This window comes from Hyalella azteca, unplaced genomic scaffold (assembly GCF_000764305.2).
Source record: "Hyalella azteca isolate HAZT.00-mixed unplaced genomic scaffold, Hazt_2.0.2 contig12607, whole genome shotgun sequence".
Classification (NCBI taxonomy): Eukaryota; Metazoa; Arthropoda; class Malacostraca; order Amphipoda; family Hyalellidae; genus Hyalella; species Hyalella azteca.
In genome coordinates, this window is record NW_025942561.1 from 1 (window position 1) to 72,089 (window position 72,089).

General features: G+C 38.1%; 3 protein-coding genes across 4 annotated transcripts; 1 reads left to right on the plus strand and 2 right to left on the minus strand.

Annotated features, from left to right (window-relative positions):
• Positions 1-2,106: 2,106 nt before the first annotated feature.
• LOC108679756 (glycosylphosphatidylinositol anchor attachment 1 protein) lies at positions 2,107-13,912 on the plus strand. The gene is made up of 12 exons (XM_018168476.2): positions 2,107-2,293; positions 2,865-2,950; positions 3,387-3,518; positions 4,407-4,566; positions 5,067-5,221; positions 5,987-6,139; positions 6,603-6,721; positions 8,002-8,189; positions 8,717-8,946; positions 9,323-9,516; positions 10,141-10,299; positions 11,814-13,912. The coding sequence occupies exons 1-12, from the start codon at positions 2,152-2,154 to the stop codon at positions 12,100-12,102; spliced, it is 2,007 nt and encodes a 668-aa protein (XP_018023965.1). The 5' UTR covers positions 2,107-2,151; the 3' UTR covers positions 12,103-13,912.
• Positions 13,913-14,240: 328 nt separating this feature from the next.
• LOC108679757 (glutactin-like) lies at positions 14,241-23,678 on the minus strand. Its single transcript, XM_018168477.2, has 4 exons — positions 23,624-23,678; positions 15,900-17,285; positions 15,457-15,578; positions 14,241-14,899 (listed from the first exon to the last, which is right to left on the minus strand). Exons 1-4 carry the CDS (start codon positions 23,660-23,662, stop codon positions 14,752-14,754), a joined length of 1,695 nt encoding a protein of 564 aa, XP_018023966.1. The 5' UTR covers positions 23,663-23,678; the 3' UTR covers positions 14,241-14,751.
• A 7,173-nt stretch (positions 23,679-30,851) lies between these two features.
• On the minus strand, positions 30,852-46,031 carry LOC108679755 (transmembrane GTPase Marf). Of its 2 annotated transcripts, XM_018168474.1 has the most exons (14): positions 45,771-46,031; positions 45,298-45,407; positions 43,877-43,987; positions 43,007-43,306; positions 42,509-42,616; positions 41,523-41,540; positions 40,234-40,384; positions 39,152-39,290; positions 38,417-38,594; positions 37,378-37,701; positions 36,907-37,017; positions 36,218-36,370; positions 35,350-35,546; positions 30,852-34,991 (listed from the first exon to the last, which is right to left on the minus strand). In XM_018168474.1, the coding sequence occupies exons 1-14, from the start codon at positions 46,009-46,011 to the stop codon at positions 34,784-34,786; spliced, it is 2,349 nt and encodes a 782-aa protein (XP_018023963.1). In that variant the 5' UTR covers positions 46,012-46,031; the 3' UTR covers positions 30,852-34,783. The 2 variants fall into 2 exon arrangements, with proteins under 2 accessions (XP_018023963.1, XP_018023964.1); XM_018168475.1 differs by lacking the exon at positions 41,523-41,540.
• Between the last annotated feature and the right edge of the window lie 26,058 nt (positions 46,032-72,089).

Sequence of the window (72,089 nt, forward strand, 5' to 3'; positions counted from 1 at the left end):
ACTTGAGGAAAGTGTCATAGTTTGCAAATGGGGGGCACCGCCCCATAATGAGGGAAATGTGACTACCTAATGGCAGCCCTGATGGGGTAATATTGACTGGCTTGGAAATTAAGTTAAAATTACCACATATAAGACTCTGTAGAGTATGAAACATAAAGAAAAAACATAAATAGGCTGTCAAACATAAAATATGTTATATATGGTAATTTTATATTAACTTCCAAGCCGGTCTATGTAACCCCATCAGGGCTGACATTAGGTGGTTTAAGTTCCCCCATTTGGGGGTGGTGCCCCCCATTTGCAAACTATGACACTTTCCTAAAATTTGTCATTTGCATATGTAACTAGAAGAGTTCTACTACAATGCATCGAAACCTGGAGTTATTTAACAAATAAATGAAAAAAATTGGAGGGGGTACTCTGACCAGCTTTAAATAACAGCTTTTTTTCAAGGGTCACATTTTTAATTTTTTAACCTATTAGATATGCAAACTTTTTAAATCTTTCTATTGTGTTATGTAGCCTCAGTAGTAGGCCTTTAATGCCCACTGACAAAATTTTTCTATGTCAAATAGTTTTTGAGTTTTGGGAGTTTCTGTTAAAAAAACCAAAAGTGGTCTAAGTTACCCCGCCGGTCTAAGTTACCCCATTTTACGGTACCCCTATTTGGCCGTTTTCTAAGAATTTCACATTTTCTTTCAATTTTTTCAAAAAATTAACATGATTAAAACTTGAGTTTTTTTTAGGGTTTACACATGTGTACCAAATTTCGAATTGATCCCTCTTTAAATTACTGAGATAAAATTTAGGGTAGACACTCCTCTTTAATAATAATAATAGCAGTTTCAGCGTTTATTAGGCTGAAGGCCTGTTGCCAATTCTTAACATCGCAGAACATTCACAGCTTTTTGAGGTCTCAAACTGGCAACTCACTGCTACAATTCTGCTGTGCTTAACCGCCCGGCCTCCTTGCCGATTCTGACCAGAAACTGGCGCACAGAGCTGGGATCAAACCCGCGCCTTGCTAGTGCATCAATTTTGGTACTCTGAACTTTAACCACTGGGCCTGGATATTATGCCGAAGTGCTGGATATTATACCTGCTGGATATTATACTTATACTTGTGCTGGATATTATTTCTATGTGTGTGACAAAATATTTACAGCATGCAGGTCTTTCATTGGCATGTGTGTAACTTTCATAGCCTCAAAGTTACATATAAATAATTTTTGGGTTCCTGAATGAATTGGCACAGGTTAGTGAAAGGCTGTGAAGGCCGTGAATGACTCCTTGTTTCCACACACTTCCTCCCCCCCCACTCCTCTTCTCATATTCCCTCCATAGATGACAATGGAGGCCTCTAGAAACAATCTTCACTATGTGATCTTCAAAATAGTAAAAATAGGTAATTTTTTCACAGATGAAATTGGGAAAACTGCATTTCTGTCTAATTTACTGGAGGCTTCTGCCCGATGCAATAACATGTGCATCTTTATACACCTGTTTAGCAACGAAAATTGGTAAAGGATTAGGGAGTATGTAGTTCTGGCAACAAAACCATAATAATACTGACAAAACATCAGACCTAAAAATTTTATCATGACTACAAAATTGCCAGACTGCACAGTGGACTGATACTGGCTGCACTGCAATAAATTTATGTCGCTAAAGCAAGCAACACTGCAACACTAATTGTACTTTCCCAAGTTCCAAGCACTTGCAGTAGTTAGACATTTGAAAAAATTGTTTTGATTTTTTTTAATATGACATTATCAATTGTGAATTTATAAATTACTAACAGAATTTATTCCGATTAGATTTATTAGGATATAATGGGTTTGTCTGAACCATGTTGTCATGTAACACCATGTCTGAACAGTAATAGGCATCAAAACAAGGGAAATTCTTTCATCATTTGTTGATATGCTTCCTCTCAATGTCCTTTTACATTTATGTAAATTAATTCTGACCTCATGCATGGACCCCAAATTGTAGTTGAGACTCTTGGCTATGATTTTCATTGTTTAAAAAATAGAGGCAACATCTAGGCTACCATTATATTTGTAATTTAAGGATTTCACACTAGCTCGCTTGTATTGTAATATTAATTTTTTTCCTAATCTGCAGAAAATTTTTCAGAAGTATTGAATTATGGGTCTCCTCACTGACCCTGGCATGGAAGGTGGATGGCTGAGCAATGTTTTGCTGGCTCATGAGAAGATTTTATCTGTGCTGCTGTACTGCGTTGGGGCAATTTGGTTCCTGGCTCTTGCTCACAACTCCATGAACCATGGTATGTGCTATGCCCCTGTTTGATAGCTATTCTTTTCCACCATTCTTATATGAACTGTAGTTTATTAAATAGTTCCCTCCTATGTGACAAATATATCCATACTTTGTATAAACCTAGCCAGAGTTTATGGAAAAGAGAAATTGGGGGTTTCCTACTTACTTAACAGTGATTTTTGTTTATTTCTTGACATTTTGTTTAACACATTTTATTTTTATTTGCTTAGAACTTTAGTAATGTCTGTTAATATCCATAATAAATTTGTCGATTAAAACTTGTATGTTTAGTTCCATTGTTCCATGGATATTTATAACTAAATAACTTTTGTGTTGGTGCATATATTTTTCATTTATAATCAGTAATTGACTTCATTTGCTGCAAATTGTTGGGAGGCTTGTACTCATTTTTCTTGCTACCATGTCGCCATATCAAAAGTAGATATATTCAATTTTCTGCAGAAATACAAGTAGTCCTTTGAGTTTTTATTTTATCTTAAGTTATGTATGGCACGGTACATCAATTCAATAACTTTTCATTTCATGACACCAGTTAATTCTTTCTTTGTTTCTGGCAGAAACCTATTTCTCAGAAAATGCACTTCTTCCTGGACTGGTTCATGGGGAGTTTATGGGAGAAGCTAAAGCCAACAGGTTCTTGCAGGTCAGTGCTGAATGTTTAGAGTACCAACCTTCAAAAAATTTGATTATTCCTTTTTTTCCAATTTGTTAACAAGTTTTTGTGTGGCATACTTTGCTCATATATATTAATGATATATCTAATTATTCATAAAACTTGAGCTGAAATAATTTTATTGTTTATCAGAAGTTATTGCAGCAATACCATACCATTGGATTGAGACAATATTTGTTGGTTGGGAAGAAGTAAGATGTCTGTCAAAAAACTTTTTTAAATGATACTATTTCCATGGTAATCAAGAAGGAATGAAGGGGATTTTAATAATAAAGCCTTATTTTCCAATTTGTTTTTATATTATATTTTTATAGAGTGCTACTCACAAAAGCTCCATATTGTTTGCATAAATGGAATCAATTTAACTTGTGAGAATTTAGCATCACAGTATGCACATTTTGAGCAGGAGCTGAACAAAGAGACGGAGAAGTACCCTAGCACCATGCCACATGCTTGGCTGCAGGCAAAGATGACGCAGCTTGGTCTGGATACTTACACCCACAACTTCACTCTCCACTACCCAATGGCTGCCAATAAGGTGTGCTGCACCTAAACTATGAGTGATTTCTGAGTGTTTTTTTTTCAATTTTATTATTACTGGTGAGGTACAGATTAGAATGAAGTTATAGTTTAGTGCATTAGTAATAACCAGATCAATCTGTAACAGAATTATTTCCCATTTGATTATTAAATAACATGTTTTTATTTATGATTTACTACTGCCTCATCCTACACAAATTATTGAGATATTTGTTGGAAAGTGTGAGTGAGTCCTCGGTTTGATGCACTTTCTTTTCTATTCCAAATTCCGTGCTATTTACAACCCACATCATGATACAGGCTATGTTTGCATATCATGATGGCTTACTCTAACAGCAGCAGAAGGTTTACCTTATGTAAATTATTGTATAATATAATTATTAAATTATTGAGATATCTATTTGACGCTTATCCGTTTCTATTTTAAATTTCATTTTAGTTACAAGCCACATCATGATACAAGCTTTATTTGCGTGTCATGGCAGCTGACCCTAACAACAGCAGCAGAAGGTTTACCTTGTATATGTGACTGCAGAGCTATGATACAGGCTATGTTAGCATATCATGGGTGCTGACCCCAACAACAGCAGAAGGTTTACCTTGTATATGTGACTGCAGAGCTAAGATACAGGCTATGTTTGCGTATCATGGGTGCTGACCCTAACAACAGCAGCAGAAGGTTTACCTTGTATATGTGACTGCAGAGCTACGATACAGGCTATGTTTGCGTATCATGGGTGATGCCCCCAACAGCAGCAGAAGGTTTACCTTGTATATGTGACTGCAGAGCTTCGATACAGGCTATGTTTGCGTATCATGGGTGCTGACCCTAACAACAGAAAGTTTACCCTGTATATGTGACTTTACCTTGTATCTGTGCCTGCAGAGCTTCACCGGCAACAACGTGTACGGCATACTGCGTGCTGTGCGTGGCAGCAGCTCAGAGAGCATCGTGCTCAGCGCCCCATACCGCGCGCCGCGGTCACCGCATCTCGGCAACGCCCCAGCCATCGCCCTCATGCTTGCTCTTGCGCACTTTTTCTCTGGTCCGTTCCTATTTAATGTTGGAGAAAATATGTATTTGCTACTCGCATAATAAACTTATTTGTGCCCATTGCTCTCATGCTTGCTTATATTTTCTCTGGTCCGCACCTCCTTAGTACTCATTCATTGAAAAAAACTCGTTTGTACATACTAATTGCATGAAAAATGCATGCACTATCGTTGGTGATTGATTCTTCTTGTATATATGTGGCACTTGAGACACTTGAAAAAATCAATATATATGAAGTTGATTTCAGTCAGAAATAATTTCAGTAGCGTAATTAGTGATTTCTGTTATCTTTATCTGAAAGTGCTAACGTATATGAATTCTGAAGTGTGTTAGACTCAACTTTTTTTTGCAACATCTGCATTTTATTTATGAAGATAAGTACAATTTTTTCCAAGATTATCCGTGATATGATATTAATTACATACCTCCGTAATATATACCTAGATGAAAAGGAAGCATATATGTTACCTGCCACATGATTCTTGCAAACAGAACAACTGTACTGGGCCAAAGACATCATTTTCCTGGTGACAGAACACGAGCAGCTGGGCATGGAAGCCTGGCTGCAGAGCTACCACGGCTCTCTGCCGCAGTCTCCGCCTGTCCTCGACTTCGGAAAACTTATCGCCAGAGCGGGACCCATCCAGGTGAATGCCTCGATGATTATTCCATCTTATTTTAATTCTTATCCCAGAGTGCTGATGATTGCTTCATCCATTCATCCTCTCATGACCTTCCCTACAGTATCAGTGCATGCAATACCCCAGAGTGCTGATGAATGTTTCATACATTCATCCTCTCATGACCCCTCCCCTTACAGTAACATTGCATCCAATCTGTTCTGTGGACCAGGAGGTGACGTCATTATATAGTTAACATTGTATTATCAACTTGGATTTATTTTAAGATATGCTGTTTCCTTAGTCAATATAATATAAAGTTCAACCTATAACTTATTTTGAAGATGAAATTCAAATTCATTCTTTCTTTATTGAAAAAAATGTCATTGAAAATGATCACTTGTGCTCTATTTTGAATCTATAATGTTACAGTTAATAAAGCGAAATTTACTTATACGTTTAGGTAGTGCTCAAGATAATTGTATAAGTATCTTGCTGTTAAAGTGCAACTGATCAGGTCAGCATTTTGAAATTAGTTCGATGATAACGTAACTTGTATTGGGCATGAAGTGCTCCCTTGCTTTATTATATAATATTGATGTGATGTCAAATCGAAATGCATTATGATTTATGCCATTCTCAAGTGTTGAATCCAAGTGTGGTTGTTGCTATTCACATTATCATTTCTTGCCAATTGAGTACGGTATTAAGTTAGCAAACGTAATTCTTGTTAATAATTTTGTGTCATCACTCATCACCGAGTTCAATATCTGATGAATGTTTTGTGTCCAGGCGGCAGTCAACTTGGAGATCCCGGAAAGTTTTGTGTCTCACGTGGACATTCGCTACGAGGGCCTCAACGGCCAGCTGCCCAACCTGGACCTGGTGAACCTGCTGCACCGCCTCTGCCACAGGGAGAGCGTCGAGCACACCGTCAGGAACAGGGTTGGTGCTGGTCGGTAGTGTCTCTGTACTCGACATTTGATTCCCGGATCTCGACGTAGTGCCCCGGTTCTCGACGTAGTGCCCCGGTTCTCGACGTAGTGCCCCGGTTCTCGACGTAGTGCCCCGGTTCTCGACGTAGTGCCCCGGTTCTCGACGACGTAGTATGTTTTGAGGTGTAGTGGCTGGTGTTTTGAGGGGTAGGTAATGGCTGGGGTTTTTGAGGTGTAGTTGAATATTGTAATTATATTATTCCAGCCATTACTTACCTGAATTAGATGTAATTCAGCACTTACTTGCTTCGCCCTAAACCACTTTTCCTGCAGCTGGAACTGCCTAATGAATAATGCGGTTGAGGAGATAATTAATCCCTCACTTGTTTGAATTAAGGGTTATTCAGTCATTACTTAACTAAATTAAAGACAATATATCGATCACCTATACCTGTACACCATTTCTCCGGCAGGCTGATCACCGCAAGCCCGACACAGCGTCGGGGTGGCTGCACCAGCTCCACACGCTCCTCAGCTCCATCGCCACGCAGGCCACGGGAGTCCCCAGCGGCAACCATGGCCTCTTCCATCGGTAACCTAAACATTTTTAGCGCATTTTCTCATTTATGGAAAAAATGCTTTATTGTGCTCGCCATGTCCGTCTGTCTGTCCGTCCGTCCGTGACCTCAAGTTTTTGTCGACGAGAAACTGTGCTCTCTGTCATTCACTGCAGTGAGTACTGAGTTATATTTTTTCTATCTATAGAGTTTTATATAGAAATGGTTAACTTGAAAATATTGCGAAATGGCCGAGTTTAGTTGTGATGGTTGATTTGATTTATCCAAGAACAGAGCAAGTGGTCGGTATCTTGCTCGTTCCAAAGTGAACAGACCGATAGGTACAATTTCTTAAATATGATGCATGGTGCATGATGATGATAATCAACATTAAACAACTTTCTTATATTTTTCAACACAACTCAGATTTTTTTTTACAATAGCATCGCTTGAGTCAAGGCAAATTTTGTTGAGTCAGGAACAAAACTTGAGACTTTTTGCAACTGGTTTCATCATAATCATTCTGAATGAATAATATGCCGGTGATCTATTTTATTTAGTGTAATTTATGGTTATAATTTTCTTCATGATTATAATCTGTGGTGCGCTCACAAGAATTAGCCAACAGGATATAAGATGTTACACGCCACAACACACTATCAAAAAGCTGACAGTCCTTACGTTGGAACAGAATGAAATTAAGTGGAATTAAAACAAATTCATACTTAAACATACTTCCCTTATCTTCTGCTCGAAGATAAGGGAAGTTAGTGCAGCTTGACGAAGGTAAAATTAAAAGCCTACATGAGCAGTGAATCATTCGAGCTCACCCACAAACTAAATGAATTTCTACTGACGTATATATATAATATTCTTGCTTTAGATTAAGAAAAAAGCAGCGCATTCACTGTGGCAGCGTATGTACTTAACTGCAAACATTTCAATGCTTGGGAGTAACTGAGTATCATTTAAATGATATTCTATATCCTTCAGCTTGTATAAATAATTTCATCTAAAATAATAAGTAGCAATTTAGGTCCATTATGACTTATGAGCTAAGTGAGCTTAGACTACTCCATTATGCTATTAATGAGCTTAGACTACTTCCCCGTATTGGAACATCATGAATATTTGCGCGATAGAGCTTTTTTACAAGCTTTTCCTTGAAGCCTTCTAACTCATCAGTCTCTATGTTTAAATAATTCGATTTGTTATTGCTCAATCTTGCTGTGCGACACTTTGTTCTACTTTGCTTGTCGCCTTGCTGACGTGGGTGTAGGCACGTCATGCCCTTACTGACGTGCCCTTGGTGCAGGTACGGCATCTCGGCCGTGACGGTTTCCGGAGAGCGCGTGGGGCGCGCCGGGGGCAGAAGGGCCACGCTACTGCACCTCGGCCGCGTGCTAGAAGGCACCTGCCGCTCTTTAAACAATCTCCTCGAGAGGTTCCATCAGAGCTTCTTCTTCTACCTCCTGCCCGCCACCTCGCGCTACATCTCCATAGGTAGTGTAACCTCCTGCCCGCCACCTCACGTTACATCTCCATAGGTAGTGTAACCTCCTGCCCGCCACCTCACGTTACATCTCCATAGGTAGTGTAACCTCCTGCCCGCCACCACCTATTGCTACATCTCCATAGGTAGTGTAACCTCCTGCCCGCCACCTCACGTTACATCTCCATAGGTAGTGTAACCTCCTGCCCGCCACCTCACGTTACATCTCCATAGGTAGTGTAACCTCCTGCCCGCCACCACCTATTGCTACATATCCATAGGTAGTGTAACCTCCTGCCCGCCACCACCTGTTGCTACATCTCCACAGGTATTGTAACCTCCTACCCGCCACCACCCCGTGCTACATCTCCTTAGTTAGCGTCACTGCTTCTGCCTTCTGATAACAGATATAGTATTGAAAATTGATACAGAACATTTAGGATCCAAGCATTGCTAGTATTCTCTTATATACTTAAATTTAAATATTCCGTTGTTGGTGGAACAGTTTTGTTTCATGACAATCCTGTTCGTTTTTCAGGCGTGTACATGCCAGCGTTTGGGGCGATGGGCTCATGCCTGTTGCTGGGCGCGCTGTCGCTGTGGTGCAGCTCCTGCTTGCGCCTGCAGCTCCTACAGGCGGAGCAGCCTGCCTCCGACCAACCCGACGAGAAAGAGTCAAGCGAAACTCAGAGTGACGAGAAGCTAACCGAAACACGCGAGCAAACTAATGCAGCGATACCAGATACAAGCAGCACACCCGTCACTGATGTAAGTTGGTGTTTGTGCTTACGGCATCTGTATTCCAGCGCGCATATTGTTTGTTTTTATTATTTGTATTAAAAAATTTATTGAAGTCCATTGAAGCATGCACCATTTTTGCTAATAATAAACACCAACGACTTGAGTTTTTATGGAGAATAAGTGATGTCTCTTCTGATAATTTTTAGTTTGTAGTCACCTGGAGTGGAATTTTTAGGTTTGTGGACTATATATACACCATCCTGTATTGTTTCAGTGTACCTATATTCATGTTGCATTCTAAAAGTGGGATATGAGTGGCTAAGATTTAATTAATAATGACGGCATATGAGTAACTGATGTTCAACAGCGAATTCAATTGTGAGTACCTAATTTTGTGTTGCAGAGTGGCACGCAGAGTTTGGTGTCGCTTGCGTGCGTGGCATTGGTGTGCCACAGCGCAGGTGCCGTGGCGAGCTGGTGGCCCACGGTGGCGTCCAGGACGGGCGCCGTGGTGGCGCTGCACGCCGACGACAGCGTCGCTCTCGGCAGCCTGGCGCTTGCGCTTGTACTCCTGCGCCTGCCGTCCGCGCTTACCCGGTCAGGGCTGCGCTCACAGATAGCGTTCAATCAGAAAAATTAGTGGTTTATTTGTGTAAATTGTGTCTTACAGCATAAGCAGAGAGCAGACGTAGCACTGATACGCATTTTGTTGAACTAAACTAGGTCACGATGTCAAACGATGGCAAAAAATGCATCATTATATAGACAATAGTTATCGCATATCTCTTAGTGTTGAGAAAAAGCTATAGTTTTTTGCATGTTGTTAGTATTTATGTTGTTTCTGAAGGATATTTTATCCTAAATATTTTAAGTGTGCAATGAATGACAATTGAAAATCGAAAAATCAAGCGTCTGACATGATTGGTCGGTATTGTTATGAAGCGCTTCTTGACAACATTTTCTACTTCATTTTCCGAACCCAAGGGTGACTGGACATCTATTTAGTTTGTTGTGGTAACTCGCTTACATTCAGGATGATAATGCCTGACGTTGCAGGGAATGATGTAGCCTTTGATATTGCCTGTTGTTGATAATACCTTTATTGTTGCCTGTTGTTGAAAATGCCTTTGGTATTGCCTCTTGTTGAAATTGTCTTTGTTATTGCCTGTTGTTGATAATGCCTCTAATATTCCCTGTAGTTGATAACACCCATCATTGCAGGAGCATAACAGGTTGCAGCTGGCAGGTGGTGAAGTGTGCCGTGCAGCTGGAGCTCGCAGTGATCGTCTTCGCGGGGTCGCTGCTCAACTTCAGCCTCGCCCTCATCGTGACCGCCGTCTACGCTCCCGTCGTCATCGCGGTCGCCCCCACCAGCTCCAGGTAACGCCTTAACCCTACAGCGGTCGCCTAATAAGAACTGACCTAGGGCCGTAATATCAAAAATATAGTTACGAGTTCGTGACTCCGTCAGCCAATTACTAATGCTTTTTCAAGCTAGACGCACCAATCACAGACGAGAAATCGGCTGCTATGTGAACTTAGGCCGCTACATGTACTTGAGCAAGTTTTGATAGTACGGCCTCAGACCGGCTGCGTTTTCTTTCGGTTTTGTTACGGTCAATTTTCGTACGCATAGATTGCAACGTACGTAACCCACGCGACCACTGTATGGTAAACGAAACTGAATGACCGCGCACCACTTCAAGGCTCTTGACGTTGGAACTACGTTGATAACGCTTTTAGCGCATTTTCTCATTTATGGAAAAAATTCACTATTATGCTCGCCATGTCCGCCTGTCTGTCTGTCCGTCCGTCCGTCTGTCCGTCCGTCCGTCCGTCCGTCCGTGACCTCAAGTTTTCGGCGACGAGAAAATGCACTCTCTGTCACTCACTGCAGTGAGTACTGAGTTATATTTTTAAATAACGTTTAATCAGCGTTATTTCAGTGTCGGATTTCGGATGTGAGCGTCTCGATAACTCATGCCAACACTTGGTGTTGTGCCACAAGGAAGCTTTATTAGGTAACACGCATAGAAAGACCCAACATCTCAACTTTCCCGTTGTCTAATACAGTCAGAAACGATACAGCCTCCTCTTCTTCAAATATTATTATGATAGTCATTTCGTATTGTTTTTCACTAAAACTTGCCTCACAAGCTCAGTTTCTCCTAAAACTCACAAGCACGTTTTCATGACGTTCGTCTTTTAGGAGCTAGTGTTTTTCACTAAAACTCGTCTATTGGGCGCTAGATCTATAAGCAGATACTTTTGAGCCGTAAATTGAGCACCTATATAACAGTTCATTTGTATAACTAATCCTGTAGTGGCCTCACAGAATCCACTCAATGATGCATTGGTGTTTGCTTCGGAAATATCTACTGCGCCTCCTATGCTCTGACTACATGGAATCTGCCACCGTACTATGTATATGAACGATGTACCACTGCCCTTCACCAATGCACCCCTGATTTTTATGGTGCAATTAAGTGCACATTAGTAGCCACTGAACCATTTGAACGATATTCCCTACTCCCCCCCCCCCCNCCCGGTCGTCTCGAATTTTGAACCCCTTGACACAAACCAATATCCGCAGTGGTCTGCATGTGTGCTTGTTTATTTCTTGCTTGGTTTTTGTCGTGCTGTTTTTGGCGCGGAGAGTCAGATCTCGAGGTATCGTATGAGGCGTGGCGGTGGCACCTAATGTGCTTCTCCTCATAGCTTTCAAGTAGACAATCGGGCAGTCGATGGCATGGGTATCGTAAATTTTAAGATCATTTAATAAATTTTCACTTTTTCTAATCTCAAATTTATAAATTTAAATTCTCATGTTCAAATTACCTCATGCCTAATCTCTGAACCGTTGTTTATTGTATTCACGTGTCTTGCACACACAGACTTGTTCGCTGGTTGAAATGTCTGCTGCTGCTGGCGATCCACCCGCTGACGCTGACGGCCACATTTGCGTCAGTAGACGCAGTGCTGAACTTCCCCAACGAGCCGCCCCTGGCGCTACTAATGCGCTGTGTGACGGTGAGCAAGAGGGCGCTCATGTACAGCGTCGTGGACTCGTACGTCTACGGCAACTGGGTGTACCCAGCGGCGTGCTGGTGCCTCTTGCCCGTGTGGCTCTTGCTGTGGCACGTCCAGCTCAGCGCCCCGCTCCCGCCAATCACCAAGCCATAAGTGATACCGCGTGCGAGTCACTGGACTCGAGTTCCTTTCTGTATTTGGAAGGCTGTCACTTTAGGTTTAATGATGACTTGAAGTCTTCTAAATCACTTTAATTCGAGCTACAAAAACTATGTATTAAGGGAACAAAGTATATGCCAAGTAGGCTCGCTGCCACGAGATTGAACTATGAAGGTGGAAACAGTAAAGGTAGAAAACGCTCAATCTAGAACAGTTGTGATACAGTTATGCTATGCCCACAAGTTTTGGAAATATGTTTTAAACTCACCTCATTAAATGAAATAATTTCCAGATAATGTACTAGTATTTACTCAATTCAGTAGAAATTACTATTTACGAATATTTTGTTTTGTTAATTCAACAATACTTTCCTAATTGATTTTTGATACTTGATTGATTATTCCGTATTCACTCAAAGATTTGTGTTTTATTGTTGACGAGAGATCATGATATTTTTATACATGTGTGATTCAAGATTCATCACACCAAGATCTCGCATATTTACGTTACCATCTGCCTGCGGATTATTACTCTTGCGGGCCTCGTTAAATGACACCCAGGATTTGGACGTCAGGTGACTTGAATGCGTTTTTTATGATCACCTCGAAAACATGCGGCTTCAGATAAGGCTATTTTCAAGTGACTGTAGTGAATTTTCCTGTATATCTTACGAGGCTTGTAATGTTTTTTTTTTTACTGCTGCACTAGATAGTAAAAGTTCTGTTATTCGTGTCTGATCAAAAGACGTTCAGATCAGCCATCTATGACGGCTGTCAACTCTCTCCAGCCCGCAGTGAATAACTTACTGCGTATTTGTTATAATTTAACTAGTCTGTTGGTAATTATATTAAAAGGTATGCAATAGGAAAGTATATGTACTTTTAAAAGTACCTATATATGTACTTTTTTGTTTGTACTTCTTATTTATTTAGTTCGGTAAGTTTCATATTAGCTCATTGTGCGATAACTTGGGATTAGAATTTATACTTGTTCGCATTTAACGTATTAACATCATGTCTCCTTGTGCAGCTACTATGAATTATAATTAATAAACACAAAAACACAAGGCTGCACCAAAAACTCATTACAAAATTTTCAAGTGTGCTGCTTGTTCTGTACTCTAGACGATGTGTGATGTAGTGCACTATTCAAGCGTAGTTTGATGGCATATCGTGTCATAAATGACGCATCTTTAATTTAATTTTTAAGGTTGACTTACATGTTACAAAAATTTACAATTTTCTATTAGTTCATACAATTTTTTTAATGTCAATTTCCATGTGATTCAGAGTAATAGTGGCGCTCAAAACAATTTGATTTTTTGGAATATTTCGGGGTTCAATGGCTATTGGTAAGTCATAAGGCGTTATAGTGTTTAACCTTGGAAATTGTTCTGTTCTACCCGTTGTGTAGTTCTGCTTCAGAATTATTAACAGGACCCAAATACGGAAAACAACAATTCACACAAAATTTTAATGCTTTAGAACTCTACGTACACACATTTTTTATAAACTGGTATGAATTCACTCGGCATTCCGTGCAACTGCTTTTATCTCTTTGTTAGTCTTTACTTTATAGTGCCCTGATTTAGTGTTAATGTGTATATAATATTATGTATATATTGTATATGATCTCAAAAGTGCTACATGAACCACGTTGAGTGTTTCTCGTTTAGTCACAAGTGGTTTAAGTTTTTATCTCCATAGATGTGCCCTAGGATGATAACCTTAGACATTTCTACAAGATACTTGAAGAACCGAACTGTGACAAATGTTCAACGGTTTCCAAATGAACTTGAAATGTCCTGCTTGTTTCACTCAATTTCCAATGCGCTGCAGGTTTTTGATGCTAATGATGGTAAATAAGACTTTTAAAGACGCTTTAAGCCTTGTAGCGCAGGTATTAAAAACGAGATTTCTTGTAACATCTCATGTATTATGTGGTCTACAAAAACTCGATGTTGCCACAGCGAAAATGTCTTCAGCCTCGCCGGTGCATTTATTTGAATTGCGTACAACGAGCTTACATATTTAACGAATGTTTGCTTGCTCATCATTTGTTGCCAATCAATACATTATCACTTGTCTTACTTTTTTTTCATCAACACTAACGTAGGTGATTCATTAATTTAGTTTAATGTTACACCGTTTATTTGAAAATGTCGAAGCTCTTTATAGGTCGAATTGGCTTACACTAAACTAAAAACAACAACAATATGTACAGTCAGAACAATAAATATCAATGAACAACAATACATACACAATTTGATGCGATAATAAGTAACCCAGTCTTGAGTATTAAGAAAATCTCAACTAAGTTAATTGCACGTCTGTGAATTATTGTAATTAAATTCGTGGCAATGGCCAATGCTGATTCGTATGTGCTGGGAAATATCGTTGTTACATATTTCACACAGAGAAATTATTAAAACGTGCAAATACTTGCAGCTACTGCTTTGGGTTAAAAAAGATTCACTCTTTAGACAACAAGTCCCACTCTTTTTTTTCTGAACGGGGGACTTGGGACTTGTTTTACGCATCACTCGATCGCCGTGTCTGTGTTGCATAGTATTGTGTTATAATAAATAACGTGTTGTCAGCCGCTGCCTCGTATACGTGCCTGCGTCCCATACACATGCCCACGTCAGTGTGCAGGGGCTGCCTCGTACCCGTGCTCAGGGTGGGCGGAGTAGTTGTACATCTGTAATTTGCCGTGACTGTCGTAGTAGCCGTAGCGGCCCTTCACGGCGCCGTGGTTGTCACGCTCCTCGTACCGGAACTGCCGGTGCGGTCTGGCGGGGAGAATGCGGTGGAAAAATGGAATTAATGGAGCGCAAAAGTATGAAATGGTGGGGAAAATGAGATGGAATGGGAAGGAGAGGGATGAAATAGGGGTGGAATTGGAATGTAAAGATAGAGGAAACGAAAGGGAGGAATGGAGTGTATGCTCACCGCCAGCACCAGTGTTCAGTGGGAAGAATACGGCCGGTGGGAAATGTTTTCTCATCTCGAGCAAAAAGTTTCCCGGAATTTATTCTGGATCGGAAAAGTCAATAAAAAAAATTTAACATCGCATCTGCGCTCTAGATTTTATGTGCCCAATAATTCCGGAGCTCTCAAGATTGAAGCCAAGACAGCACGAGAGTATAGCTGTTGAAATGCAAAAATATGGAGCCTATTTGCAGGTACTGTGAACTTTAATTGCATACATAACAAATGTAGATGGAGGGAGACACGTCAGTTATTTATAGAGCAAATTGGTCAATTATAGTCTACCATTACTAGTCCTGGAAATGAGGGAAGACTTATCAGTTATATATACAGCGAGTTAATGTCAATTATAGTGTACCCTTTGCCGGTGTCGAAGCCGAAGCGGTAGGAGTGCGGCCCTTTCTGTCCGTGCAGCTGGAACGTCAGTCGTCCGTCTCCCGAGCCGTGTGCGTGCTCCGCTGCCGACGCCGCTGCTGCAAACTACCGTACAAAATATCCAATTATTCTCCACATGGAACACATGAATTTGCTTAGCCTGATTTAATTTTGAAACTCTATTCAAATTGTCAATGAAACAATTAATTAGCAACATTTTAAGAATAGATGTACTCGAGGACTCGCTGATACTGTTTGCCTCCAATGGGTGAAACGTTTTGATGAATTTAATGTGATAAATTTACCATTTAAATGGTAATATTAATAAAAATAAGCATAACAAATTATTGATAAAATTAATATTTCATTGCAATTTATCCTCCGTTTCTGCACCGCCACATAGTGAAGCTACAAGCTACTACTCACCTCAAGACCGTTGTTGTCCATGTAGCCCCCGTCGTGGTGCGCCTGACGCTTCTCTTTGGACTCACCCGAGACCTCGAAGGTCTCCTGGTACTCCGGCAGATGGTCCAACACTTCGTTGTTGTGGGACAACCTCCCGTTGTTGGATCGGTCCTCAAACGAGGGAGGCTGGTCCTTGGAGTAGACTGGTTTTAGGACGACTGGTTCTCTTGTCTTGTAGCTGTGGGGACTTGGCCGAGGAGTTTCCTTCTTAACAATCTTGCGCTTTTCGTTAATCTTTTCTACAGAGGCGAAATGTTCAGGGTTTTGGTAGTCATCAAGTTCTGGTTCACTGTTCCTCGGTGGCTGCTGCACACCGACCACTTCGTCATAGAACAGAGGAGAGTTAACCGCCTTCAATTGTTCCTGATGGCGAGGCTCCTCCTGTTGATGTCGTTGCTTATGTTGTTTGTATTGATATTGTTTCGACTGGTGCTGTTGTTGGGGCTGGTAATATCTTTCCTCCTCTTGATGTTGCTGTTGTTGACTACGTTTGCCTTCTGCTGCTTCTTGCTCTTGTCTTAGTTTCTCCGATTTTAGTCTTCGGTAAAGTTGCAACTCTTCTTGTTGTTTTCTAAGGAAATCATCGAAATGAGGCTGAGAAATTTGAGCCCGTTCTTGTTCACTGATAGGTTTTTTCCCTCCTTCTTGAACCCCCAGATTCTTCTCGCGGTTGTCATCAGTTTCAAAGAACTCCTGATTTTGCCTGGTACCCTGTATGCCATGATGAGGCTGGTACCGAACTGAATCTTGCTCGTACCCTTGCGCGTTAGGCGAGATTTCAAACGCCCCTGAAGCTTGGTTAGGTGAAGGCTCGCCAGGGTAGCGGAGGACTGTTGCAGGACGCGTGTCGTCAGGAGACCTGATATAATGAGGTTCACTTGGCAGTCTGTAGGTTACCGGTGGCCGTATCTTTTGATGGAGGATAGGTTCCAATTTCTGGAAGCTTGGCATCTCCTCCGTCGGTCTACTTGCCGCGTAAAGAGGATTGCGTTGCGCTGCTACTTCCTCAAATGGATTTCGGATTGGAAGAACTCTAAGTTCGTCCACTTGAGAACGTGGAGGGTTCCTCATTTCCAGTGGCTGAACATTTCTGTGATTTGAATCTGGGAATAACTGCGAGTCTGGTGTATTCAAATTAGGCGCATCGATTTGAAAAACATCTTGTGGCCTGAAATTCCTTGGTGGTCCACCCTGAATTCGGCGCCTGGTGCGAATATATTGTCCTTCAGACCGACCATGGCTCCGGCCTGTTTCTGGTTGCGATAAGCTGTAGTCTGGAATTGCACTAAAATCACTGAAGCCAATGGCTGAAGATCTGAGCGCTGCTCCTGACACGACACATATCACCTGCCGAAAAAAGTGAGCTAAATTAATAACAGCTATTATAAATCTAATTAAATTTTAAAATAATCGTAAGTGAGTCTACCAAGTACGTCAAACAGATGGGGCCGTCAATAAACAGTATTATGGATACTACATAGCCCACGGATATGTAGTACATTTTATTCGATTACGTCTTTTGCACGTCCTATATTTAATGTTTACTTAATTCTTCATGCTATTAATCATTAAGTTAGTAATTCAATATTCGTGAGTGTACTTTTAGCGGGCGTCAATAACCCGTTGGATAGAATGAGCCTATGCTCAATTACTTTTCTTACCGCTCCGTACATTAGGGCTCGCGGCGCGGGAGTGTATGTGACAATTATTTGGTTGAGGGCAAACGATCGTCCCCGTAAACACATCATTCGTTAGCCGTATTGTCACACTGCACATTCATTGCGTATTGGCTTCATTGTCATTCATGCCACACATATTCATTTGTATAGCCGTAAAGCCATACTACACATATATGCGTGGCCATGCCAGTCATACAATGATATGAAATAAACGCATGTCGTTCGCTAAGCAACCTTAACCTAAAACGAGTTCAAACGATTAATCTTCTATCTTCCTCGACAGACTTTACCGCAATACCATCAAAATTAATTTCCACTATTTAGAGGGACATCATAAAAAATACTTTAGAAACAACTTTACTCTCTTCAGCATCTAGCATCGACCAGCAGCGTCCATCTCCATCGCGATAATACCAGCAGCTCCTGATTATCTCATTTATGTAAAAATAAACAAACGTACAGTCACGTGAATTCCTTCTCTCTTTATTCAAAGCATCATAATTACAACCAAGAGAAAATTTGCAGTGGGTCCGAGGGAAGCGTGTTGGACCACTTGGAGTTTTCCCTCATTAAGATATGTATCTACACACCCCAGCATAAACTGCTATAATTTCTATCGGAATCTGCATGCACATCGCAGTACTTTGTTCATGAGAGGAAAGCATTACACATTGTCAATCTTTATCTGCAGTTGCATGCACTGAACTATCACGCACGCAACAGAAAGCGGACTAAAAATACTGGCTTTGTACACGTCAGCTTCGTTTTTTTAATTTAAAGAATGAGCGTGGCGCGACAAACGTACGTTATTGGGATGTTCTTATGCCAAGTTGTCATACATCGTCAGCAACTCCGCGCAGAGAAAGCGAAAGCGAACGCAACTATAATTTTAAAATATAAATATCATAAAATTTTCTATATATTAAGATGAAAATACCGGATAAGAATTCGTAAGGAAATACATGCCATTATTGCGAACTGCATTCATTTGAATCGTGACGATTCAAATGAATGCAGTTCGCAATAATGGCATGTATTTCCTTACGAATTCTTATCCGGTATTTTCATCTTAATATATAGAAAATTTTATGATATTTATATTTTAAAATTTGAAAAACAAAATTTATATATTTAAATTTTAATAAATATATTTATTAAAGTAATCTAATAATAGTCATACATATTATATTAGATTATTATTAATATTTTTAATATAATATTATTAATATTGATTTATGTACGATTAAATCAAGCCTTGAGTTCTGCTACATTTAAATAATAGATAATAGGATTCATTGCTATAATAAAGAGCTGTCAATCGAGTTCCGAAACATTAAAGGTTTTCAAGGCATTAAACTCTAAAACTTAACGCACATACAATCCTAATTTTAGAGTGGATATATTCCTGAAGGATGCTCCTCCGGATTGAGGAATCATTCCGCGCCACAAAAACTGTTTTCCTTTGCGCCGGCGGGTGAAGAAAATCAACCCATAGGCGGAAAAAGCTGCAGTCACCCTCCCGTGAACTATTCCGCAGAAAATGAAATGATGAGTTTGAATTGAACGATTCGTCATTATTCATGCTTCGCAGTGGATTCTTTTACAGTTTTAAAGCTTGATTGTAGGGACTGACTACACTGAGATAACACGAACGAATTCATCCGCAGGCTAAATACCGTTATCATCAGTAGGCTGAATACCGTGATCATCAGTAGGCTGAATACCGTGATCATCAGTAGGCTGAATACCGTGAATATTTGCAATTCAATTTATACGAGTTAAGAAAATAAATGTTGCGCATACGTTTTCTCAATCATATGTGCTGGATACTTCACAGCAAATGATACGCGATTAGAGCCTTATGAACCAACTTTATAGGAACTACAGTCAATAAATTGATCGTCTATGTAGTATTATTATAGCATATTATTAGTATAGCCAATTGGGGTTTCTAAAGCAAGAACAAATATGAACCTGTAACGAAAGCAACATTTCAGAATGCGCGACACAATGAATACGTAAAATGATCAACTGGATTCTCGTATCACGCTTCACCATTGACACCTTCCAATACGTGACCGTGACACGTACGGTGACATCAGCTCCCGGGAAAGCTCTATACATTCAATGCCTTTTTATGACGCCTGCAGGCTCGCTTCGTACGGCTGGCACAATCTGACAGATTTTTGAACTGGTCAAATTAATTGTAATCGTCTTTGATTTTCACAATCGCTTTAAAGTACTGGCTGTATAAATTGGACACCTAGTATACGACTCATTGTTTTTCAATGTTTTTTCTTCAAACGTGTATTTTTTCGTCATTAAATTTATTCGAATCGGATGGATGAGCTTAACTTTTCAATGGTTTACATCATGAAGATAAGAGAGGTTAAGTGGAGAAAGTTGAAGCTAGAGAAAGCAACAATTTAAAGTTGACTAAAATTTAAATTTCTGAGGATAAGCGTTCGACAGAAAACGTTACTGCTACAGAAATCGTGAGAACCTAAAACAATTAAAATACTCCAGTTAACGAAAAGTATAATACAAGAAGTTGACAGCGAATGGCCGAGATGAAGAAACAATGAAGCGTAAAAAGACCAAGCAAGTGAGAGTTTAGTTTGCTTTGTTGAGCAACAAGGAAGCAATGGAGCTCGCGGAAGCCAATCGCTTGTATTCCACAACAAATTTTTGCGTCGCGAGGCTGCATCGGCATGCAGCTCTCCGGGAGCTTTCGCTTCGACGCTGCATCAGCTGAGCGTTAAAATGAAAGATACGTCTGGCAGTTTCTGAGGCGAATATTCTGCTGTAATAGAATTACGATGCCAAGTGCATTCCGGTACAATAAGGAGTTTGGCTACAATACTTTGGCCATGAAACATGATTATTACGCTATAGTTTATACATAGGATCTGATTAACATATGAACGACATTAATTTACATATAATTATGGTCACATACATAGTAAGAAAATCGAACATTGTCATCTCATAAGTTGATGGCAACACGAAAGTTGTTTGCCTGTTTGTACAATCTTGCCGGAAATCCCTGCATTGCCTTTTTGGCAATCACGCAATAACAAATGAAAAAATACTCATCAACTTCTTAGAAAATAGGAATTTGCTTCAAATAAGTTAAAATGTACATCCCATGGATATCTCATCATCAATTAACGCAGTACCACTTGATAAACAACCGACAACAACACACCACAGTTCTATATCTCTGTTATGTGCTGTTGAGATATCGGTTACAAAAGCACATCTTCAGTAAATACTCAACCATTAGCGATGATGTCGTAAGCCCACACACTTTCTTTAAGAGCAAAAACTGGTATTGAAGAGCCTTAGGCCTGAGAGACGACGGCTGTGAAGCGTCTGAACAGGAAACCTGAGAGAAATCTTACGAGAAAACCAACAGCAGCTAACTTGAAGGCAAAATTTCTCGGCTGTTTACAGAAGCCACAAGTAACTTATACGAGCTGTCATTGTGTCATACAAACCACTTTATTTTATAATATCCTGTTATCTGATCCACCGCCTCATATTCGTAACAAACAGAAAATTAGACTTTTGACTGGCCTAACTGGAAAGAACAACCTTCTTCTCACACAAGAAATGAATTATAATCAGCGGAGTTCTATTATATTATTTTAATTATTTTTACTATAAAGAAGCTTTGTGTGAAAAATTAAACGTTTAATACTAATCTTAAATTTGGTATATGTGATTGTTACCGACAACAATGTGTGGAATATGAACAGCAATTGGTCAATAAATGAGGCATGCAGTCAGGAGGTTGGAGGTGAAACCGATCATGAATATATATGATCGCCAATCCTCACTAAACTTTATGTATGACATGCACAATTCACATGTACAAATTTCAACTGTACTTTGAAGTGAATCAATGACTTACTTACACACATCAATAAATATCACGTTTATGTTAAAAATTTGCAGCATAATGCTCGTGAAGCATCAAAATTTAAATCGTGGCTGAAAAAAGGACTGTATAATGAATTTCTGTGTCAATAAATATCATGCACGTTTAAGTTAAAAATCTGCAGCATAATGCTCGTGGAGCATCAAATGTAAATCGTGGCTGAAAAAACGGCCTGTATAATGAATTTCTGGGAAGACTGCTGCATGCACCGGAGCCTGGACATCCTGAGAGTGAGAGTTGGAGCCGCTGCTAAGAGGGCAACCGCATCAGGCCACACCATATGCGATGCATCTTCGAATGTTTTCTAATGAATGTTTATAGAATGCTTCACAATATATGTTTATAGAATGCTTCACAATATATGCTTATCGAATGCTTCACAATATATGCTTATCGAATGCTTCACAATATATGCTTATCGAATGCTTCACAATATATGCTTATCGAATGCTTCACAATATATGTTTATCGAATGCTTCACAATATATGTTTATAGAATGTTTTACAATAGCAATTTTACTGAATGTTTTACAATAGCAATTTTTGTTGATACTCGAACAGCAGGCAACCATCTCCCGAGCGCGCTGACGCAAAGTTTGAAAATCAGTGAAATAAGTCAAGAATTATTTTTTTAAGGAAAGTATTCTGAAATATTTGTTCAACTTCATTTAGAAGCTTGATTTGGTTTTGCAATTCAAAATTTCGAAACCAGAACCTAATTCACTAAAAAGAAACACTGGTTTTAAAAATTAGAAAAAATTTAATTTTTATTACTCGTGAATTCCTTGCAATAATTTACGTATAAATAATACGCATATATTCTAAAACCTATTTTGTAAAATGAGAGAAAATTTATTGGACTCAGAAATATAGAAGTCATATTTATTGCAAACGAATGCGATATTGATGAAGAAGAAAAATATACCCCACTTTTTGTGCAGCATGAAAACGGCACTTTCAGCATTAAATTTAGAGAATTTCATTAAAAATAAATATCATAGTGAAAAATAAAACAAGCAAAACTTTCTCCTGAGTTTCCCAACAATCCATAATTCATCACTAATTGCTGCATAACAAATGAATTAACTACAGATCATTGTAAACGATTCATGAATTTATCACGGACCACGTATCTATACAAGCCCAACCGCATTCTGATCGATCGGGCCTTGCACTGCAAGTCCCAACTGAAATAATTGAACTTTAATGAAGACTATCTTTATTAACCCTAATTTGCTCAGTTTTCATTTCAAACCACCCCGTTAAAAAGCAATGTGGTATCTTCAATTTGTAAACACTTATAACTTTAAGTCATTCATTTTCCGTGCGCTACGAGCACATTTCTCGAGAGTTTGCGAGTACTTCAATTTGGTGCAAAACGATAATCTGCCGAACAAATGTAAAAGATACATGCTGGTTCCGGTTTATCAATAATAGCAGCGGTGCTATGAGCTTTGATAAGGCCATATTGGCCTTATCTGTTCCCGATTATAAACCATAAAGCCACTTTGCCGATTTCGTAAATATTCACACCAGAATATTCACAACCAGACATGAATTTCGATCCCTCAACTCGCTGCTCCAAGCTTGGCGATCTTGACCACTCTTCCTCCCCGAGCTTGATATTCTTCTCGAGTTGTCATTGCAATAAGTTTTATATTTAAAAACCCAATTGTTATAGAATTTTAATTGAAATAAATTAGAAACATAAGTTTTAGAGGCGGCGGTCACAAGAAACAACGACTTTGTTCGAAAAATTCCTGTTCAAGAAGCAAGAAAATTTCACGCACCAACAAACGAAATTCTTTTCAAGGCCGACCGTGAAATATTTTACCCGATTATTAGCGGTGCAAACTACCGGCACCCTTTGAGTGCTGCATACTGTGCACTTTGTTTCATCGGACATAAAAGCTCATTTTCACATTTAATTAGTGCAAAAATCCTGCTTTTTTTAATATCATTCTTCTGGTTCAATGATTAATTTTAAATGAAGATTCGACTAATTTTATCTCGTCTAACGTTTTAAACCTCAAGTGAGATGGACCACTGAACTCCCAACTCACCGTGGCGATGACGCTGAGGCTGAACCACACACTGCACATGTTGACACCACGGCTACCCGCAACCAACTGACCCAGGAGTGGCTCAACCTTTACTTATAAGACATCTTGAGTAGGTATTACAATTGATAACAAAATTAAAAATCGAAGATTATTTACAGATTTGACGAAAGATAATTTCATGTGTAAAATAAGACTGGATGTCATTTCATTAATTAGTAATGAGCCAAACGGGACTTTCGTTATTCAAATAAGTCACAGAATATGCAGGGAACAAATATTATATGCAGGTACGGGCCATGTGGATGGCTGCATATGGATTTACGGCCATTTGAATGGCACTGGAAAATGGATGGCACTGACTGGGCATTGTTTTTAGCTACAATTTATGCCCGTGCATTACAAAATGTGCGTCTTCGTGCGAGAGTTAAAAGTGAGTGATAAAAATCGTAATTACGTCAAGATTACAGTATTTCCTCTAGTGTTGCTTAGGAAGATCGTGCTGATATTTGAACGAGTCAGTGATCAGCTGACGGAGCTATGAACTCGTCTCTCTTTTTGATAGTTACGATAGTTCAGATAACCGATCTGATAGTTACGGCCCATGAGCAAAGTAAGCCAAAGGGAGCACGGATACGGACAAGTTCTAGAGTTTCCCTGTAAATTAGCCTCGTCCTCGTGGCACACGAAGATTTCTACTGCAGAGTTGGAGCATCACTGATGAGCTCAGGACAAGACTTTCCCCTCACGCCAACCAAGCACCGAAACTATGTGCACTGCGCACGAGCAATTGTTCCACGCATGCAGTCACAGAAATGATAATGAATGAAGTTGCATTCGAAACGTCGTAAAATTATAATAAAATGTCCCTTGGAAACCTGATATTTAACTTTTCAGTTCCTATCATGAGCCTAATTCGCCGAATAGAGAAAATCAATAAGAAAATTGTCAATAAGAAATACTCTCTGGTCTTCAATGAAACCTGCATTTGAGAAATGAGTGCAGATTTGTTCCAAATGTGTCTTTTTATTAATCCAAAGCTTTTAAGACCACAAAAACTTTTTTATTTTCAATTCTATTCAAATTTGTCCCTCTCGAACCTCCTTTAATTTTTTAAAACAGTTCTTGTAAATTGGGCTGATAAATTAAAAATTAAAAATTTTCGTTCTGACCGCTATGAATACAAATAATTCTGCCTGCATATAAACGTAGGTAAAAATTTGTTTCTTTATAGCGCATTTTGTCATTTATGGAAAAAGGCGCTATTATGCTCGCCATGTCCGTCCGTCTGTCTGTCCGTCTGTCTGTCCGTCTGTCTGTCTGTCCGTGACTTCACGTTCTCGTCGACGAGAAAATGCGCACTCTGTCTTCACTGCAGTGAGTATTGAGTTATATTTTATTGTCTTTGCATTCGCTTCTCTGTTTTGCATGCTCGGTGACTTCAACGTCCCACGACACTGCTGCATCGCCCAATTTGAGATATTAAGAAATGATGCATATATGAAAAACTATTCTATACCTTTTTCTAATATTTATATATTACTTCCAAATTATTTTGCGGTATCGCGTTCCATCGATATCTTTTTATTCTCATTTGTTTCTCCGTGGATACAAAGTATTGGCGAGGAAAATAAAAGATATGGTATCACGTATTACATTCAGATGAAGAACCGCATTTTGTTAGCCATGGTCGAGCCACACCCGAAGTTCGGACGCCAGTGCAGATATTTGGATGTGAGAGGCGGAGCGACGCTTACGTGTTGTGTTCGCTGCTTTCTTGCAAATAGAAAGTAAATTCAGGCAAATTTGTAACTGACTAATTGATGAATATCAAACCATGAGACTGGCTATCTTAGCTATATGATACACAGTAACTGTTAGTAAGGTAAAATAATTATTTTTATGAAAGAAAATAATTGTTTCTCATATTTTGAAATGACAACTAATAATATACGTCAACACATCTAAAGAATCCAGTGTCTCCAATGTTACAGATGTACAATGAATTTCTCATTGTATTTTTGAATAATAAAAAAAAATTTTTCAATTTTTTTAATATATGAAATTTTTTTTTTCAACATTATTTATTCTGTCAATTGATTCATGCATTGCCTCCGACCTCACACAAGTGTGTAAAATTTCAGACCAATTGGACAGGCAAAAATGTGTCAAATATCAATTATAAGATTCGTAGCTTACAAAATTATTTTTTTAATTTTTTAAATATTGGAAAAAAATTTTTATTCGTAAAATTATTTATTTTGTCATTTGATCCATGCATTGCCTTCAACTTTACGCAAGTGTGCAAAATTTCAGATCGATAGGATAAGTAGAAATGTATTAAATTTTGATTACAAGATTTGTAGCAGACAGACAGACAGACAAACAAGAAGTGAAGTTAAAGAGAAGTGTTGTAAAAAACGAAAAAGAACTTAAATTTTTATTAGGACGACATATACATTCCGATTACATAGTCAGGAGAATTGCAATGATATAATAGTTATTTGTTATTTCATGAAATCTTAGGTGGGTGTATGTATGTATTGGAAACAAAATTTGGCTTGTCTTCTTTTCACGAAAACGCCAGAAAAAAAAACTTAGGGCAAGGTATAAATCCGATGTCAGGTTATCAGAGAAAAACTGCTAGTGTGAACCCAAACTCTGATATGCCCCGAGCATGCATGAGAACATGCAACTGCGCTACTCCGTATACGAACGTGTCTGCTCTACTTCGTTAAAATTTACATAATAGAAGCTGCTGCATCATCTTCCGTGTCTGCACTACTCCGTTTAGATTTACATAATAGGAGCTGCTGCATTATCTTATATACGTATCTGCACTACTAAGTTTATATTTACGTAATATGTAGAATCTGCTGTATTATTTATCGTATCTGCACTGCTTTTATTTTGCCGTAACAGAACAGCTCAGCTGACCCGCAACAACATGCAACGTCCCTGTAGTGGAGCGTGCAAAAGAAAACAAATAGATAACATGGCGATGTTTCCAGTAAAATAAGTAAACTATATGCATTATTGACTAAAGAACGGATTACAAAATGGAGGTAAATTATGAGAAAAATTTTAAGAGGTGTGCAGAGGAATTTGAATGCGTTGAATGCTGAATTAGAATTCTTTTGAGCCCATAGAGAAAGATAACCTTTTATGAATATTCTCACTCCGTTAAAATTGAGTGAGCAAAAACTGGAACCCCATAGATTTTTAAAGGAAATACCGGGAAAATCCTGAAAGGCTGTATTTGAGGGTGAAAGAATGTGTGGATGATTTTCATTGCGAGAGGAGACCACCTATTTCGTTTTGTTCCAGCGTCATTTTTCCTCGCCATCCGCACTATCACATCAATCACCATAATTCTAAACAATTACAGACGATGCCACTAGTATTTGAATGTAGCCTAATTGATCTTTGTCGTCTTGTAGAAATGATTATAAACTGAAATTAAAAGTTGCGAACCTAGCTGTCATAACGATCAGCGATAGTCTACGTTTTTTTATAAATTGTTCGATTAAACAAATGAGGTTCAAAATTAATGTTGCCGTCTGTAATGAATAGCATTTCATTTTAACATTCTGAGACGAATTGTGAGTCACTTCGTAAAAGACGCAACTCAAGCAATTGACTTGATAGACTATAAACATAGACCCTACTGACCTAATAATTAACGAAATGATATTTATCATGAGGCTTTTTCATGAAACAATTTAATCTCAAGCATATTGTGTGGGACTCGATTCCTTCTCAGGAAGAGTCCCTATCCAGGATAAAGTTTAAAAAGATAGTAACGCAATGCTCGAGAGACGTTCATCAGCTCCTATTAAAAAGATAATAAATGCTGAGGAAAGTATTTAGATTGATAAGCTATTTGCTTCTTTGGGAAAGAAAAGGAATATTTCTACTCAGTACTAATTTGCATATAAAAATTCGTTTATAATTTGTCATTTATTTTGTAAGCCCGAGCATAATACAAGATTCAAGTGGAAAAATTTACGTATAAGTTTTGAGGGATGACTAACATATATTTAACCGTAAATGTAAAAAAAAGTATCAAACAGGGAACTCTGCCAAATAATTTCACGATTTATTTACCGTATCAGAATGTAATAAAATAAAATTTTCCAGAAAGAGATGAAATATGAATGACATAGTAGCTGGCCCGCAAATATTAACAATTTATTGTAAATAAACGAAATTTTTTTTCGTTGGACAAGAAGCCAAACAGGGTCCATTTTTAAATTCCGATAAATTATTTGCTCAATTAAAATTTGGAAGTTCCGAAATTATTATAAAGCGACATCTTTCACAATTTAATTTTATTTCATTAGGTAACAGTTTGTTTCAGTTTTCTGTAAACCGTTCTTGTAAAAGCTCCTCGATGCGTAAATCAAATGAAGAAAAACCAACTATAAAAAATGGCAGCCGTATTTTATTCGTGCGGCTTAAGAAACTATCAAGCAAATCGAGCAAAAGTTTGTAGTCTTGTGTCGGTTGCGCCGCCGCGTCACCCGGCGTGGGCGTGGCCGCTGACGCGGAAGCTTGAGCTGCCAGACGCGCGTGGTGGTCAGTTGCTGCCTTCACGCTTGTGTTGTCACGCTCACTCTACGGCTGTACGGATCCGCAAAAACAACGAAACCATTACACAATTTCTGAAAACGGGTCTGAAAGAAAAGCCATTCAGATCTGAAAGTCCCATTTATTTGGGACTCTATATATTGAAAAGCCGATACTAATTGCCGAAGGTAAAGTTAATATTTGTACTACTTATAACCAAAATAATATGCGTTTGAAAATTACTTTTTAAAGATAACACTTCTAAAGAACCCATCGTCTCCGATGTTACACATTTACAATGAATTTCTAATTTTATTTTCATATATTAAGAAAATTATTTTTGAATTTTATTCAATATATAAAAAATTTTCATTTATAAAATTATTTGTTCTGTCTATTGATTAATGCATAGTCTCCAACTTTACGCAAGTGTGCAAAATTTAAGATCGACTGGACAGGTAGAAGTGTGTTAAATATCGATTAAAAGATTTGTAACAGACAAAATTATTTTTTCACATTTTTTTAATATTCATATTTTATTTCTAATTTTAAATTATTGATTCTCTCAATAGATTCATGCATTGTCTCCGCCTTTACGCAAGTGTTCAAAATTTCAGATTGATTGGACAGGTAAAAGTGTGTTAAAAATCGATTATAAGATTTGTAGCAGACAAACAACAAGAAGTGAGTTAAAGAGAACTGTCAAAGTTACAGTGAAGTTAAAGAGAAAAAAAAAGACGCACTCGTTACGAAAGTAAATGGCTTGCTGACATTGCTTTCGCAATAGTTAGATGACAGCGCGAATAATTCTGTCACTTGGGAGTAATATGCTGAACATTTAAAAGAGATCCTTAAATGAATAGACTGTTATTGCAGCATATTTGTTCACTGTAATTTTATTAATTTTTGTGCATGTAAAGCGACATCCGCTCGTGACAGGTGACGACATCACGTCACGGTCAAACGAATAAACGTCCTGGAAGGAAACGTCCAAATAATAACGTTAATATTTACCCTAACTCATGGGATAGTGTGACTTCATTTTCGTGTGATAATTTTATGAATTCATCAGATAACATGGCAAATATTAAAACAAATAAATATTTTATAAACCGCTTGGCACAAAGTATTGTTAAATATATCTTAACAATTTGAGGATATTGCAACACAAGAAACAGAAACCGAATATGAGCGGATGAGCATAACAAGCTTGGCAGTAACGTTTTTTACGTGCTGCTACGAAGAAAAGAAAATTAGCAGGAGAGTCCGTCTCGCCCGTAACCGAGAAAGCTGCCTGGTCAGTTCCGTTACTCGTGCCTGCAGCGTCTGAAAGTGAAGATGAAAAGCAAGATGCCTTGGAAATGTCAGTTAATTCTGGAGGATCTTCAGCTTTCGAGCTACAATTCTGAACATTTCTATGGCTAAAGTACAACGACGGAGGCAGCTTTCTTGTATACTTTCTATTTCAATGCAGCGTGAAAATGTCATAATTATTCCGGGAAGAATAACAAGAGCGCTACTATCCCTCGAGGCTCTAAAATACGGCAGCGTAAAAGTGAGCGTAACGGTTTCAGGCAAGCCGTGTGGTTATTATAAAGAGCACATCAAGAAATAATCTTAATGCATAAGGAATTATTTTTTTGCGAGGGTTACAACCGAGCAGCAATCTTTGGACGATGAAGCTGACCATTCTGTTATCGAAAGGAACGGAATTTTTTATGATAATGAAGAAAAGTTCATCGTGGTGGCAAAAGATTAGTTCTTATCGAAGTTCATGAGAAGCCATGTAAAAAAAAAAAGTTCTTTTCTTAAATACTAAAACTATTTTATAATAAATTTTACCTTCAACATTTAATGGCGTGAGTTAATAATCGAATTGCTGAATCAATCGAAAATTCATCTTTTAAATCAAGGAAGAAAATGGACAAAGTGATTAGTCATTCAAAAAGGGAATTTCGATGTCGGTTTCAACGATTAGACTATTGGAGATAAACACTAACAGGAAATAGACAAGTTAGAGAAGCTGCTCGTTGAACCGTGCGAGAGCAGAGAAGGGAAAGCTAACAGGAAATGTCCGAAGTAAGCACAGGAGAACCTGACAAAAATCGCCGAACGTGCGCATCTTCCGAGTACCGCAAAATGCCACACTTAAATTAACTTAGCAAGGTTGAACCTGCATTGGAGGAAAGAAACTTGGTAGTGCAGTAATATTGTCGAGTTTCAGAAGGTGAATTGAAATTTAATTAAAAATACGAATATATTAACAAACGTCTTCTAATGAACGGTTTCAGGTAAGTATCATTCATGTTCTTAAGGCGTTACGGACACGTCCGACTCAAGAGATATGATAGGACGTATCATGGACGATTGGAACATTACACATCACCCAGAGGGAGGTGGAGTCCCAAGTCATCAATAGGTAAGTTATGGCTCAAGTCATCGAGAGTGTAATCATGTTTCACGTCCTAGTGTTTGTATACTCCTCATGGCCGCCAAAGGTATAATACAGATGGAGACTATGCGAATTTCAAATAATTGGACAACTCATCTTTAAAGGAGATGAATTTTCACGTTTACATTTCTCAGAATCTAATAAATCGACGAGTAAAAAAGGCTTGCAGCACCCGCTGGTGCAGCAAGAAGGGGATAATAAAACGCAGGCTGGCTCATCGTGCTTTGTATAGTACACCATATGTACAAACCGTTAGCTTCTGTACAGTTGTCACAATACATCATCCAACATGCATTATAAAGGACTGAGTAAACGATCGGGTATCGTCATTCTTACGTAAAATATTTTCAGCAAAGCCAGAAAAGAGGTTAAATTTGAACCACAATAGTACACAAAAACATCATGATTTGTACAGATCAAGTAACAGGATTCTGATAACAATATGCGCATACATTTCGAGTTAAACACGAATATTGGCTGATTTAGTTCTTCTTCGAAACCGAGTCTCAAACGTCAACGACAGAACACCAAGGATGTACAAAAATTATCACACCCAAGTCGAAGCATTGCGCATTACCATTACAATTAAAAACCTACCCAAGCAATCAGCGTTTCTCATAAATCTTTTAATCAAGAGAATACAAAATCAAACGTATTTAATGTATGAATGTTTCAGACCACCAAAATTGATTGCGATGACGATAAGGAAGAGTTTCATGCTGAACGTGGAGCTGAGGCGTTGATGCAGCACCAACTAACGTCGCGTAGATACTGCGGAAAGATGCGCACGAAAGAATAACTTGAACCCAAGAACCAGGACCCCAAAATGACCAGTAGATAATAGCGAACAAGAAACAAACAGAAGAATATTGCGTTTAAAATGAGAGGTAACAAGGTAACTAAGAAAATATATCGAGATAAATTCGCAGGGCTTTATCCTAAATTAAAAGCATCTATACAGACATAAGGTGAAAATACCATGAATAAAATAGGTTAGTAACGTAGCAAAGTTAGCACCGAGACTAAATGAGCATAGTAAAGGTTCTACACAGCTCTAGATATTCGGAACACAGAAAAAATGCAACATGGCACGTGGCCCAAAAAGTAGCTTGAGTTTCCCGCTGAGCAGCATCGGACCGAAATGAGGAAAGCCGTGGCTCTCTATTACAACTTTCAGAGCAGCAACCTTCTTGAGATTCGAGCTGCAGGGCTGCCGCCTTCAGGAGTGCAACCTGCAAGAGCTCAGCTACTTGGGGTGCAGCCATAAGACGCTTAATTTTCAAGAGCTCATAAATGCATCAAGACAAATGTACCCCTTGACCCGCAGTACGATTTAGATTAGCCAGACTCCTGAACCGACCGCTAACGCCGTTCGAAATAACAAGTGCTGACATTATTGTAGTTATCAATCCTCCAGCGATTCACAATTCAGTGAGAGGCGAACAAACCCCACCATTTTTAACGTCAACTCTTAATCCAGATATTATGCCACACTTGCATGAAACAAGCCGTCTTCTGAAATCTTGTAGTGCCAAAATTTAAAAAAAGTGAGCCTTATCCGCGAAAGCAGCCCATCAACGGAACATCCAATGCACGGAGAGTCGATTGAATTATATCAACATTGTTATTTTCTTGAAAAATTAACATTGCTTTAATTGAAGTAAAAAAAATTCGTGATTCGTTATAAACAGTGCATTCTCCTATCAAGCAAGTCCTAATGAGTAACCATTATATCTTCCCCATTTCATTACCAATAGAAGCAATAACGGGAGAAGCCAAGACGTGCAATTCTCGACTAGAGTTTTGGCCACAACCTCAACCCACCAGCGATGAGTGACACCAGACCGAAATCCGCTAAACAGACACGGCAATAATTTCGTACGGTTTTTTACAGGATTCCTGTACAGTTCATAATGTGCAGAACTCACAATAGCGGTATTCGTAAAGAAATTTGTCCTTTGAGGTATTCGTTTGGTTACTGCATCTAGCCCTACAGTTGAGTAGAATGTAGGCTAAAGCTGGAACAACTCAAAACACTACTGGCAGTAAACTCAATCATGAAATATTTTCCAACTTTCCTAAACTACAAGAAGCAAAGAAAGCGGATTCTACGAGCTGTCCCAACTACTAAAAAACACTCATGCTCAGTAGCATCAAATCAATAAACAATTCTCCATCTAAGACTTGCAAGCAATTTGAACTCGAACGCTAAATAAGCCGTTAATGATCTATTCTCTTATATAAACATATAACGACTCCAATAAAGAGATGCAAACATCGGCGATATTAACCACGGCTCTGACTGAATAAACTAAACAGCGTCCTCGTATAGGCAACAAACCGTTCGTGCGGATCACGTTTGGTTAACACTGCGAGGTACCAAATTCACGGCACATAATTGAACATGAGAAAATATTCTAGTTTTAGGGTAGCTTGAATTTGCACACCGTACAAAGAACTGTAAATGGTCTAACAACGATGAATAGCATAAAAAGATCTGAATTGGTTACATGATTTCTTATGAAATATCTTCAACGTTATAATTTATAGTAGTAGAAAACCTCAATTCTCCCAGAAGATATTGTTCAGGGATTCTATGTTCGTCGTTGAGTTTAAGTGAAACTGTATATTATTCTGACAAATTATCGCATATATTTCCAAAGCTAAGGCAAGCGAATCGGACAGATAATGTGGAAAAAATAACATCCTAGAGAATCGAATGTAAGAGAACAAAAATAGTGGTAAAATGTTACTGAAGTAAAAGAGTGAAAGGGATTCTAGTTCTCTTGAAAATGTGACGAATGTGATTTTCTATTAATTAATGTTGCTCTATCTTGAAACCCAACACAGTTAACCCATGGCCATGGGCCCATTTCTTCAGTGCCGACACTTCTATTCTATTCTAATCCCAGTTCTCTTCAAAACAACCCAGCACTATTCGTAAAACCTTCAATATCTGATTTATCACAAAGCAAGGCGATTATTTACAACCTTCAATTTTAAACAAGTTATATTAACATTAATTTTCGATTGTGGGAAAAATTCCTTAATGAATTCATACTGTAATTTTTCTCAATCTACCAGTAATTCATACTCAAGCTTCGCCATTCATAAGGAATTACAAACTGAGAGAGAAATTACACCAAATCTCACCACATTGGGGCATCGCCATGACTTCAAGACCGTAATTTGGACAAACAGATCTAGTGAATTACCAGCACATATTATCAAATGATGGTACCACTACATTCTTCAACACATGCTTGCAATTGCGTTCTTCGGCCGATTTTCTCAATAACAAACGAACTTTCGAGGCATCGGGACAAACCATTCAAATACTCTTCTCGAGCAGCCTTGTGTGCTTTTGTGACATGATTATACAATTCCCAAGGAGCGAGAAAAATTTCCTAATATATATTATCTTCAGCGCAGGTGAACTGATAACTAAGCAGATGACCAGAGGCGGCTTTGACGTTCAAATAGATATTTGACTAGATTATGACTTACTCAGTTGAGATAAGTTTTCTTTCATGCTAAATAATTTTGATTCAGACCATTTCACCATGTTTGGCGAGGCAACTGTCAACATCAGTCGTAAGGTGCTGATCACTCGTGACCGTTGCGAGCTAACGAAGCATTCAAAAAAATGTCCTTAGGCTGCCTAGCTGTCAAGAGGACATGAATGCGAGCAGTGAAGGCTCCAACGATCTGGTCAGTGACATAACGAGTGTCTTAAGAGTTAGTTATCAGTGTACCAAGATAGCTTTCAGAGAGTGAATAAGTTGAACAAGGTAAGTAACAAGTATGCTTAATTTAGTTTTTCTAATAGCATCTTTTAAACAAAAGATTAGTAGCTGTTGGCTGTATATTTGTATGCGGTGCCCGAAGCAACCTCAGCCAATTGCTCTAAACCGGCAAATTCATCAGAGCTGCAAAAGGGAGAAAGGAGAAATTCATCAGAGCTGCAACCACGACTCGCTGCACCCAATCAAAAGTTCAAAGCACGTTCAATACATTAAAACTCCGTGTACTAACAGGACTTCTTCATTCCAGGCCTTCATGTACGAATAGCATTGACGACGCTTAATGCATTCATAGACAAATGACTAAGGAAGAGCAGACTCGCAGCAAACCAGGCCGCCTTAGTGTCGTGCGGTATGAAGGTAAGTTTCCTGGAATACGCCGAGCTCGCGGTCGAGGTAGTGCGCCTTGTTCCTGAGCGTCTTGGCGGCGCTGGCGGTTTCCTCGAGCTGCTTTGCCAGCTGCTCCGCTGTGCGCACCTCGCGCTTCATGGTCACCAGGCTCTCGTCCACCAGCCGGCTCAGACGCGCCATCATCCCGAACAGCTCCCTGCGCATGGATATACCATAGACACACCACATGATATAGCCTACGTAAACATAATACAGTATAGCCTACGTAAACATGATATAGCCTACGTAAACTTAGTTCACCAAATTGGGTCGAGATCTTGTTAGATAACAAACACTGCCAGAGATCGTAAGCTATTCCGTATTTAATATAAATCAATAAATTTAGACACACGTAAGAAATACGGTACCAAGAAAAATTGAATTTAATTAGTAACCACATTCCTACAGTGCTGAAACGCCAATAAATTTCACCCAAATATCTCCTTCATCAACAACTTGCAACGTTGAAACAAGAGTAGATGAAGCAAAACGAATTAAATTCTCAGATGACTGACTGCTGGACTTGGAAGCTGCAGTTGTTGGACGTGACGTCGACAATGCGGTGTAGGTTGGCGGTCGCGTGCTGCACGTATTGCCGCTTGAACGCGCGCTCCTGGGCCTTGGTGGTCCACGTGAGGCGCTCGTACGCGTACAGCCCGCCGTACACCGTCAACGTGAAGCCCACCACGCGCCACCCCACCGTCTTGAACAACTGATGGAAAACGAAGGGGTGATTGTGCAAGGCGGCTCAGTCTTGAATTCAAGACGGTGGGCCGCCTTGTACAGATGATTGAATAAGCGGGAAGATTATGCAAGATTATGGAACAAGAATGAACAATTATTTAAAGCAGCCAGCTGTAGAGAGCAGCTGATGGAACAAATAAGGTCATTGAAGCAGGCAGTCCATCGTCTTGTATAGCTACACACACGAAAAGGTGAAGTGAATATGAGGGACAGCCTTATCTATATGTCAAAAGAAAAAGGTGCATGTTTTGTAGCTGGCTGTAGTAGGAATACGTCGGCTTTAATATCAACGAAGGAATTCTCTGTGTACCTGTTCCTTCTGAACTGTACCTGTGACACCGGTGTTGTGAAATTTCAAATTTGTGAAAGAGATTTAGCCCTAACTTGAACATCACAATAGTCAAACGTAGACTGGCCCTTGTCCAATACTGATTCATGGGAGGACGAATAATAATGTAATGTGACACACTTCACAGTCGGATACATCTGTTCACTGCTAGAAAACCTTGCATGGATGGGCAATAACGTTAATCCTTGCAAAATCTCAAACAAAACCCTCTGGAGAAAGAGGATATTTTCAAGAGGATAACAGGACCAATTATTGTAAATTATTTTAAGGAGTAATAACAAATTGATCACCATGCCAAGGAGGAGCACCAGGCCCATGCTGCCCTGGGAGCCCACGGTCGATACCGCCATCCTGCTGATGAGGCTCCAGTCGCTCTGCGACACTCCTAGAGGAGGGAGCTCGTTGCTGGGGGTCTGGGGAGTCAGGCCAGATCCACGAGGAACCTGAGAAAAAGAGAATTATTCTGGTCACACATTTCCTCGGCATTTTTTTCACACCATGATTCATGGCTGAGCACTTAATCCAAAAGTGTGTATATACTGCAATAGTTCTTAGGTGGTAAATATTTTAGTAAATGTCAAGAGAAGACGCATATACACGTGACGAAAATTACTGCCAAAAAAATCTTGGACCCATGTTTGGAAATAAGTTAGTGGGAAGATTTTGATTAATTATAACAGTCCAGAAGAACTCAAATGAAAAACAAAAGACACTTATTTCCTTCCCTAAGGAATGAACTAATTTTTTGTGACATCTTCATCACATGCCAAGTAATACGGACAGATTTTCTACCATATTAAAAATATTTATCGAAATGCTGATCAGAAATGTGACTTTCAGTGCCTGAATTAGCAATAGATCTAACAGGCCCTGACATACAACAAACAAACGTCCCTAGAAATCAACAGAGTATCTCGTTCTAAAATTATATTTCCTCATGCAGCCCGACAATATAAAAAATCTGCATGCGCGGCCCCACGTTTTCTGTTTGGCTGACGTTGAGGATCCTGCAGGCGGCGCGCCCCATGAAGCTCTTCACCAGCGACACCACCCCCAGTGAGAACTTGAACTCGATGTCCTCATGGAAGTCCTGTGAAAAATTAAGCTAAAGGACGCGAACTTTCCATACAAATCCAGAAGATAGACTGTCACTACCGTAGCTATTGCTACATATCTACAGCAATCACGATTACTAACTCGGCTTGAAATGCAAACCTGCAGGATTGCAAGTTACTAACTAGGCTTCCATAATAAATCCACTGTAATGGCCAATTATTAGTGGGAAAACCAAATATTTACATTCCAACACAATTTCTATTTATCCCAGTTGCCAGCGGCTGAAGATGTAGGCTGTGTTCACATCATAATGCCGGGCACATATATATAAATAAAAAATATATTAAACCGTTCATTTTAGTAGTATCATCAGCGTCAAATCAAATGGCCGAACCTGGCAGAGGTTGGCGCAGTCAAGTCCATAGAAGACTTCAAAAGGCTCCCGACGTGGCAGGAGGAAAGTCTCGGCCAGCTTGCGTTGTTCTTCATTGAGGAGCGTGAGGATTCGAGCCGTCATATCCTTCTGGCTGCTCTCGATGTTAGATGATACAACGTCCGAGAGTTTGGCTCTCAAGTTACACCCTAGACCGGCGCCCACGTGGCTGTGCAAGGTCTTCTTGTAGACATTAAGCACCAGAGGGTCAGCGCGGAAAGGTTCATTAAACTCTTCCACCAGCGCGGACAAGTGGCGAATTTCTTCGTTGAGCGCAGCCGACACCTGAACAACCAAGTACATAGTGAATAAAATCAATAACTTTAGCATGAAATGTCACATTAGGAAGCGGGTTGACGCTAAAACAGTAAGTACAAGAGGCTTTATATGAAATAAAACATCAAAAAGTTTTTCAGGAAGAACAATTATTTCTAAGTTCTCCAAAGTGAGATTAAATGCACATATTGCAAAAGCCATATGAATGTTAAAACTTTTACAGAATGTATAATACTTCCCAAGAGAATCAAGTAGCTGTTACCTATGATCCGTGCTTATCTGAAATAAGATTTACCGTACTTTCAGCTTTTTCGAGCTAGGTACCTAACGTTAGTGTTGCAGACATTGCAATCAAATGTTACAATTGGATTAGTATTTGAAAGGGCACTTCGCTCAGAGAGGTGTAGCATGGTTGAGAACATCAGGAAAAAATCATATACAAGAATGGTCTTGAATTTTAACAAAAAATAGCATAACATAGCAATATCCACGTTGAATAATATGCTGAGTTGGCCAGTCACCGATTCTTATACTGCTCTAGACTTGTCTCTTGGGGAACTTTGCCATCATTGATCACATTTTTCGTGGAATCATCTTCAGGAGATTCAAAATTTCAACAGTCTTTCTTTGCAAAAAACAAAAGTTGCTCGAAGACGATGGAATAAAAGAATTGAAGCTAGGACTGTGAATCCCCTGAATGGAATGGATAAAGTTATTTGGGAACCTTGCGGTCAATGTCGTGCACGATGCGCTGGATGTTATCCTTGATGACGTGTGTAGCGGTGTCGAGCTGCTGGGTCACTTGGTGCAGTCGCTGCTTCAGGGTGCGCTGCTGCTGCAGCTTCTGCTCGCGCTCCTGCCCTGCACTCTGCTGGATGTGCAGCAACAGCTCCTGAAGCTCACTGTTCATGCACACAAAATCATAAGAATGTAACAAAAAATATAGAACTAATGGTTATATGCAGCAGCACTTCTTGTAGCTCACTGTTAACTCACACAAAATCATAAGAAAGTGAAAACAAAGACTGAACAAATGATCATGATCATAGATTTGAAGCAGTCCTTGTTGAAGCTCACTGTACCCACACGGGTACAAGATCATAAGTGATAACAAAGATTAAACTAGAATACGTACATTGATATGCATTATGCTGCAGCACTTCTTGTAGCTCACTGCTTACACGCACAAAATCATGAGAAAGCGACAATTATGTGTAGCAACAGTGCTTTTAGCTCACAGTTTACGCTCAAAAAATTATAAGAACGTGACAACAAAAACTGAACAAACGATTATGACCATTGATGTGACGTTTATATGACGTTCTATTCAGGTTTGAAACCTCAAATCATCATGACATTAATTATAAATATTAAGTCCCTTGCACCGAATCGGCATCTTCTTGTCAAGGCTTGTTAATGTTTATAAAGTATCGAAGCAATAGCAAGGAACGGAACAGACTTGGCGATGGCGCGGCCGCGCTGGGCGTGCTGGTCGAACTTGGTGACGACGGCGGTCTTCGAGATGCATTCCTCGAACCGCCGCTCGAAATCCTTGAACTCGAAGATGCGACTAGAGAATCCCTCAGGCAGCGCTGTTACTGCACGCATACAACACAGAGATTGATATATGAACTATACTGTTTTGTTATAATATGAGTTCTATAATAATAATAATAAATATAATAATGATATAGAAAGAGTTAAATTATAATAATAGAGTTAAATTTATTTCAACTCCAAAGAAATCATCATTAAAGAATAATTAGTAGAATTGATAACTGTCTGCTACATGTTCAATGTCCCCACATGATTGCTGTCTAAATGTCATGCATCTATTGTTACCTTTTCAAATTTACAAGAAGATAAGTTAGTTTAGTGGCCAAATGTTTACTAGCGCTTCAGCTATTTAGCTATCTCGCACCGAAAGTCAAGATGAACATCACCATAGAGGTGGAAGATCTCAATTATTCATCATCCACAAGGGGCGGAAGGTCTCAGATGTCCAGCCCGCTGAAGCTGGCTCGAAAGAAGCAGGGTTAGCATCTCAAAGAGACGAAGTGACAAGAAGGGACAGGTGAAAAGCAACAGAAGAAGACACTCGAACAAGAGGTCGCTTACACGGGACGTCGGCCACCCGCACGAGAGAGACAGAGAAGGGAAATGTAAGGAATCCTACCTACATAATAACTTAACCCAACAACTGAGATCTGCAGTCAAACACCGCGAGCTCAGCGGTGGGGCGCTCAGGAACAATCCCCCTAGGAACGCGAAATCCCATAGGACTTCTGACGAGCATAGACACAAGTCAGAAGTCCCCCCTGAGGGGTACAAGAAGATAAGAAGGGGAGATAATGGATGATGTAGGTTCAAATCAGACATGGATGAGACGGGTGATAAGTGTAGAAGCAGCGAGAAAGCAAACAGTAAAAGGTTTTTGTGTCACGCTAATATCTCTGACCCATGGATGAAACGGGTGAAAAGTGTAGAAGCAGCAAGAAAGCAAACGGTAAAAGGTTTTCATGTCACGCTAATCTTTCTGACCCTGTGCCTGGTGTCCAGAGTCAGCGAGTCGCTGCTGCAGGACTTCCTTGGCCGACACGAAGAAGACGCGCTGCTCGGCCTCCTGTGGTGCCACAACCTTCAGCTCCTCGCACAGGAAGCCCACAGCGCGCTCCATGTGCTGCTGTCGCACCTGCACAACAGCGGGGTAACTCTAGCATAGCATGAATTGACCCTTAGTCTACCAACGGTCACATTCGGGACAAGGAGCCGCAATATTAAACTAGCTTACGTTAATGTTGGGTCCAAAGTACAAGTAGCAACTTGCGTACACGCAGCGGCTTAAGAACATGAAGCAGCCTAAATACATGTAGCGGTGGTTTCTGGGAATGGATTGGTGGGTATAGAATGAAAAGCATTAAATATTTGGTTGATGGAGTTACAAACTTGTTAATATTTTTCACAATTCGGCCGTCAGCGTCTAGGTACGAATAGCATTAACGACAATGTTGTGGGAAGCGCATTTCAGTGATACTGCAAGTAAGTAGGATTTTCCTACTAGGGGTCGTGCAAACCCCCCTCTCCTGAGATGCAAAGAAATGTGAAATTAAAGTACGAAATTAAAGCAAAAGTATGTATCAATTTCAGTGTTGACACCATAGTAGAGTGCTCACTATTTGATATGCATCACTAACATAATCATGTTAAAGTTAATGTAACGGATATTTTTTATGGATTTAGTGCACTCCTTAGGTTTATCATGTTAATCTTTTTTTTGCTTTTCAGACTGGGTAAAGCAGGCAAACTTGAAAATACCATTATTTGAGGTTATAGACCCCCGTGCCTCGGTTTTGCGCTTATTCTTTTTCTTCTCTGTTCAATGTATGTAATACGTGGTTCTTCTTGTTGTGTTGTTCAATAAATTGTTAAATAAACACGAGGAAAAGTCTAATAAAAAGGTGGTTTGGGATGGTTGTAGGGGAGGTGGAGACCATCACCAATTTCTTGTTTTCTTGACACCCTTGCAACAAACACCCTCAGGCCCAAAACGTGGCTGGTAGCACAATAAATAGAGTCCTACTACAACAATGTTTCCTCCCACAAAGGGCAATAATTGCCATTGACGAGAGAATTACAGCTGCAAAGCATATGGTACTGTGTTATGTGTACTGCGGCATCCATACTAAAAATGCTCGAATAAGTAAATTTATGTACTATATAAGTCATCAAATAGAATTTACCTAATATTAATGACCTAGCTTAAATGAAAACGACATCTAAACCAAATTATGAAAACAGACAAGTTAGCAACACTCAGTAAAATAACTCACCTCGTTAAGCCGAGCCGGCTAAGCATGTGGAAAATTAGAGTTATTAATTAACGAGTAAATAAACATTCCGTGGCACAAGGGATGCCAGCAAATATTCAGAAAAACTTTCCTTTCTTAACAAAGCTTAGAAAAAATGTCCACAAAAAAGGACAAGCGGCCATTCTATCACAAACAGCCTTCAGTATTTTTAGTCAAAATCTATCAAATTCAGCATCAAAATAACTAAAACTTGGCAAGACCAGTGTACTCATGCTGAAGTTGACAGTAAGATTTCTTAACATTATTTTATACAACGAGTAGTAATCGGGAAATTTCAGCTAGACACCCACAACTTTTTTAGGTCAGTAAGAATTTGGATCAGCATTTAGAGTCTTCGCTAGCAGATTTTTTATAGATTTAGTTCCATAAAGAATCGTTGCCGTGAAAAACTTTTTACTGTAGTAATGGCATGAAGCCATGAACTGTAAAACCTGAGCAGGTAATAGAAGGAATCTAATGCATGTAAATTATAGAAGTAAGTTATGAGAGAAGGTGCATTTTTATAAAAATTTCCCCGTCAGAAAATGACAAATTTATACACAGATGATTCAACTGATCTCACAGATAATCTGGCAACGTTCCATTTTATGCTTAGAGTGTAAGTTCCGTCCGTCGTATGAGTCAGAGTGAGGTATTTAGAGTGCATACAACAATGTCTGTCATGGACGTTGTAGAGCATACACCAATGTCTGTCATGGACGGTGTAGAGCGTACACCAATGTCCGTCATGGACGTTGTAGAGCATACAACAATGTCTGTCATGGACGTTGTAGAGCATACACCAATGTCTGTCATGGACGTTGTAGAGCATACCATACACCAATGTCTGTCATGGACGCTGTAGAGCATACACCAATGTCTGTCAGCAAGACGTTTTGTGTATAACTGTATATGCATCCTCTCGTTGTTTTGCATCTTGTAGTTGCATGCATATTGCTCATCCATACCTCAGTAAGATACTCAGGTTCTGAGGCGGCCACATCCCAGCGGTTCTGAAGGATGAAGATGTTGGGCTTGGACAAACGTTGGGACACTTTGTGGAAGAAATTCTTCTCCTGGAAACGAAATTCAGGATCAGAATAAGGCCCAAAACAGCATTGCAGATTTGAAAAATTCTCCCCGAATATTACTGAAATTAATGCTCCTTGGAACAAGTTAGACTCTGAACTGAAAGTTGTTGAATGTTTTTATGGAAGTTAACAAGAATATATTTCACCAACCAATAATATTTTGTCAGATTCACCCGAACCTTTGAATATTATTAAAGCTAATGCTCTGGCTTCATCGTAGTATAATTAGTGACATGTACCCCTATTTAACAGTATTTTCAGCATATAGACCGGCATCAATGGGATAATGCTATGAATCCATCGTAGTATACTTAAGAGACATGTATCCCTATTACAGAACACAGTATTTTGAGCACACGGGCACCAGTCCCTCACCGTATTCATGAGAGTGGACTCAGCATTAGACACGAGCACAAAGACATCAGCATCAAGACAGTGTTTGTCTATCCACTCATCGAGGGACTCAGAGACATCAATGCCAGGGGAGTCAACAAGCACAACGTCATCTCTGAGGAGCTGGCACCGAGTCTTGGGCCAGTGGATGGTGACGAGTGACGAGTCGCCAAGTCTGTTATTGCAGAGCGCGTGTGCCAGCTGCCCTATGCCACTGACGCTCTGTCGCTCTGCGTTACCCTCCGTTGTCAGGAATGGTTCATTGCTCTCATCTCCCTCAACCTTCATTGCAAACAATTCAACTAATTCAATCAACAGGTTAATCAGTTAGGAAAATTGTTACATAGTATTAATTAAATGGAAATGCAATGATGAGAACATTTACCAAGTCTCTCAGTAAATCATTCAGGATTATCATTTCTTGGTTGTAGAATAGAACTCATTTTGTAGCATTGATGCAGAAGGTTTCATGTGTCAATTCAAAATATAATAAGATTCGGTGAGCTATGATTCTAAGAGCTTATTTAGTTTAAAAAATTGTACCTATTCCAATGCAACTGTTGGAATAAAATTTTTTTAATTAATGGCTTATTTGACTTTATTCTGTAAATTTTCAGAAAATGCTGAATCCAAGTAAAAAAAACATTTAATTTTTGGATTCAAAACACAATAAAACAGAGAATTGGTGGAATGCTCAAACAGTCTGCAAAAATTTGCAGTTCTGTATTACGTACTATATTGATGAAATATAAATGGATTTCATTTAAAACAAGACGTAAATTTTCTCACCTATCATGAATTGGACTTGCTTCAAAAAATCTAAGAGGAATGCTATATAAAAATCCGTCATACCTGCAGGAAGCAGTTTGTTGTGTGACCAATACCAGAGGGAAGAATTTTATCGCCAAGCATAGCATTGATGACCGAGCTCTTGCCGTTTGATGTGCGCCCAAAAAATGCAACCTGTAAAGAGCAACAATAATCCAAAAAACTTTGACAATAAAACTATTGGTACTACACAGAAAATACTAATAACAAATTCCAACTTCTGCTACCTATGGATTGAATCAAGAGCATAATTGGGTTGCAATTCATGACTGCAAAGTAGTAAAAATCAATTTGTGTGTCAAACGGAGTAATATGGGAAGATTTTTTTGTTATTCCTTCATAACTTCTTACCATGAAACATTTCCCAAACAAGTTTGGGCTCATTTTAAAGGTCTTTGCAAGGGCATTTGTATGGCATCTCTAAAAAATTTCCATATGCTATTTGTAAGGTGCCACACACAAAAGGAAAGAGTCCCGAATGTACTCTTGGGAATGGGGTAATTCAGGACACTTGACCTAAAACTTAATTTTAAAACATCTGAAGCATGCAGAGTGTACTCTTTCATAACTAACAGTACTCCGATGTCCTCCTCTATATTTGTAGGGGATATAGATGTTGAATAAGTGATATTTTCTGTGATTTCCTTTCACCGAATCCATTTTTCATTAACAAAAACTATTTTTTCCATTCTATACCTAGCAGTTTTACACCTCCTAAAAAACGTCCATGCCATTGACAACAATTAACCTTGTTGCCTGGTGCACAATTTTATCTATGACATTCTAAGCACAAATGTGCGATGGCCGATGATGCATTAATTTTTCATGAAGTGCAACTTTTGCTATGCAAGGTAAATATAATCAAAATCCTCTTCATTAAGCAATTTTTTTCATTATCTGAAGCCCTAGCTAACCGAGGTTCTGCTGTAAATGCATTCTTAGGGGTGTCCCATATTACCCTGGGGGGATGTCCCTTATCAATCTTGCAGAAATGGCTGCAATTTTGTTTTGGATTGAGGTATGTGAATTCCATCAATGAAGTTTCAAAGCTAACACCTGCCTGCAACTTATTTTAGCATAATTTTTCAATACAGGGAATGTTTTTTTACTACAGGCCATAGCAGAAGTACACTACTATACTTCAAAATATTATTTTTCAAAATTTTATTCAGACATTTTTTTAGAGCTAGTAAATCTATGATTTTCTAACTTATTTTATGCAATATAGATGAGAAAAATGTTGAAGTTTATGCCACTATTTTTAATTTTGAAATATTTTAATTAGTTTTTCTGCTATAAAATTTCTACACCACAACAAAGAACTGTCCCCAATTTACCCTGCCTGTCCCTTGCTACCCCATTTGATGGTATATTAGCATTACTATTCAAATGCAAAATATATACTACTAACCTTGGAATTTTCTATTGTTATTTTAAATGCTCACCTTCATATGATCTCTGGCAAGAACTTCTTTGATGCCTGATACCTTGTTAAAATATCCATCCATGGTCACCACTTCCTTCTCTGTCACAAGAACTCCATCTTTGCTCAATGCTGTGAATAACAATGAAGATAAATAATGAGGAAATGAAAAAAAATTTCACTGTCTGTCTTTCATTTTTCTTACTTAGATAGGTAATGGTAACTATATTTATTTACATTAATAAGGAAATACTACTGTAATAGAGTTTCATATTTCTGCCATCATATTTTTTCCAGGTAAGCAATGCATAATCATAGCCTCAAATTGAAGTAAATTTAATAGACAAAGCATGTAAACCCTTTTCAGCATAAACACAGTACCTATATAAACCTTACCTAGATTGGAAATTGGAATGCCTTGCATTTTTTAAATTTAAAAACCTTCAATTCCTACAAGATTTATTAAAATATGAGTCAAGAAGACATAGAACACACCTGCAATAAAGTTGCCAGTCTCAACAACATACTCTTCAATCTCCTGAAAGATGTCATTGATCTTCTTCTTGGCCCTTACAAAGATCTGTAGTGGTGAGGTAGAATTGGAGGCAGCCAGGGCAGAGCTTGGATCAGACAGTGTGTACTTATTCTTAGCAGCATTAGTCTTAGAATTAGATAGTGTAGCCGCTCCATTGAGCATGGAAGCAGAGGCACTCACAGCAGATGACATGGCACACATACGTATACTTTATTCTATCTGAAAAATATAGAAATATTTATCATAGTCTGCAGCAGTTATAACCCACAGAACCTTACAAGTCACTCCAATTGAAACCAAGTGTTAAAACCAAGAGTTAAAACCAAGTTTGGCACGCCCAAAGTAAAAAAACACACAAGTTTTTCAGGATATATATATAAACTGATATATATGTTGGTGTTGCTAAAGCTTTTATCAAAAAGATAATTATAATATAGGTATACTTATATTTTTATTTTATTATATTATATAATAAATTGATGAGGCAACCACATACCTGAGGCTTTGGATGCATAACTTCTTCTGTTAGCATGAAAGCAATAACAGCCAATTAAACACTTACCAAAAAATTCAGATTTCAAGCATACAATTTATAGCATAAGAACCAATAAGTATAATTTTCTACAGTTGTCCATGCTACAGACTTACTAACTACCCCTAAACTAGCAAGCAACAATGGCACATGTATAGTATGTTTAGCCATTGTACCCGAGTTCTGTCTCCCAATAGATACTTATTTATAATGCGAATAGCATTGAATAAGAACTATTGACTAAAAATCTTTGATGCATAGGTACCGTATTCCTTGTCTTCAAGCAAAAATTGAACTTATGACAATCGCTTGACTAGTACTTCTTTAGAGGTCTGATGGGCATGAACTGCCCATACAACCAGACAAGGTTGGCAATGATTAAATCAAACTGATTAAAGCATGTGATTAAATGATTTGATTTCTTTATAAAAAATCATGATTTTTTTATTAATTTTTTGTATATTTATATATATCAAGTGGCAGACTTTAATTTGTTTTGAGGTATTGTTATTCATGGTTTAGTATAAATGTACTATGACAAATTGGAATTTAAACCTGTTGCCTTTAGTGTGTATTGCGTTTCAATGAATTGTATATTTTTGGTACAGAGGCATCAAGTGTAGCAATACATTGTACATAGCTAGCAGCTTAGCTAATTCTTTTAAGGCTATAAGTAGTCTTTAACTAACTATTCGACTACAGTATTTGTTATAGGTATATTAATTACATTATACAATTTGCATGTGTTAGCTAGCTTACATAAGAAGGGTTGGTTGAGATTGTATTGACCTTTTAGGCATTTAGAAAGATTTTCACCCTAATATGAGTACTCTAATTAAAATATTTAATTTCAATCTTTAAATATGTGAATTTATAACTAGAAACAAAACAATTACAGTTATAAAACTACCTATACATAAAACAATTAAATGCAGTGAATGGAAATAAAATATTTGAATTGTGTACATGTTTATTTCAAACAGTGTTAGCTTTTCTCATAACATAAGTCTCGTTTCAAGTCATTTGAGGTTTGTTTGGTTGTCGTTCAGTTTATGTTTAGCATTGGTTTATTGGTCTGAATCAAATGGGAACAGTTAACTTAGTCACTACTAGTCAATTGTGTTTAGAGAAGACTGGTAGATTTATAGGACATAAAACTAGTAGATCTATTGATAGTGCTGTGCACTGTTGACTGTGCTATCAGCTACCTATCTGTAATGTGACTCTTCAATGTTTAGAAGATCAGCATTCCTGAGGTGTTGTTGCATATTGGAGGCAGTTAAATGGTCAATATTTAGCTCGTTACCTTGCTCCATACAAACTTTACAAAGCTAATGAATAGACTTATCAATAATTGGTTTCCCAAAAGTCCCAAAGTGGTAAACACAACCTTGGCCATTCTTGAAGGCAATAACTGCCTTTTTTAGCCATCCATATACCGATATTGTTAGTAGGCTAATTGCAACATAAAAAATAATATTTCAAAAAGACAAAAAGGCAAAAAAATCAAATAAATAAAAAAAATTATGCAAAAAAAAAATCAGTGATTTTTTAATTTTTTTTTTAATCACCAACACTGCAACCAGACCAAACATTTTTCCCAAGCATAGCAATAGCAGCAAAGAAAACTGTCACCCCAGAACAATCCCTTTGCACCTAGGGCAGCCAGACTGTAAAGTAAGTACCGTAAAATGAGGTAACTTAGACCGGCGGGGTAACTTAGACCACTTTTCGTTTTTTTAACAAAAACCCCCACAACTCAAAAACTATTTGACAAAGGAGCCAGCAATTTATGGTGAGTGAAGCTAGAGTATAGACCTGTACTTTGCATGTTTCAATTCAAGTTTAATATAGCTAGTAAAAAAATTGCATCATTTATAAAAATAAAAGTGGTCTAAGTTACCCCATTTTACGGTACCACCAAAGGTAGAATTTTGCAAACATGATCCCATTTACACTTTAGCATAGAAGGCAATTTACCATCAATGAAGCCATTAGCAAATGATCAATATAGACATGTGCTGTAATACTAAATGAAGCTTGGTGACAGGTTACATGCCAATCAACAAATATTAGACATATATGCAAAATATTCATTAATGCTCATGAAACAATCCTGCAACTACCTAAAACAGGTATACCAATTAAAATTGTAGGTAGCTTGATGGGAAGCACAAAAAAAAAAACACAGGTACTTCTACCAAAAATTATCTTAAAAGGCCTGCTTTACAGCAGCTATTGGGCCACCTAGTGGCAAAGTAAAAACTTTTTAGACTCTTTCACAAGTTCATTTTAGCATCCTACAAGTAGACCAGTAAAGCATCATGGATTATAGATACCTACCAGCATTACCATACATATGATATTAGTTTAAACTTTGAGTATATTAGGAAATTAAATTTGAACTCATTATAAAAATCTCTGATTTCCCACTATGCATTTTGGCAGATTGAGCATAAGCTGGTCATAAATGAGACAAAAATTAAGGCCTTTGCCCAATGACTTCCATTGAATATAAGAAAAATTGTATATTTTTGCCTGCAACTTTTAAAAATTGCTCAGAAACTAATTTTTTTATTTAAAATTATTGGAAAATTTTGCTTAATATTTCAGCTGGCATGGAAATTAAAATGTTCTACTTTCACAAGTACATTTGAACCTTCCTAACATTTTTACAGGAGCAAGGTAATAACAGCTATTAAGGACTAGTATAATAATATATACCTTAAACTGATTTTTCCAGTTTACCCTAGAAAAGTCAAAACAGAATTGAGAAGAATTTTGTTTAATTTAAAGGAAATTACAAACATATGCAAAAAGCTCCAATGTTTATACTTTCTGAATTGTCATAGTTCATCAATTAAATAAAAAGAAAAATCTGCCATAAAACAATAAACAATTTTGAGCTGTTAATCTATTTTCAAACTATAATTTATTTGATAGGCCACAAATAATTAGGTTCCCTTTCAGGCAATCAAAAATTTAAACAGTGAATTCATTTTTCGAGTTCAGAAATCATTTTCAGATACCATAAACTAAGAGTTTTCCAGTTTACCCTAGAAAACTCATAACATAAATAAGAAGAATTTTGTTTAATTTAAAGGAAATTACAAATGTGCACTGCTCATTGCACAAAAAGCTGGAATGTTTCCAAATCAAGTCAATGAAGTCATAGAGTAAACGCGGTATATTCCGACATCATGGGTAATTCTGACACCTCTCTAGTTTTTCCTTTATATTAAGCTTTGTTTTAGTTCCATGTGTTCGTTGATGGTTGAAATAGTGACGTCATACATTTGCTTGTCAAACTACTAAATGATTTTGACCTCAACTCCCCTCGCTCCCTCTACTTCCTCCCCCCCATCCCTCACTGCTGCCCGACACTGTACTCCGCCTACCCCGACCCTTGACCGCAGTGTTACCCCTCCCCTCTCCTCTTTAAATGCCTCGAACAAGAAGCATTTAACTGTTAAGAAACGCGTTTGCTGGAGATATCTTCAGGGCAAGTGCGATGGGGAGAATGAAGAAATAAACTGTAACTATTTTCACCCTAAGATCTGTCAAAAATTTGCAACATTTGGAAGCAAAAACCAACGCGGATGCAAAAAAGGGAGAGACTGTCAATATTACCATCCGTTCCTATGCTGGAATACTATCAAAAAAGTAACTTGCAAACGTGATTCTTGTCGGTTTCACCACCTTAAACTCAACCTGCAGTTAAGTGGCAATGCCGAAGAGAGACGTGACCCTGATAGTTCCTCCTCGGAACACAGGATAGATTATACTGCCAAACCCAAAACATCTGAAAGAAATTACATGGTTAAAAAAAATCAGTTCTGGGAAGGGCGAATCTATCGAAATCAAAGGTACAGAGCAGTCCCAAAAATTTCCGCACCGGCCAACACAATCTACCAGAGTGAAGAAGAACAAACAGGACTCGATATCAAGCGCAGCCCTTTTTTAGGCCTACAGAGGCAAGTAGATCAGATTCAACAACAAATGCAGCAGCTGTTGACATTGCACGAACAACAGCAGAAATCACAGCAACAGCTGCAGAGCCAGAGATCCCTGGCAGTGCAGTGTCACAGCAACTAAGGAAACCTGCGCTACGTTACTTCATCTCACGCATCCGTAACATGAATACCTCCGCATAACACGCTAACCTGCGCTAACCTCCGCCACGTTTCTCATCACTATATCACTCATTCCACCAACCACTTTGACACTTGGAACGAATTTCCTTTTCATGTTTCCCACGCGAAAGTTTGTCAAATCGAAGCCGATCAGAACCAGATTAAAAATTTAGATGTTTATTGAAATTACGCTGATGTTAGCATCGACAGAATTTTTCGGTCCGCTTCGATTTTAATTAATGCGCTAAACGCTAAGTTTTAGCAGGTTTTCCACGCATAAATTTTTTAATAAATACCGGTCTTGAACTAAATAAGAACGAAGCGATATATTCACAACTTACTTCTGCGAGCGTTGCTAGAATTATTTTTGTTCGCTTCGTCCTCATCCAACCCTCAAGACCTCATCCATCTTTCACTCCTCATCTACCCATCAAGTCCACATCCATCTTTCACTCCTCATCTACCCATCAAGTCCTCATCCATCCTACACTCCTCATCTACCCATCAAGTCCTCATCCATCCTACACTCCTCATCTACCCATCAAGTCCTCATCCATTCTTTACTCATAAACCTTTCATGTCTGACAAAAGAGAGATGAATTGACTGATAGAACGCGCAATCATTATTGCAGACTTGAGCATTATTTTCTACCGTAATATTTGTATTTGAACATGGATTATTTTCAGCAATTTTAACAAAATCTTGTTTATTGAAGGCTCGCCTGCGTTGATATCACGAGCCTCTCTTATGAGAACTTTAACTCGAGTTGCTGCACGTTATGCCGTCACATTTCTGCACTGGTATTTATTCAACACTGAAAACTCTCTTTTAAGTTGTGTATCGTTTCTTATGAAATCCTTTTTTATGAATTCCTCCTTACAAAAATAACTCTGAAAACAATGGAAACAAAAAATAATTCCTTCACAATAATCAGTTCAAAACATAAAAAATGAGAATGGTTCCAGAAGCAAATATATATAAAACTATGTGTTAAAATGTTTGTAACTTAAGTCTGAGGAATTAATTCAATTTCTGCACTCGTAATAATTAAGGTCTGAACTTGGGTTCAAATTTAATTCAATTGTTTGTGTTTTTCAAGTTCTGTTTATTTCAGACTTGAATTTTTTTGTGGTCTCTCGGAGTTGCACATGAAATTATTTGTGTTATTGTGTAACAAATTTTTGTAGAATTGTGTTATCGTGTTTTTCTATGCCTCTCATCCAGGCCCAGGGATTATTCAAGTCCAAAAAATTCTATGGAAGTGCGCCAATAATTTTCAATCACCGAACTGAACCAACGATCGTATTTCATTATAAAATTCAAGCTCAGATTCTAATAAGAGCTTTCTTTTGTTGGAGGTTTCTAGTTTGGTTGTAAATTGAAGCGCAATAGATTGTACAATGTATCAATGTACATTCATAGATCGAGATGTGATGCAATCTACCTAAGTCACTTCAGAATTGTGTGATTATAACGCGTGTGTTCCGGTTTCAGGTGTCGGTTGACACGAATTGAATGGATCGAGAACATTGGTGTAATCGCTATACCTAAATCGTCTCATGTGACATATTGTTGAAGGCCTGCTGCAAGATGGACAGATGTATGTGATGAAGATAACTGTATGTATTAATAGATTAACCTGGTCAATGCACGTCAGATCAGTGAATGAAGTTATCCCGGCACATCATAACGGCATGAGCAATAAGTTAATGAAAAGACTTCCTGACTGAATCACCCATGTCACAGAAGCTAATATAGGCACATCCTCGAGAAATAATTATTATTAAAGTCACAATAATGACTTTAAGGAATCATAGTTTATTATAATATTCATTATTATCATTATATAATAATAATAATAATAATGAATAAAGTCAAAATGGAAAAGTGATGTAAATTATCGGGATTCAATAGGTTGTAGAGACTCGAACTTATATCTCGCACTGGTCTTACTTGTGAATGTCGTAATTAATTTTATTAAACCTTCAAACTCGTTGATCATAAAATCTCTGTAACTATATTTAACTTAATTACCTTGAACTCACCTACTTATTTCGGATTTCATCAATTTCACTATTAAATAATTATGAAAATATTCAGTCGTTAAATCATCAATTCTCAAGCACGAATAATATTCGTGTAATTTCTGAATAATAAAAAGTTTAGCAAACGGCAAAAAATACTTTTATGTTTAAATCGTGCCATCAAATATTGTGAATTTTATTTAGAATGCCCAGTGGGTAACCATTCGCCAGTCACGCCCTAATTTTCTGAACCACGTCGTGTGGTGAACGTTTGCTAACGGGTAAGCTGCGAAGTTCTTCTCTAGAATTCGATTCGTATAATGTAATCCATATTTCACAGTGTACCTGTCAAAACTGAAGTATCGTTTACTCTTTAATAGTATTTTGATATAGTTTTATGCTGTCAATGCTATACTTCGTCATGTCTTTGACAATATATAAGATGAGGAAGAACTAAGAAACATTCTCAGGTGACAGTAATTCGTATTCATCACAACAAAGCAGGCATTCTGAAATAAAATAACTGGGGTGAGTTCCATATTGATATAGGCTTACCTATCTCTTCATAAAGGCGTGGCATTAGCTTCGATGCCTTGTTTTCGCACATCCTTTCTCCCGATATTTTTAACAAATTTCTAAATGAAGAATTCCATGAAAATGCACTGGCAAGGCTTAGCAGTGATGCAATAAAATTTGAGATTTCATTAACAGATTAAAATCTGTATATTAGTTTTCCATCACTTGCACTGATTAATCTTCCATATGAAAATAATTTTTGAAAAGATGGAAAAAAGTCGTCCCGTAAGCATCTGGTCATAGCATGAAAATTGAGAATTGTTCCACCGGCAAATAAACATAAAACTAGAATGTTAGAATGTTTTTGTTCAAAGTTTGAGGAATTAAATAAATTTCTGCTCACGTTGTGATTAAGATCTGTACCTGAGTTCAAATTTATTTGTGCAGTTTTTTTAAGTTCTTTTTATTTAATGGTTGAATTTTTCTGTGGTCGTCCGGAGTTTCACCTGTAATAATTTGTGTGCAATTGTGTTATTGTGCTTTTCTTTGCTTCTCATCCAGGCCCAGGGATTGTTCAAGGTCATAAAATGCTATGGAAGCCAGTCACCTGCAATCAAAGAACTGAACCAACGATCTTATAACGATCTTTTTTACTATAGTAAATTCACTTAACCCAATTAAAATGATGTGAAATTACGAGCCGTCCTGTAAGCTTACAGATACGAAAAAATGCTATAAGGCTGCTGATATGAAGCTTGCAGTGGACAAGGTTGTTGTAAAAGCTCAATGGCATGTTCATGGATACGGTAATATCACATCAATAATACGATAATTGCACATCAATAATACGGTAATTAATGTATATGGCAATATCATATCAATAAAGGAAAAACAAGTAAAAATCACAGAAAATGGCATTTATTCTACCACTACATCATCTACAATGAAAGAGGCGGACTTCAGAGTACTGTTAGTAATGGATGAGTACGCTCTGCATGTTTCAAGTGTTTTAAAATGAAGTTTCATTCCCAGTGTCCCGAGTAGCCCCGTTCGACGGGGCTACTTGGGACACTCTTCTTTTGCTTCTGGCACCTTACGAATAGCATATGGAATTTTTTTGAAGATGCCATTCGATAGCCCTCACAAAGAGCTATAAAATAAGCCTAAACTTGTTTATGAAATGTTTCATCGTAAGAAGTTATTAACAAAAAACGCTCAAAACCGTCCCGAGTAGCCCCGGTTGACGGTAGTGAGGTGTTTTGAGAGTCACGTAAAGCAAACAGAACTTGAGTAATGCATTCGATTTTTTTATAGTTTTTCATTTCTTGATGCGTCCTTAATGTGTCAGAATATTCCACGTTTACCCTAGTAGGCCTAATGATAGTTGATCAATTAAAAAAAAACAATAAAATCTGCTACAAAACATTAAAATTTTCAAGCTGTCAATCTACTTTCAAACTAGGCTACTATGCTCAGTGTGGAAATCCAGAGGGGTAATATATTAACTGTTAAACATAGCAAATTGGAAAGCAGGACCCAAAAATCTGGAACGTCCAGCACACTTCCACTTTCAGTCCATCATCATCACTGATGAGTCTCTGCAAGATGCCACAGCTGTTTCTTTGGAAAAAAAACAGTGCTTGCATCATCACAGTAACAAGAATCCAATCAACGCTTGAACGCGTCCAACGTAACAGTCACAAGAATCCAATCAATGCTTGAACGCGTCCAACGTCACAGTCAAATGAATCCAATCATTGCTAGAACGTGTGCAACGCCAGTCATAAAAATCCAATTACCATCAGAACGCGTGCAACGTCACTGCCACTGGAATCCAAACAGCGTTAGAAAGCTAGAATGGACCGCCCCAAATGCACACATTGTTAACACACTAATGCTAATTTAATAGGTAATGCTACATTTCTTATTTCAAGCGCCTAGAACAATAATGTAGTTATGTTGTAGTTATATGAAATTGATGAAAATCGAAAAGAATAACATCTTTACTTTGTACATTCACTCACAAATACATAAAAAACTGCCTATGAATTCATCGACAAATAAAAAACTGATGATAGTTTTCAGCATTGAGACCTGAAAACTACTTGCGATCAGGATTCAGGAGTACCATCTGTACCGAAACAATAACATAGAAGGNTGCTCTGAATCAACTGGTCAAACTCTGAACAACTAATACATCAAGTGCTCTTAATCAACTCGTATATAGGCGACTTTTGCATTCAAGTACAATATCAGCAAGATCTAATGGAACTTTTTTCAGAATCAAGAGTACATCCTTTACCAGCTGCAACGTTGTGAGGCCTCCTCAAGATATCCTTTGCTCACCGGAGAGTGACGCGTCTCTACCGGCAACCTCAGAAACGTTCATGTGGGGCGCAAAGCTTATGCAGCCTTCCCAAGATCTTCCTTGCTCATCGGTGACTATGAGTGAATTGAGTTTCTACTGGTGTCAGTAGCAACCTTGTAACTTCTACTGAGCACAACGTGTTCTACTGAGCACAACGTGTCTTTCAGTAGATTCCTCTTGCTTATCCGCGAGTGACGCGCACAATGAACAATATTGGGATTTTCTCTGTGTTGCCTGACGTAATGTTCATGCCGAGGCCGATTTCTGACAACCTGCAAACCTGTTTCTAGTTGCCACTAGCCTGGAACGTTTTTTTTTTCAAGGCGGAACGCTTTATTTCAAGTGAACCTCTAATCTTAGATTTCCACTCTGACTATGCTTTTTAAGAATAAATATAAATTAGGTTCCCAAATTCAAATGATTAGTTTCCCTTTCAGGCTTCAAAAATTTCAACAGTGAATTCATTTTTCAAGTTGAGAAATCATTTCCAGATATGGAATAGGGTAAACGTGGTATATTCCGACACTTTAAGGACGCATCGAGAAATGAAAAACTATAAAAAAAGTATGCGTTACGTAAGTTCTGTTGCCTTCACATGACTCTCAAAACACTTCACTACGCGTCAGCAATGATGAAACGTCACAAAATGTTGCCATATTTATTAAAAAGCCTTTAGAATAGAAACCTAACAAATCCCTATATTCCGTCACTTTGTGTGGCAACATCCGACACGTGGTGAGTTGTATTGCGTCAGCGCTTCAAATTTAACTGATACGTATTGCCAACATCCACGTGTTCGAATTCCGTTTGCTGTGTGAGCTGTATTGGGATACAACACGGCTTTGAATTAGAACACTAACGAATATTGAACACTACTTAATTACGTTTTAATTAACAGCTAGGCCTATTAGGCTTTTAATTAAGCAAATTTCAATTTTTGTACAAAGCGTTGAACAATCTGTGTGTGTCCAATTCAAGTTGTGTCGGAATTAGTTTTCATGTGTCAAAATCCAACATCAACTTAATCATCTATTAATTTATTTACAACTTGAAATCAGCAAATACAAGTATACTTAGAGGATTCCTAATATAGGTATTATTGCAGATTAACTACATCCAAAAAAAAGGGTGTTTTTTTTTTAATTATATGTTTTTTGGGGTGTAGATTACGAATCTGAAATCCATTTTTGGCGGTCGGCATCGGAAAACCGATTTTTTTCCGACCCAAAAATACATTGCCACATCGAGAGATCACACGTAGCGCACGACATCTTGAATGAAACTTACCCGTTGCACTGCAACGGGTAAAGAAGACGAAAATGTTACCCGTTGCACTGCAACGGGTAACATTTTCGTCTTCTTTGTCTATAAATCTGGAGATACATTGCCACATCGAGAGATCACAACCTAACGCCAACTCGCAGGTTGGGTTGGTTCGCCCAGGTTCCTTTTAGATCAAAATGCTATCTAAAAAAAGGAACTTGGCTGACTTAACCCAACCTAAGAGCTTTTTGTAAAATTTCGATGAACAATCCGACCCTTAAACGCATGGAACTAAAACAAAGCTTAATATAAAGGAAAAACTAGAGAAGTGACAGATTTACCTACGATGTCGGAATATACCGCATTTACCCTACCTACCTAACCCAGTAATAATCATATTTTTTACAGGTTGGTTGAAAATTACATATTAATAAGCTTACAATTTTACAAATAGAATTAGTAAAATATAAAAACAACATGTCAAATACAGGTCAATTGAGGCTTGAGTTGACTAATGACCATAATTTTGGATCTCTGGGACTGTCGACTGACTCGACTTTGGGACAAATAAAATCTGATTTCACACGTAGGTACTAATTATTTTTTTCTAATTAAAAAAAATATTTGCAATGGAAGAGTAGAATAGATCAATAGAAGATATTGTTAAAACGTTATTCTAGGTTAAAATGACATGCACCGATTAAGCCTTAAGATATATGAACTATGAAGCAACAGAAGCATAATAAGCTTATACTAACTATACCCAGAGCTGGGCAGCGCTACTTTGAAATGTAGCGGCGCTACCGCTACCGCTACATGCTCTAAATGTAGCGGGCGCTACCGCTACCGCTACATCCATGCACCTGTCTCTTATACACATCTAGATGTGTATAAGAGACAGGGGTATACGAGTGATTAGTTCGACTCTGTTATGAGTGATCGTTCGACTCTGGATGATCAATGTTAGTTCATTGATCATCCCGCTAGATTGAATACCTAGCGGGAATTATCCCGCTAGGTATTCAATTCAGTAGCACGTTAGCCCACGTGATGTAGGTCTGCTCGTCTGAACTCTGAATTGCGTGTTTAGTGTGTATGATGGAAAACTCTGCCTAATGATTACATAATGAAGTTTAGTTCATTGCAGTGAACTTAAGAGACAAATTTTCAACTAACTAATACTTTATATAAGTCTAATTTTAATTGTTGAGTGAAAGGTGCAAGCATAAAACTTCAAAGTGGTTAGGTACTTTATAGAAACTGAGCAAGGTAGTGTACGTATTTTAAGCCTTTAAGAACTTAAGAAGTTCAGTTTTTGCCTCAAATAACGATGTTGGGTAGAAAAAGTGGTCTTGGTGGATCGAAATAATATATGAACCTTCGAAATTAGAATTCCATCCTGAATTCCACATATATATACAAATAAAAGACTGATTTTATATATATATAGATTCAAGTAGACATCCATGTAGGGAGGGTGAAACATAAAAATAACTGTAAAAATAACTGTAAGCAAACTGAAACATGTAAAAATACCTGTAAGTGGTAACTGGTAACAACTTAAGGGGGGCGTCTACCCTAAAGTTTTCGGATTTGGCTTTTCCTGTTTTTAGTCTCATCTTGAGGCTGACATTCTGCCCTATCCAATGATACCATTACAATCTCTGTACGTTGACTTATGCGTTCACGACAGATCATGAAAGGGACGGGGCACTGGGAGTTCTTTAACAAATAGAATAGGAGGAAATTCGCTGCGAGCACTTTAGAGTGTCGGCTTGAGGTGCACATTAGTTACCCGCCTGGCGTCGTATGAGGAGATGTGCATGCAGGCGCTCCCACCATCCTTGACTGGAATCAATCTCCTATAAAGTTTAGTTTTGTATCCTTGCTACATTGAGTGCCTATTGCGATGCACTCGGGCTTTGTCGCGCTCTCCTGAACATTCTCACTTATTGTTACGGCAAACCTATCTCCTCCCAGAGTTTTGAAGCGACAGCGATGAGACATATACCATTCGATTCGTAAAGACCATACCTATCAAGTTATCGAGCCTTTTTTAAATTTGTGCATAGTTTGGATTCAAAATGAGGGGGAGGGGGGAAAATTTGAAGAAAATGAGAAAAAATGAGAAGAAAACAAAAAAAAAAATGCGTGTAAAAAATTAAGGCAATAATCAAAAAAGGGCTCGATAACTCGATAGGTATGGTCTTTACGCATCGAATGGTATGCGTCTCAATGTTGTAGCTTGAAAACCCTAGGAGGAGATAGATTTCTGCAGTACCCCTTTTTGTCCGTTTTCTATAAATTTCACGTTTTCTATTAACTTTTCCGAAAAAATATACGAACAAAATGTTCTTGTATTTAGGTTTTACAAATATGTGTGAAATTTCAGAAAGATCCGTTAGTAAATGTGGAAGTTTTTCTGGAGGGTATAGTAAAATGAGTAAAATCTAAAGGCTTTATCTATAAATGTAGCGGTAGCGCTGTAGCGGCAAAATCTCGTATCGCTACTTGAATATGTAGCAGGCGCTACCGCTACCACTACATTGCCGTAAATGTAGTGCCGCTACCGCTACCGCTACTGAAAATGTAGGGGCCGCTAGTAGCGGCCGCTACAAGTAGCGCGCTACTGCCCACCTCTGACTATACCTAAGTTGCGCAAACGACACTCACACTGACACAGTATTGACTATTGAGTACTATTGACTTAGAGTAGAGTAGACACTAGACCATTAGCTATAACCGGAACATGGCTATCATAGAAAAATCGTTCATCTCACAGGTCAAAATTCCGAAACCAATTTTTCACGTAAATTACTTTACATTTGATTATTTGGATAACTCAAGATTAAATAAAGTTTTTTCAGAGAAGTGAATATCGACGGACAACAATTATACTGTTTTAGAGCCTTTCGAAATACGAATGACAACTTGCTAAAATTCGGATTGCAATTAAGAGCCGTCTACTCATTTTCCGTATTTTGCTTGGTAAATTTTTAATAAATTTCTTAAAAAATCAACTTTATTAAAAGTTCATGGTTACAAACTAAATTTTCTTAATTATTATCCAGCCAAATTCTGCAAAATTTAACTGCCTGACACGCTGAGGTGTACATGATTTTATTATCATTTACTAATTGTTATTTATTTATGTTTGGGTGCAATGCTGTGAATGTGTGTGGGTATGAAACGATGTTCTACTTATTGCCAAGTTTAAAATTCATTTCTTGTGTTCACCTCTCACGTGTTCTCCATTATACAGCGGGTACTAAATATTTGCCGGAAAACCCCCACGACTGAAGGTACACCTGCACATGACAGAATTGGACATCTTCCAGAAACTACATTTTTAGTGATTAAGCATTCTGTAAAAGAGATAATGATGAAAAGAAAGATGCATTGAACTATTCATCTTCTAACCTATTCATGCTCACAAGTTCACGCAATGTAATTGATATATTAGCCTCATAGCACCAGTTCACAGTCACCACGTTCTCAGATTGCATATGAGGCATCAACATACCTGTCCCAATTGTCAATCTCGGTTCGCATTGTTAAACATAACATTATGTTATGTTTAAATTATGTTAAAATTATGTAATATAATTTGAACATAACACGGTAACCTTCGCTACGTTATTTCATCTCACGCATCCGTAACTTGAATACCTCCAAATAACACACTAACCTGCGCTACGTTACTTCATCTCACGCATCCGTAACATGAATACCTCCGCATAACACGCTAACCTACGCTACGTTACTTCATCTCACGCATCCGTAACACGAATACCTCCGCATAACATACTAACCTGCGCTACATTACTTCATCTCACGCATCCGTAACACGAATACCTCCGCATAACACGCTAACCTGCGCTACGTTACTTCATCGCACGCATCCGTAACATGAATACCTCCGCATAACGCGCTAACCTGCGCTACGTTACTTCATCTCACGCATCCGTAACATGAATACCTCCGCATAACACGCTAACCTGCGCTACGTTACTTCATCTCACGCATCCGTAACATGAATACCTCCGCATAACACGCTAACCTGCGCTACGTTACTTCATCTCACGCATCCGTAACATGAATACCTCCGCATANGGAATCGCAAGTCTGACTTACCGAAGGCGGAAGACTATCAGAGCGCCGACCACCCCCCACGAGTTCTGAAGAGACAATTAACAACAGCGGAGACCTGCGGCTAGTAATTAGCTATGATGACGTGGCGCTGTTGCCATATCAGATGGATTTCCCTGACATCAGTAAATAGTATCAGTAGAAGCAATACGTTGGTAAGAAGATATTCAGACTAAATCACTCACATCAGAGGAGCTAATGGAGGCAAACTTTCGAAAATATATTTTTAATCTCATAATAACATATGCGAGTAGTAGGGGAGGGAGAAGTAATTCCATAATAAATAATCAATTAACTTAATTATATTTTAAAAGCCGCATAAAATCTGACTTTTTCCGATGATATCTCTCTGTGAAAATTAATTTCATCCAATAAGGGTAGTTTTTACTCGTATCATAAATACATTGCCAAGATGGCCATCAGCTTGGGTTGCTGCTGCCATCGCCAGAAATCGACCTCAGTCTTTGCTTATCAATTTCATGGACACAAAAATAGCAATGTTTAACAACGCCAGACTAACAGCGTCAATCAAACAGTAATGTTAGGAGGTAATTGGATAATTTTGGGCAAAATAAATGCAATTATTTGGACCATTACTTCTCTATTACTCACAGCTTACTTGCCGGTATGTCACATACTGCACCACATCGACACTTGAACGAATTTCTGGGACGAATTTCCATTGCAAGTTTTCCACGCGAAAGTTTGTCAAATCAAAGCCGATCAGGACCAGATTAAAAACTTAGATGTTTATTGAAATTACTCTGATACTAGCATCAACAGAACTCTTTTATTCTCTTCGATTTAAATTTGCGAGCCTAAGGCTAAGTTTTACCATGTTTTAGCGCATTAACTTATCAAATAGAAACCGGTCTTGCCCTAATTAACAATGAAGCGATTTATTCACAATACACTCCTGCGAGCGTTGTCAGAATTATTTTTGTCTGCTTCGTCCTCATCCACCGTCCAAGTCATCCACCATTCAAGACCTCATCCACCATTCACTCCTCATCCACCATTCAAGACTTCATCCACCCTATACTCCTCATTCACCATTCAAGACCTCATCCACCATTCAAGACCTCATCTACCCTTCACTCCTCATTCACCCTACACTCCTCATTCACCATTCAAGACCTCATCCACTCTTCAGTCTTCATTCACCCTACACTCCTCATCCATCATTCACGACTTCATTCACCCTATACTCCTCATCCACCATTCAAGACCTCATCTACCCTTCACTCCTCATTCACCCTACACTCCTCATCCACCATTCAAGACCTCATATGTCATTCAAGACCTCATCCACCCTTCACTACTCATTCACCCTACACTCCTCATCCACCATTCTAGACCTCATCCATCATTCAAGACCTCATCCACCCTTCACTCCTCATCCACCCTTCAATCCTCATCCACTCTTCATGTCCGACAGAAGAGGGATGAATCAATTAAAAGAACTAGCAATCAATATTGCAGACTTGATCTTTATTTTCTACCGTATTCTTTGATTTAAACATGGATCATTCTCAACAATTTCTAACAACATCTTGTTTATTGCATGAAGGCTCGTCTGTTTCGTTGATATCACGAGCCTCTCGTTTGAGAACTTTAACATCGAGTTGCTGCACGTTATTCTGCCACATTTCGGCACTGGTATTTTTTCAACACTGAAATTCTCTCTAAGGTTGTGTATCATTTCTTATGAATTCCTCTTTACGAATTGGTAAAGAAAAATTGTTTCATAATCTGTTCCATGTAAATCTCTAGGCTAAAAATATATGATGTGAGATTGAATTGAAGCCATCTCGTAAGATGGACTGATAAATGTGATGATGACATATGAATTTGCTGACGGTATCAACAGGGTCGGTGTAAGTAACCTCAGAGAAGGAATTTACTTTCTGTCTGAATCACCCATATCACAGAAGTTAATACAGGCAAACCTTTGGAAAATAGTTTTTTAAACTCACAATAAATAGGTGAGTGGAAAAGTGATGTAGATTATTTGTGATTCAATAGGTTTTTCTCCTGTTGCAATCATGTAGATTCCTGATGAACAATTTACTGGATTATGTCTAAATTTTATCAACGAATAAAATCTAATTTTATAGAGAACATGTTTAGGTGAAAAGGAACTCCAATAAGGTGACTTCTTACCCCAAAATATGTACCTTCCTTATATGCATTCAAAATGCACTGTCAAGCTGGCTACCCGCTTTGGGCCTTTGGCTTCTGAACGTTTTTATCTCAGTCTCAAACCAATCAACAAATTTAGATAGGGCCCGGTACAATTTCTACGGCCTCAATTTAGAAGTATATTCGAATCGTGGCTAGTTTATTTTATCCCAAGAGATACTGCTCCTAAAATGAGCTAGAACCGACAAATATCCTCAGGTTACAGTCATTTGGATGTATAAAAAAAAAACAGGTAGAACTTCAATGATATGTTTTCTATTTTTATATAGGCTTACCTATTTTCGTCATTGGGCTAGACCTTGGCGGCGGAGCCTTGCGTTACACACACTCGCTCCCGATATTTTTAACCAATTTCTGAGTAAACGAGAAAAAAATATAACTCAGTACTCACTGCAGTGAGTGACAGAGAGCGCATTTTCTCGACGACGAAAACTTGAGGTTACGTACGGAGAGACGGACATGGCGAGCACAATACTGCATTTTTTTTCATAAATGAGAAAATGCGCTAATAAAATGTAATATAATGACTAATTAGTGGTGCAGAGAGAATTTGAGACTTCATTAACATTAAAATCTGTACATTAGTTTTCCATCACTTGCATCGATTAATATCCATAATGAAAATAATTTTGAAAAAGATGGAAACAAAAATATTTCGTCTGCAACCATCAGGTCAAAACATGAAAAAAAATAGAATAATTATTGTTCCAGCGGCAAACAAACATAAGACTTGAATGTTACTATTTTTGTATACAAAATTTGAGGAATTAATTCAATTTCTGCCCACGTTGTGATTGGGTTAAAATTTACTTCGATTGTTTGTGTTTTCACAAGTTTCGTTTATTTCATAGTTGATTTTTTGCGGTCGTCCTGAGCTTCACTTATTTGTGTGTAATTGTGTTTTTTTTACTTCTCATCCATGCCCAGAGATTATTCAAGGCCGAAAAATGTTATGGAAGTCAGTCATTTGTAATCACAGAACTGAACATACGATCGTATTTTATTTTTCAACTTTGATTCTAATAAGGGCTTTTTCTTGTTAATGCTTTGTAGTTTGATTGTAAGTTGAAACGCACTACGATGAAAATTGATATGACTAGATAGCTACATGATTAATTCTACATGTGTTACTCAAAGAATACGAAATTTTCACGCGTGTGTTCAGGTTTCCTGCGTCGGTGAGCACTAGTTATTTATGATGTCGCTTTTATTGCAATTTCCGCAACGATTTAAAATTTTATATATTTTGGATACCCTTCGCAAGATGGGTTGCTAAGCTTGGTGATTGGATTTTGCTCATGTTACAAAGCATGTTAGGTACGCAAAATCAGTGAATTCAGTTGCTCCAGTAATTGAAGCAATACGTTTGAGATAAGAAATTCAGACTAAATTACTCCTATCACAGGAGCTAATAGAGACAAACCTTCGGAAATATATTTTTTATCTCACAATAACATAATTGAACCGAGAAGTATTGCAGATGAATGGGTTTCAATAAACTATTTTTGCGTTCATGTCGATTGAAAAAGATAACAATTAACTTTATTACATTTTAAGAACCATTTTAAATCTTATTCTTATCTTATCTCTTGGTGAAAATGAATTCGAATAAGGATAGTTTTTACCCGCATCCTAAATACATTGCCAAGGTGGCTACGCAGCTTGGATTGCTGCTGCCATCGGCAAGGGACCTCGGTATTTGCTCGGTATTTGGTATCAATTCCAAGGGAACAAAAAATAGTGATGTTTACAAACGCCAGATAGACATTATCAATCAAAAAGTAGTTTTTGTAGGTAATTAGATGGTTTTGGGCAAAATCAATGCAGTTATTTGCACCATTATTTCCCTATCGCCGCCACGTTTCTCATCACTATATCACTCATTCCACCAACCACTTTGACACTTGGAACGAATTTCTGGGACGAATTTCCTTTTCATGTTTTCCACGCAAAAGTTTGTGAAATCGAAGCCCCTCAGGACCAGATTAAAAATTTAGATGTTTATTGAAATTACGCTGGTACTGGCATTGACAGAATTTTTGGAATTTCACTTCGATTTTAATTAAGGCGCTAAACGCTAAGTTTTAGCAGGTTTTCCATGCATAAATTTTTCAAATAAAGACCGGTTTTGAACTAATTAAGAACGAAGCGATTTATTCACAACTGCGAGCGTTGCTAGAATTATTTTTGTTCGCTTCGTCCTCATCCAGCCCTCAAGTCCTCATCCATCCTTCACTCCTCATCTACCCGTCAAGTCCTCATCCATTCTTCACTCCTCATCTACCCATCAAGTCCTCATCCATCCTTCACTCCTCCTCTACCCATCAAGTCCTCATCCATCCTTCACTCCTCATCTACTCATCAAGTCCTCATCCATCCTAAAAATTTAAGCTCAGATTCTAATAAGAGCTTTCTTTTGTTGGAGGTTTCTAGTTTGGTTGTAAATTGAAGCGCAATAGGTTGTACAATGTATCAATGTACATTCATAGATCGAGATGTGATGATATCTACCTAAGTCACTTCAGAATTGTGTGATTATAACGCGTGTGTTCCGGTTTCAGGTGTCGGATGACACGAATTGAGTGGATCGAGATCATTGGTGTAATCGCTATGCCTAAATCGTCTCATGTGACTATATATGTATTGTTGGAGGCCTGCTGCATGATGGACAGATGTATGTGATGAAGATAACTGTATGTATTAAGAGATTAACCTGGTCAGTGTACGTAAGATCAGTGAATGAAGTTATCCCAGCACATCATAACGGCATGAGCAATAAGTTAATGAAAAGACTCTGACTGAATCACCCATATTACAGAAGCTAATATAGGCAAATCCTCGAGAAATACTTATTATTAAAGTCACAATAATGACTTTAATGACTCATAGTTTATTATAATATTCATTATTATCATTATATAATAATAATAATGAATAAAGTCAAAATGGAAAAGTGATGTAAATTATTGGGATTCAATAGGTTGTAGAGACTCGAACTTATATCTCGCACTGTCCTAACTTGTGAATGTCGTAATTAATTTTATTAAACCTTCAAACTCGTTGATCATAAAATCTCTGTAACTATATGTAACTTAATTACCTTGAACTCACCTACTTATTTCGGATTACATCAATTTCACTATTAAATAATTATTAAAATATTCAGTCGGTAAATCATCAATTCTCAAGCACGAATAATATTCGTGTAATTTCTGAATAATAAAAAATTTAGTAAACGGCAGAAATACTTTTATGTTTAAATCGTGCCATCAAATATTGTGAATTTTGTTTAGAATGCCCAGTGGGTAACTATTAGCCAGTCACGCCCTAATTTTCTGAACTACGTCGTGTTCTACGTTCTGAACTATAAAGCTATGGAAAAATATATGTTCAGATTTGAAATGCCTAGCTCCTTATCGAACCCGGTGGAAGTCTAGTAGCTACTTCAAACTATCGCTAGTCATGAAAAGATTCGGTCAAATGACACGAGTTTAGATCTATGAACAAGGCACGAAAAGGAAAAGAATCGGCGACAGGCCACATCAGGCCTACACTTCAGAGCCGACATCACTATGTTATGTTATGTTATGTGTGGTGAACGTCTGCTAACGGGTTGTGAGCTGCAAAGTTCTTCTCTAGAATTCAATTCGTAAAATGTAATCAATATTTCACAGTGTAACTGTCAAAACTGAAGTATCGTTTACTCCCAATATTATTTTGATATAGTTTTATGCTGTCAATGCTATACTACGTCATCTCTTTGTTCTAACGACCATCACTGATGCAGTTGTTGGTAGGCGTCATAATTCTTCAACCCTCGAGGCTCAATAAACGCGCTGAGCTGCACCGTCCTTACTACAAGTCTACAACCTACATAATACATATTCAACTAATTAATTAGGGAAGCGTGACGGCCGCTTCAAAAACCCAACTCAAAATCCCAAACACCATTAGAAAAACCGCCTCTTCCTCAGGTTTTCTCTTGTTGCCATCATGTAGGTTCCAAATGAACAGTTTACTCACTTACATGCAAATTTTATAAACGTATAAAATCTGATTTGCATATATGAAATGTTTAGGTGAAAAAGAACTTTAATAAGGAGAATTTGTACGTGCATTAGAAATACAGTGTCAAACTTGCTATCAGCGCTGGCTGCTAAACTTATCGATAAGATAAGAAACAGTACAATAAAATTTTCTACTACCTACGTGCAGAAAATCATCTGAACAGTGACTAGTTTATTTAGCCGCATGTGAGACTATATATAAGATGAGAAAGCACTAAGAAACATTTTCAGGTGACAGTAATTCGTATTCATCACAACAAAACAGGCATTCTGAAAGAACATTATTGGGGTGAGTTCCATCTTGTTGTCGGCTTACTTATTTCTTCATAAAGGCGTGGCATTAGCTTCGATGCCTTGTTTTCGCACACACTTTCTGCCGATATTTTTAACAAATTTCTAAACGAAGAATTCCATGAAAATGCACTGGATAGGCTTAGCAGTAATGCAAAGAAAATTTGAGATTTCATTAACAGATTAAAATCTGTATATTAGTTTTCCATCACTTGCACTGATTAATCTTCCATATGAAAATAATTTTTGAAAAGATGGAAAAAAGTCGTCCCGTAACCATCTGGTCATAGCATGAAAATTGAGAATTGTTCCACCGGTAAATAAACATAGAACTAGAATGTTAGAATGTTTTTGTTCAAAGTTTGAGGAATTAAATCAATTTCTGCATTTTCAGATGACATCTCTAGGTGTAAATGAATTAGTTTTATGAATTAGTCATAAAGGATAGTTTTTACCCGTATCCTAAATACATTGCCAAGATGGCGATCAGCTTGGATTGCTGCAGCCATCGCCAAAGAATCGACCTCGGCCTTTGCACAACTGCATTTGCACAAAAATAACAATGTTTACCAACGCCGGAAAAATAATGTTAATTAAACAATAATTTTAGTAGGTAAATAGATAATTTTGGGCCAAATCAATGCGATGATTTGTGCTATTACTTCCCTATCGCTGCCACGTTCCTTGCCAGTATGTCACTTATTCCACCATAACGACATTTTCGGAACGAATTTCACATTTCGGCACTGGTATTTTTTCAGCGATGAAAACCCATTTAAGGTTGTGTATCATTTCTTTTAAATTCCTCCTTATTCCTTGCGAAAATAACTCAGAAAACAATAGAAATTTTCTTCTTAGAATACGGGTAAAAACTATCCTTGTTGGAATTCATTTTTTCCTAGAGATGTCACATTAAAAATTAAAATTATATAAAGCTTTTTAATGTAATTAAGTTAATTGATTATTTCCAATCGACATGAACGAAAAAATAGTATTTTGAAACCCATTCATCTACACTACTTCTCTGTTCACTTATGTTATTACGAGATGAAAATTGTTCCTTCCACAAGAATCAGGTCTCAAAAGAAAAATTTGAATTTTTCCATTGGCAAACAAACATAAAACTTGGATGTGAAAATATTTGTAATCAAAGTCTGAGCAATTAATCCAATTTCTGCAAACTTCATAATTAAGATCTGTACTTGGCCACTGGGGTCAAATTTAATTGACTATTTGTGTTTTTCAAGTTATATTTATTTCGGATTTGATTTTTTGTGTGAGTCCGAAGTTTCACTTGTAATTATTTGTGTGTAATTGTGTTACACATTTTTGTGTAATTGTGTTTTTGTTTTGTTTTCTTCATCCAGTTCAGGGATTATTCAAGCCCAGAAAATGCGATGGAAGCCGGACAGTTGCAATCACATAACTGAACCAACGATCTTATCTTAAGTTTTAAACTCTGATTCTTACAGGGGCTTCTTCTTGTTAAAGGTTTGTTGTTGGTTGTAATTTAAAGCGCACTAGGTTGAACATTGATATGACTTGATAGAGAAATGACCAATTCTACATGAGTCACTCCATCATTGTGAGATTTTCACGCGTGTGTTCAGTTTGTATGCGTCGGCGGACACGGGTTGCTTCCAATTGGTCCTGATGCCGGCGTCTTTCAGCGCCTATAGTTTTATATTTTTATAGACCCCTCGTATGACGGGCTAATGTGCTCTTTGATACCTCTTAATTAATGTGCATAAATACGTGCTTAGTGAGATCTCTACTTGGAAATGAATTCCAATAAATATAGTTTTTACCCGTACCATAAATACATTGCCAAGATGGCCATCAGCTTGGGTTGCTGCTGCCATCGCCAAAGATCAACTTCGGTCTTTGCTTATCAATTTCTTGGGCACAAAAATAGCAATGTTTAACAACGCCAGATAAACAATGTCAATAAAACAATTTTATTGGGTAATTAGATAATTTTGGGACAAATCAATGCAATTATTTGTACCATTACTTCCCTATCGCTGCCACGTTTCTTGCCAGTATGTCACTTATTCCACCATAACGACATTTTCGGAACGAATTTCACATTTTGGCACTGGTATTTTTTTAAAGATGAAAATCCCTTTAAGGTTGTGTATCATTTCTTTTGAATTCCTCCTTATTCCTTGCGAAAATAACTCTGAAAACAATAAAAACAAAAATTTTTCTTAGGATACAGGTAAAAACTATCCTTATTGGAATTAATTTTTTCCTAGAGATGTCATATTAAAAAGTAAGGATTATATATAGCTTTTAAATGTAATTAAGTTACTTGATTATTTCCAATCGACATGAACTCAAAAATAGTATATTGAAACCCGTTCATCTGCAATACTTTTCCGTTCACCTATGTTGTTATGAAATTATAAATATTTTTCGAAGGTTTGCATATATTAGCTCCTGTGGTACCCGTTTTTAGTCGGAATATCTTCTCACCAACATATTGATTCTACAGATATTATTTAATGGAACAGCTTCGTTTACTGATTTTACGTGCGCCGAACAAGTGTTTCTCTACGAATATGAAAATAGATATATCTTCAAGTACACTAGCCCGTCTTGCGAGGGGTCTACAAAAAAATTATTTTGATTATGCCGCACGCTGGAGACGAATTGAAGGTGCGCAACCATTGTCCACCGACGCATGAAACCTGAACACACGTCTGAACATTTCTTAATACTGGAGTCACTTAGGTAGAATTGGGCATATCTCTATCTGGTCATATCAATGTTCATTTTAGTGCGCTTTAACTTACAACTAAACTACAAACCTTTAACAAGGAAAACCCCCTATCATAATCAAAGTTGAAAACTATCAGAAAAGAGTTGAAATACGGTCGTTTGCTCAGTTCTTTGGTTGCAAATGACTTGCTTCCATAGCATTTTTTGGCCTTGAATAATCTCTGGGCCTGGATAAGAAGCAAAGAAAAACAAAATGACACAAAAATGTGGAACACAAGTAAACACAAATAATTACAAGTGAAACTCAGGACGATCACCAAAAAAAATCAAATATGAAATAAACAGAACTTGAAAATACACAAAGAATCGAATTGAATTTGAAAATTAAAATATTTCCTTCCACAAGAATCAGGTCAAAACAGAAAAATTTGAATTTTTTATTTGCAAACAAACATAAAACTGGAATGTTAAAATTTTTATATTCAAAATCTGAGGAATTAATCCAATCTCTGCAAACATCACAATTAAGATCTGTACTTAATAATAATAATAATAGCTGTTTCAGCGTTTATTAGGCCGTAGGCCTGCCGCCGATTCTTAACATCGCAGATCATTCGCAGCATATTGCGGTCTCGAACTCGCAACTCACTGCTACAATTCTGCTGTGCTTAATTAACCGCCCGGCCTCCTCGCCGATTCTGACCAGAAACTTGCGCACAGAGCTGGGATCGAACCCGCGCCTCCTTAGTGCGTCAATCTTGGTACTCTGACTGTAACCACTGGGCCACCCAGTGTACTTGGCCACTTGGGTCAAATTTAATTTGACTATTTGTATTTTTCAAGTTATGTTTTTCGGACTTGATTTTTTTTGTGGGAGTCCGGAGTTTCACTTGTAATTATTTGTCTGTAATTGTGTTACACATTTTTGTGTAATTGTGTTTTTTTCCTCATCCAGTCTCAGGGGTTATTGAAGTCCAGAAAATGCGATGGAAGCCGGTCAGTTGCAATCACATAACATAACATAACATAGTGATGTCGGCTCTNTTCATCTCACACATCCGTAACATGAATACCTCCGCATAGCACGCTAGATGTGTATAAGAGACAGAATAATAGGCTTAATATCATCGACAGAAATTTTTTGTCAGCTTCAATTTTAATTAGCGCGCTAAACACTAAGTTTTAGCAGGTTTTCCACCCATAAACTTTTCAAATAGAAACCGGTCATGAACTAATTAACAAAGAAACGGTTCATTCATCATACACTAGTGCGAGCATTGTCAGTGTAGTGAGGCGAGCTACTCTCTAAGTTATGAAGCCTTGCAAAAGGGGCTAAGACTTTGGGTAGAGCGCACTTGTCAGGTGTTCATGTCATGCACCGTCACAAAATACATGTCACCCTCAGTGACGCCCAATTGTCTTACGTCTTGTCATACGTAGCTTGCTACACTACGCGGGTATGCCATAGATCTCTTCAAGCTACCGAGTACCGACGAGTCAGTTGTAGGAGAGACTTCCGAGCGTTCACATTTTAGTCCTACGCTCCGACCCTCGATAAGCTTCTCTGTCGAGCAGGCCGATTCTATCCCTCTCATAGATGTATCCTCATAATGCCTATTGTGTATTCTAATAGTGAGTAAACTGTTCTGCATTAAAAGACTTTCACTGTCTGAATCACTCATTAATACAATCACTCTGCTATAGCGCAGTAATCGGGCGCCACTGTCCAAGTCCACTTTTCCGTGTGGCTGGATATTGTTTATCTTTGATTAAGACCTGAAGGTTCGGGATCTATTATTGTCTTGGCTCTGTCTCTTATACACATCTAGATGTGTATAAGAGACAGCCATTATACAGCGGATACTAAATATTTGCCGGAAAACCCCCAAAACTGAAGGTCCACCTGCACATGACAGCATTGGATATCTTCCAGAAACTACATTTTTAGTGATTAAGCATTCTGTAAAAGAGATAATGATGAAAAGAAAGATGCACTGAACTGTTCATCT

Excerpts from the sequence above, each read along its gene's own strand:
- LOC108679757 (XM_018168477.2), bottom strand. The coding sequence starts at position 23,662 with ATGTGCAGTGTGTGGTTCAGCCTCAGCGTCATCGCCACG. Across the intron at positions 15,579-15,899 it reads TGGACAACAACGGTCTTGAG|TTTGCAGCAGCGGCGTCGGC; the intron begins GTGAGTAGTAGC and ends TTTGTACGGTAG. Across the intron at positions 14,900-15,456 it reads GGCTTCGACACCGGCAAAGG|ACCGCACCGGCAGTTCCGGT; the intron begins GTACACTATAAT and ends TCTCCCCGCCAG.
- LOC108679756 (XM_018168476.2), top strand. The coding sequence starts at position 2,152 with ATGGGTCTCCTCACTGACCCTGGCATGGAAGGTGGATGGCTGAGCAAT. Across the intron at positions 4,567-5,066 it reads TCTTGCGCACTTTTTCTCTG|AACAACTGTACTGGGCCAAA; the intron begins GTCCGTTCCTAT and ends TCTTGCAAACAG. Across the intron at positions 8,947-9,322 it reads GCAGCACACCCGTCACTGAT|AGTGGCACGCAGAGTTTGGT; the intron begins GTAAGTTGGTGT and ends TTTGTGTTGCAG.
- LOC108679755 (XM_018168474.1), bottom strand. The coding sequence starts at position 46,011 with ATGTGTGCCATGTCATCTGCTGTGAGTGCCTCTGCTTCCATGCTCAAT. Across the intron at positions 43,307-43,876 it reads CAACAAACTGCTTCCTGCAG|GTTGAGGGAGATGAGAGCAA; the intron begins GTATGACGGATT and ends TTTGCAATGAAG. Across the intron at positions 38,595-39,151 it reads CGCGGCCGCGCCATCGCCAA|TGAGCTTCAGGAGCTGTTGC; the intron begins GTCTGTTCCGTT and ends GTGCATGAACAG.